We start from the raw sequence: 64067 nt of genomic DNA, 5'->3' as shown, positions 1-64067 counted from the left end.
TAGTTCTGTTGAAGACTCATACGGACTCGAAATGTTAACTATGTTCCTCTCTGCAGGTGCTGCCAGACCTGCTGAGTTTTTCCAGGTATTTTTATTTTTATCTTACTCATTAGGTTGGACAATCCATTTCAAAAGAGCAGAGTATGAATCTGCATTATACCATCACCAAATCACTGAATTGTCACAGCACTGGAGGCTGCCATTCGGCCCATCGTGTCTACACTGGCTCTCCAAATAAACAAGTTTATCTACTGCCATTCTCCCACTTTCACCCCATAGCTCTACGCATTCTTCCTTTTCAGATAACAGTCTAAGTCACTTTTGAATGCTTCAATTGAACCTATCTCCACCACCTCAGGCAGTGCAATTCAACCACTCGCTACGTGAAAAAGTTTTTCCTCATGTAATGGCCATGCCTTCAAACCTCAATATACTCCCTATATGTGTAGAGCCGAATACTACACACTGTACCCATTAGTTTCCTGTAGACCTAACATTACCTGTTGATTTCTATAACCTTGTAATAAAACGTATTAGCTCTGCTTTACAGCCTTATCCACCTGAGGTGCTGCAGAACCTCAGGATGTCCCAAAGTGTTTTACCAACACAAGGTAAATTTACCACTGAAAAGTTAAAACCAAGTCACATCGAAAAGCCTTGGTGAAGATTGGTGGGGGGGGGGGGGGCTTCGCGATAATTGACATGTTGGGCACCAATGGCAGGAGTCTAAGGGAGGGAAAGTTGAAGGTAGGAAGTCAGGTGATGACGTTTCCTGAAATATGTTTGGCAACCCTGTTAAGACACCCAATTGAAGATAGTAGTTCTGAACCACAGATGTTTGTCTCTAATGACATCTCTGCCTCATTTTCTTAAAAAAAAACCCAAGGCTTTGTTTGTCTCAAGATCCCAAAGTCCTCTATTCCGCTGTAACTTTACTAAGAACAATCTCCATTTAAAGGCCTCGTTTATTTTCATTTGCTCACTGGGTTCTAACCATAGACGTTTTCAGCCAGAAGCTGGATTTTAAACCAGCAAATGTATCTCAAGTGTGGGAGATTTCATTTCCATCCAGAGCTGCAAGCAGGAAAACACGCGATCTTTCAATGAGAAGTTTGGTTGAACATGCGGCTCAACCAAACTTGCCTGACACCTTCCTCAGTGCTGATTGGTGGTTTACTGCTGGAGCTGTCCGCCTACTTCTTCAAGTGTTGACTTGCAGTTGGTGGACACCGCTGTCAATCTTCTGTCATCACCAAGAGGTTGATTGTCTCCTAGGTGGACTGATGCAGCGGATATGGTGTAGATACACATATAGTGCTGTTAGGAGGGGAGTTCCATGATTTTGACCCAGCAATAGTGAAAGAACAGTGATATAATTCCAAGTCAGGATCCCCTCTTGGAGGGGAATTTGAAGGTGGTGGTGTTCCAATGTCTCTGCTGCCCTTGTTGTTCTTGATGGTAGAGGTCATGGGTTTGAAAGGTGCTGTCGAAGTGCATTGCATCCCATAGATGATACACACTTCTGCAACTGTGCGACGGTGGTGCAGGTAGTGAATGTGACTAGATTTATGGACTGCTTCAGTATCTGAGGAGTTGCAAATGATACTGAACATTATGCAATCATCTGTGAACATCCCCACTTCTGACCTTATGGTGGAAGGAAGGTCATTGATGAAGCAGCTGAAGATGTTTGGGCCAAGGACACTCCTCTGAGAAATTCTGGCAACAATGTGCTGGGTCTGAGATGATTGACCTGCAACAACCACAACTATTTTCCTTTGTGCTAGGTATGGCTCCAATCAGTGGAGAACTTTCCCCTTGATTCCCATTGACTTTAATTTTGCTAGGGCTCTGACTATTTGGGTTTTGAAATGCAATCATTGCTAAGTGTCCTACCTGGCTTGCCAAAATCATCTGACTTCTACCAATTATACATTCAGTTCAATAAAGACATTACACTAATAACATGGTGTCAGAAGTGGAGCTAAGATTAAGTTTTGAAAAGCTGGAGAGAAGCCACAGCTATTAAAAAATGAACACTGAAATGTTCCAACCTGCTAAAAGCTGCTGAAAAAAAATGTCCACTTCTCGCTCCAGTCAAAATAGAAGAAGATATGCAGCAGAACTGGCAAGTTTTCAACTTACAATGGCAAAACTATGAGATTGCAACAGATTTAATTAACAAGCCAGAGCTGATACAAGTAGCAACACTTTAATGCTGCTGGGGAGGGATTGCTACAAATTATATTCCACCCTGAAGTATAGGAAAAAAACTAGAGATTTTGAAAGCCTTGAAGGCATGTTTTGAACACCAAGTGAATGTAACTTATGAACTCTATGCATTCAACATTAGGGCTCAAGGTGAAAAAGAGTTCATTGATCAGTATGTGACTGCAGTAACACAGCTTGCAGAATCCTGTGAATTCGGTCAACTAAAAGATGATCTCATGAAAGATAGAATTGTCTTAGGCATAAGAGATCTGACAGTGAGAGCAAGTCTACTGAGAAAGGACAAACTCACTCTCAAGAAAGTGATAGACGTGTGCAGAAATGCGCAGGTTATAAAACGTCAGCTAGAGCACATGGATGTCAGAACAGACCAGGAGGTACATTATACTGTGGAACATTCCAGGACAAAAGGCAGGATCCAAGTACTGCGGATGACATCATACAAAGTAAAAGAATGATTGACCACCAGTGTTTTATCTGCAAGAAGCTGAATCATTGCACGTACAAATGTTTGGCTAGAAAGAAGCAAAACAAATCTATATAGGTAGGCACTTGAGAGATATCAGCTGAAGGGTCTGATGAAGCACTATACACTACACAACAGGTTGGTTCTGTCAAGTCTATAGGTGATAAATGGTTTGTGACTGATAGAATAATGATTGCAGAAGGAGGGTATCAAATGAACAAGAAGTGTCAGACACTGGTGCATCATGACTTTCACAGGCCTGTGCAAAGTAGCCCAACAGGATAATCCAAAAATTAAGCCCTTGAAAGTAAGGTTGAGGCTGTATAATAGCACAATAAGCATATGGAGGACAAATTAGTCTGAGAGCCCAATACAATGGCAAGAATGAAGATCTAGATTTCTAGATCATAGATGGTACGCAAAAGCCACTCATCCCAGCTGAAGCAAATCTAAAGCTTGGACTAGTTATCCTAAACGTGCCAACAGAGATTTACAATGTGTCACAGCACAAAAAACCACTGACCACTGAACAGATCCTAGAGGAGTACAAAGATATGTTTACAGGGTTTGGATGTCTACCTGGTGAATATCAGCTTGAAGTAGATGAGAGTATAAGACCGATTCAGCATCTGCCGAGAAGAGTTCCAGTTGCCCTTAAATCCAGTCTAAAGAGCAAGATAGAAGAGCTGGAAAAGAAGGGAGTAATTAAGAAAATGACAACTCCTACAGATTGGATTAGCAGCATGGTGGCAGTGTAACAACCTGAAAAGCTAAGAGTGTATGTGCATAGACCTAAAGGATCTAAATAAAGTGCTGAAGAGATCTCATTACTCCATGTCAACCATCAAAGGAATTTTGCCACAACTTGCCAAGGCAAAGTTCTTTACTACCTTAGATGCGAATGAATGTTACTGGCAAGTGAAGAGGGATGAAAGCAGCATTGTTCTAACACATTCTGGACACTGTTTGGGGGATACAGATGGTTGCACATGCTGTTTGGCATTTTCACGGCTCCAGAAAAGCATCAACACAGATAGTGTGAACTTCCCGGAGTGGAAGCCATAGTGGATGATCTGCTAGTCCATGGATGTGGAGAGACAATGGAAGAAGCCATTGCTCACCACGACCAGAATCTAGCACAATTGCTAGAGAGAGCTTGCCAGATGAACCTGAAGCTGGACAAGAAAAAATTGCAACTGAAAACGCCTGAAGTCAAGTACATAGGTCTTGTACTGACAGCAAAAGGTCTTCGTCCGGATCCTGATAAGGTGGGAGCTGTGGCAGCGATGCAGCAACCAACAAATGTGAAAGCAGTGCAACCATTTGTTGGATTTGTGAACTACCTAGCAAAATTTTTGCCTAATGTGTCATTGGAGTGTGAACCATTATGCCAGCTCACTGCAAGAAGCTAAGTGGATACAGAAAGAATGATTTCTCTTGTGAGGAAGAGTATAAATGGAGGCCATCAATATAAGATAGTCCCCAAGAAACTTCTTCACCCAATAGAGTGGTAAGGACGTGGAACTTGCTATTACACGTTGAAATGAATAGTACAGATGCATTTAAAGGGAAGCTAGATAAGCATATGAGGGAGAAGAGAATAGAGTTACGATGGTAAATTTAGATATGGAGAGGAGGGGCTCAAGTGAAGCATGGACTGGTTAGGCATGTAGCCTATGTAATCCTATATTGATGGTATTGCTGGAGGGATAAATGTTTACACTTTTATTTATACTGACCTGAGAGAGCAGACGGGGTCTCAGCCAAGAAAATGATATCTCAGGCAGTGAAGCCCTCCATCAGTATTGCAGTGGCATGTCAGCCTGGATGTGTAGATTTTTTAAAAACTGCCGTTTTGGATATTTTCAGTGAATTTTCAGGAACTTGTAAACATGGAGGCGTATTGACAATTCGTATAATTACGCAATGAATAGAAACTGCTAAGCAATCACTTTTATTTTCCTCTTTGAAACTAAAACAATTTCTTAGAAAAATTAAAGCAACTACAACAAAATTCAGTGATTTAGTTTAAACTGGTGATGTTTATGGAAATCAATGGGGCACAAATGAGATCTCCAGACCATGAAGGCTCAGAGGACTTATTTAAATATTCATTCAGCACATTTTATGATGCATTTTCTGCATTTTTGGAGAGGAATTTCATACACATTCAAATTGCTCCTTTGACAGTTTCACTGAACTATCATTTATTGCGCTCTTTTTATTGGAAATATATCTTTTAACTCATTTTTGCTTTAACCTGAGAAATATCTTCATATACATCCCATTTTTCCCATGATAAAAAAGAGAATATATCGAAAACTCTTGGATTCCTTTCATAAAAGTAATCATTACCTACCATGTTCCTCAATCCATGAATTAAGGTAAAGTGTGCACACCAGTGCGATGAGATCATCGCTTTAAGACATTTGATGTCACTGATTATTACCTAGGTGACCTTTCCTTATAAAGGCCCCATCCCTGAATGACTTACTTGTTCTTTTTCAGAGGAAGCAAATAAATAATGCAAGAAAAGAACCAAAGGGCCAACAGGAATATCCTTCAAACTCAGATTTCCAATCTCAGAGCATTGGGAAGTAGAGATACCAGCTGAAAGTTTATGTCTTCTAGTGACCTGAAGGGGATCAGAGAGTTAATCACACATGGACGAGCTCTGGCAGCCTGACAGGGACATTTGAAAGTCATGGAGAAGAGAATATGTAGCTAGCACTTAGGTGTATAGGGAGTGTGGGCTACATTTTCCTTTGCCAACCCATCCGAAATTAAAAACGGGTAAAATTAAGTCATGATCGAGGTCTACTGCTGTGTTCCGTTCCTTAGTTTTATATCCCTTTCCTGCAAATGCTAGTGAGGGAGGGGGAGGCTAACTTTCTGGCTAATTTAGCTGCCGCCTGCTCTTCTTATTCCTACTTCCTTAGATTGTCTATAGGTGGCAGCAAGAAAATGGTGGCAAGGCTCAAAATTCTGCAAATGGAGAAAGTTTTCTCTCCCTCCAATCCCAGCACTTGCCTTTCTCCATCAAGGCCTTGAAAAACAGCAGGAACCCCTTTCATTTGCAGAGTTAAATTTGGGCCCATTAGTTTCCATCCTTGGCATTTTCATGTCTTTTTAACTTTTCCCATTTTCTCTTCAGGTCCCGCAGCACCACCAGGTTTTTGCATTAATAAAGTATCTCTCGGCAGGAGGAACATGGTTCTGCACGTTAAATAACCCTGATTTGGGGAAATAGGTAAGTGGTACTGCCATGAAGAGATGTTAATATGCATAATGTTCTTGGAAATTATTTTTAAATTAGAATTGTAGTAGAGTGTGTGTGTGGCTTAACTGGATTAAAGACAGCTAGTCTGGATGCTTTGATGTATGGTAGTTTTGAGATGTTAATTAGATAAACGTAAGTTAGTTAAAAGATAAAGTGTAATTTGCATTTTTAAATGAACAATTCAAAAGAGCAGGTGAAATCTTGCACCTAGCTGGGAGATGCCAAGCAATGTGTTTATATTACTAATAAAATCAATGGGATGAAAATGTTATTGTTAGAAGATGTGTCGTTAAAAGCCTAGTGATACCATGGAAAATTTACATTCAAAGGGGAAGCTAGCTATAAACAGAAAGGAGTTTTGTGTGTGAGTCAGAGGCATGTAAGATCTAACCAGCCTGTAAGCCAACAACTGTCTGCAAAGGACCCAAATTGCAAGGGACCTCAACTGGAATTCGTAAGGTCAAATGTGCTTTGCCTGATGTCTGTTGAAAGCCTATGGGTTATTGTTGCCTTGGTGAAGATTTCCCTGAGAGTAATTAATTTGGGGATTTGTTTAAAAGTTATATGATAGTAATTTGTAGACATGTGTAGTTGTTTAATTAGTTAAATTAATAAATGTTTAATTTAGTTTTATATTAAAAAAACATCTTGAGGCTTGGTGGTTTTATTCCTGAATTCAGAGCTGTATCTCAAACATACCAATTGAAAATATAGGTTATGACCATTGTTCAAGTTTCCCTCTGGGATTTAAACAACTCAGCTTTTACCAACTGCTGTGTCATAACAGGTACCTTGGGGTCGGAGAGTTGGTTCGAAGTTCCCCAGAGAGGAGACTCCTATCTTGTGCCTTTCTTAGATTTGGCTTGAAATGGTGGGTTGAAAAGCAAACACTTGTAAACAGGGAGCTCTATTGACAATTCATATGTATTTATACAATGAATAGACACTGCTGAGCACTCGCTTTTATTTTCCTCTTTCAAACTCAAACAATTTCTTAGAAAAATTAGAGCAACTGAAATGCAGTTGTGTCACGTATATGATTGTGTTGTCCATTACTTTTTCTTTGTTTTGATTCTATAATCATTTTATTTGTGAATAAATCTGGGCTGTAAAGTGGTTTCTACAAGTAGACCAATGTGATTCTTTTATCGCTCAAATTCACAGAGGTAATGCACACCAAATCATCAATTGATCACAAATCAGGATTAATTGTTAGACTTGGGATCACTTACTTGTGCAGAGAATAAAAAACACCAATAACCACTCATGAAAAACATGAGTTAACATTGGAAAGTGTCACAGAGTCTCTCACAACAGAAGTTATTGGAAAAAACATGAACCATTAGACTTCAATTTTTATATGGTTTTAACTCTGTGATGGACCTTTATTTATTCAGGCTATACCTATATCACAGAAAAATATCACTTTTGTGCATAGGACTTGTACCTATCTCTATACAGAATCACAATATACATAGAATTATACAGCACAGTTGGAGGACATTCAGCCCACCTGTGCCAGTTCTTTGAAAGAGCTATCCGGATCATCTCATTCCCCTGCTCTTGTCCCATAGTCCTGCAAATTATTCTTTTTGAATATCTGTCCAATTCTACTTTGAAATTTACTGTTCGATCTGCTTTCCCCAAACTTCCAAGCAGTGCACTTCAGACTATAACAACTAGCTGTGTAATTAAAAAATAATGCTCATCACCCCTCTGGTTCTTTTGCCATGTCTTTGTATAAAAAGTATTAAAGAAATCTAATATTGGGCAAGGTCAGTCACTGGTACACAAAAAATCAACAAAAACACCAAGAGACAACTTGCTCCTGCTTTAGTGTTTATGGCCTGAACCTACTTTGAGAACCTATGGATGAAGTTAGTTGTTATTTTCAGAAACAAACTATTTGACAATGCAGCATCTAATGAAAATTTCAAAGAGAAATTCAAGGGCAATCGTAGAAAGATATAATTTTACAGCACAGAAGAGCATTTAGCCCATCATATCAGAGTCAGCTCTCTGAAAAAGTAATCCAATTTAGTCATATTCCCTGCTTTTTTTTCCCATAACCTAGCAACTTGGCTCTCAAAATATATGTAGAGTTGGCTTTTTATAGTTCCTATGAGTATCTGATTCCACCATCCTTTATGTGAAATAATCTCAATTCCTCACTAGTTCTTTTGTCAATAGTTATATACCTATGATCTCTGGTTATCAACCCTTTTGCCAAAGGAAACAGTTTCTCTCAACTTGTTCTCTCAAAACCCCTCATAATTTTGAATCACCCAATTTGGTCTCTCCTTAATCTTCTCTAAGGAGAATAATACAATCTTCTTCAATCTATCCACATAACTTATGTTCCTTGTCCCTAGGAAACATTCTCTATACCCTCCAAAGCATTTAACATCCTTCTTGGAAAGTGTGGCACCCAGAATTGTACACAATGTCAATTATGGCTCAGTTGGTAGTTCTCTCATGAATCAGAAGATGGTGGATTCAAATTCCACCCTAGGGGCACAAAAATCAAAGCTGAGAGGATCCATAGCTGTACTGAGGGAATGCTGCACTGCTGGAAGTGTTGCCTCTTGGATGAGATGCTAAACTGAGGACCAGTCTGCTCTCCGGTAGATGTAAAAGATTCCATTGCACTATTTTGAAGAATAGTGAGGAGTTATCCCCAGTATCCTTGCCAACATTTTCCGTCAATCAACGTCACAAAATAAATATTATCTGGTCATTATCACATTGCTGTTTATGGGAGCTTGTGGTGTGCAAATTGGTTGCTGTTTCCTACAGTACACCCTAACTGCACCTCATTGGCTGTAAAGTGCCAAGAGACATCCTGTGGTCATGGAGTGCTATATAAATGCAAGTTATTTTTATTTTAGCTGAGGACTAACCAGTGATTTGTAAAGATTTAATGTGGCTTCCTTTTTTTGTATTCAATGCCCCCATTTGCAAAGCCAAGTATCCTACATGCTTTCCTATTTGCCTTATCAACTTGCCCTGTCAATTTCAAGGATTTGTGAATATGCACTCCCAGGTCCCTCTGCTCTTGAACCCATTCAAAATAGTATGGCACCCAATGATAATTCTCCCTCATCCGATATCACTAGTTTAGACCTGTTGTCATCAGTCTTCCTTTTCGGCTTAAGGTAGGATGAGGTAGGAGTTGGGAAAAGTTTGAATAATGTAAAGCAGGTGACACAAGTTTTCAAATAGCCATTTATTTATTTTCCTAAGAATCAGATAGATTTTTTTCTTCCAAAATAAATACAAACTGAAAAAACATTCTAGAAATTAAAGGAGTATCTAGTCTTTTTTTTGCTGGTTTGGAGTACTGTGCTCCCAGCCCAAAGTATGAAAGGGTTTGTAGTACAGTTGATTCTAAATGTACTTGTTTAAAATGGTGCTTCTGCTATGACACCACATCAGTTTGCTGCCCACTAGAATTACCTGCAAAAATTTAGAAAAGATTTCATGATGTCCATTTTAATGTACTCAAAGAAGTGTTTTCGCTGAAAGCCTAGAAATGTCAAGAGATGTTTACAAACAAAAAATAATTTAAAAATCCTTAACATAACAATGTACATTATTTACAATGGATTTGCCTAGGGCATAACTTTGAGCTGACTGAGCCATCGATTCATGTTCACCTGTTAACAGACAGAGCTTTTATATAAAATGCGTTTTCCAGGTAGACAACTTCCTTCTGCATTGCACTGTTTGGTGTCCTTGTTCTCCACCAATGAACCACCAATTTTGGTACCCATGTCCTGTGTGTAAAAGACCAGAGGGTTTGTTTTTTTAAATGTTTCTTCTCCTTTTGGAAAGCAAATTACATTAAAAAATATATCTCCATTTCGGAGGGGAGAGTCTACCCAACAAATTTTCAGGCTTCAATATTATTCAATATTACAATTTAAATGTAATTTTAGACCTGATGCAAATGTAATGAGGGATGCTGCAAAATATCACACTTTGTTGATGGTTTAGAGTTTGCTCAAAGAGGTGTTGCATCAGACTGTCTGAACCTTCATGCAGAAAAGTGCTCTTGTATGCTTGTTGGGGGAGAGGGCTTTTTAAAGGGTAAAAAAATGTGGTGGGGAAAAAGATAACAATTTTTCTATCTTGCAAAATGACAGGCATAAGCATTTCCGGATCAAGAATGGCAAGAGTACACAGCAATTCTGCCAAATCACCATTAAAGTTAAAAGTAAATAGCTATTTTTGAGGGAAGAACTTTTGAGATTTTGTCTTTCTGTACAGGTTTACCTTTAAAATGGAACTTCCTATTTAAGAACTAACCTTCCTGCTGGGTACTAATGGCCATGACAACTCCATTACAAAGATAAGCTGTACAGGGGAGCAGGATGTCTTTGTACTGAAACTACTTTTCTTGATAGTTAAATACAATTGTAAGTCCCTTCCAATACACTTAATGACCTTAGAAAGTTGTTCAGAATATCCCCTCATTCTTCCATTGATCATCTGATCTTGATTATTCTCCCTTGAACCACTTACCACACTAAACATGTAGAGACAAAACATGCTCAGCAGTTTTATCTTTCTAAACCATTCCTTTTTAAAAACTTTTAAACGTGTAGAATAATGTTTTGGCGGCTAGGGGTTTGTATTTATCCATAAGCAGCAAGCAAACACAACATTCTGCTCAAGTCTGCAAGTGGAACCCACTACTTTGATTTAATAAGGATTTGTAAATCCTTACTGTAAAATTCTGTTAACCATGGAATTCCAAAATGGACACTTGGGAGAATATCCTATCCAGATTCCACGGGAAAGGAAACATCAACATAGCTTTAGAGACAGGCTGCATAGCAACACTCGTGGTCCTTCTCTTGTTTGCAGATCTAATATCACACTTATATTAGCAGCACTTATACAGAGAAAAAAACAAAAACTAATAAAAAGAGTTAGATATACAATGTGAAAAATGTTATCAAAAATATAAAATAGATGGGAACAATTAAAAGAAATGGATTATTTCATTTTTCTTTAAAATATACAAATTTATTCTGTAAGACAAATAATCAAACCATTCCTTCTTACCCAAGGTGAGTCATCTTGTTAAACTCAGGGGTTAGCTGTGGTCAGCTGTAAAGTATGTATGACACTGTTTCAATAGGAAATGGTTGAGCTGTCAAACATAAACTGAACATTAGTGCCATAGAGCCTAGTGTTCTGAATCACTGCCCAATTCCACAGATTCTAACCAGTGCCAATCATCTTGAGTATTTTGCTACCTTACAATTTTCCTGCTGTTGTTGTGAGCTAGCATGTTTCAGGAAAGCAAACAGTAAACTCAATCATGTGAGAAAGTGAAAAATCCCTGAAGTAAATTAAAAATATTAAAAACTTCACTGTGGCACCTGTTCATTTAACAGACTGTCCTTCCAGGTGTATTCTGGAATGATTTTAAATAACTTGGGGACTCATGTCATGGACTATATAATATAGAAATATTGCACACATGGAGTTTCATTGCTGCATGGGCTCAAAGATTACTTTAGCTAAAACACCTTGAACAATCCAATTTCCTAATGACAACTGAGAGTCTAAATTGCTATGTATCTGTTGAGATGCAATCATTACTAAGCAAATAGAATTCTTTATTTGTTCGTCGAACTAATTTGAACTTCAAATCATCCAAAACCCCTCTCCACAAAATGTCCTTGAAGAATTAGAAAAGAGAAACAAGAACTGGGCTGCATGGAAAACTGGCTTAGTTTACTTAACCTAACTTAAAACTTGGGTTAGTTATTATTTATGATGAGAATTATTACTTGTGTGTTCCAATTTGGTCTAATAAACAGTGAGTGATTAGAAACAAACATGGAAGGAGAAGCTCAGCAGTTGAAGCACTGAATGCTACCCCAATATCAAAAGGGTTAAATGCTCCCAAAAGACAAGCCCACCAACTTGTTTCTCTTTGGGTTGGATACCAAGGCCATTACACGTGATAGATACTCCAACTTGGATGAACCAGTAAACACGCCCCACCCGCTTGAAACAAAAGTGTCTTTCTGCTTTCATTTAAAAGGTTTGAGAAATCCCAAACTGCATGCTCAGGAGGATGGCCCATGACAGAGTGGGCCCAGCAAAGGAAGAAAGGGGTTGGGCGTGGAAAAAAGAACAAAAATGAAATTAAAGAGCAAAGTTACAATTGAAACCACATATTTCAATAGAGGAGGTTCACTATCACAATTCAGCATGATATTTGATGTTGACTTGTAATTTAGTTGTGCATTCAATGGTGCAACAAGACAAGACACGAAATAACTGTTACTGTGTACGTACAGATAGTAAACTCAAGATATATTAGGGTCTATATTTGATTGGTTCTGTTCCTCTTTTTTGAAAAAAGTGGATTTGTCAATTTATGTTTTAGATTATTAGCAAGCTTTTTAAAAATTTCTCTTTATTTTTCACTGCCTTTTTTTTAATTTATAGACAAAACATACACACTTTGTTAATCAAAGCTGACAAAGTTATGCAGCAATTTTTTTTTAGTGGACACATTATTAAAGATCTATCTACATATTGAGTATCTTTAAAAAGTTCTGGCTTGTCCATGGTGCATTCACCCGCCTATTGCTAGATCTAGTCAGATATCCAACAGGTGGCTGTCATTTCAATTAAACAGTATAGAAAGGATAAAAACTGACCAGTTAATACTGAATGTCATCAAATAAAGCCTTGTACCATACTTAGCAGAGGTCATTAGCAGATTGAATGTACACTAGGTCATATATTCACAAAGCACACTAAAGGTATCTCATAGAAAAGCAATGATTACACAAACACCTCTGCTTTGATTGCTTGAATCGGACAAGAATGTGAATGGACTTTAAAAGCTAAAAATTACTGCTGGTGATATCAGTCAACAAACACAGTGCTGATTTTGCTATTTGAAAGGGGAACCTAATAGGTAATGCTTTCTTTAATTTTATATTCCGCTGTATGTTATTTTAATGTACTGAACATTCATGCATTAATACTGATAGCAATAAATTCTCGGCTGCAACTTCCATTTCAAAGTTCCAACAGTGATGTGTCCCCTATGCATTTGCAGCACAGATATCACTAACTGAAGGGGTCATTTGGCCCACCTGACTGCCTTTCTTCTGTGGCCCTGTCTATGCCTGGGTGTCCCTAGAGAGGGATAATGTGGTATCCGCTGGGATGCTTGAAGCTTTCTACAACTGTTGGGCACAGGAGGGGCTGAAGTGCACTGTTGACTTGGGTGATAATATTAATGATTAAATTTTATCATTTTCCTTTTCTTATAATTTGGAGGTTTATTTGTTGTGCCCTTTAAAAATGGTCACTTTTGTTAATTTGATTTCAATTGTCAACACCTGTGTCAATCAATTGGCATTTCAGACAAGTTAGATATCACCAAGTCGCGGTAAAAGCAGACACTAAAGTTACCAGCTTTGGGAATATATGTCATTCTTTTAAAGGGATATTCCAACCACACAAATGCATTAACCTCAAGTATTTGTCTATAAAATGCATGCCCATATTTGATTTAAAATGATTTGGAACATCTTTTTCTCCAGTAAGGTATTATAGCCCATTCCTCAGATCTTCCACGCAATCACAATCAGTGGAAATCCAACTAACCTGAATCTTTGTCAATGTCAATTTAAAGTCAGCCAAAAGCAGGTCAGTGCAGATTCCCTAAATGCTAAGTCAGGAAGTGCCCAGCCTCTGTTCGATGCTTCCCCATCACAGCATACCTTACGTATGGAAAGGTACAAGTCCACATTAAACCACTTTTTGATGTGGTACAATATGGCTTCAGCATTCAAATATTTCTATGTTCAACTCACCAAGGATGGCAGTTCTCCTAATGAAAGCCACCATAATTTTGGGAGTCTTGAGGCTAGGCACAATAATGTGATATTTTACCATTTACATTCCTCTTAGTCATTGCTTTCAATAAGCTGCATGAGTACTAGAATCCAGGGTTATGCAATGAAATATAATGCTTTCATGATCAGGCTCTGGAGAAAAAAATGGTAACCCAACTGAAAGATCAGCAAACTCATACTTTTTTAAAACATTTACTTGTAAAAATTAGATTCGGGATCTTATTTTGCAGAAAAATACTTAAGGACAAAATTATGTTGGATCTTTATCTAAGAATTCTGCTCCTTGAGAATATGTTTCCACATAAACTAGCATTTAAAAGCTAGTCAGTCGATGATTCTATATAAGAATCCATTTGAGCATTCAATGGAGATTGTACTCTCCTTTTGATCTCCTTAAACAGCAATAATGATGGGGTGGGGTAGAGAGGACAATATTTAATATTTGAACTCTGACCCTCGTAAAAACTATAGCAAAACATAAAACATCTTCCCAAGAGCAGGTGTTCTCATTGGTGCCTGTCAAAAAGCTATGAGTGGAGATCAGGGTTACTCCCAGGCTGATTTCAATCCTGGTGTAGCAATATCATGTTTGCTGACATAGTTACCATACTTCAACGGCATTTCAATGTGATCACAGGTGCTATTATTATTAGCAATACTGACAAGGACTGAAGTTTTAAGTAGTATCGTTAGACTGACACCAGTCCAGGACCAGCAAGATACCATCCCTGTCTACAATAACAGCACAGCTTAGGAAAAGCTGTTGGATATGGTACCCAAATATGATTTTTTTTCCTACACAAACAGCCAAAACGGGCAGGTCATCACGTTGTTTTACCAGGAACACAAATGGGGATATTTACGCTTTGAAAGGATGCATTTTATTTCTGCTTGCTTCACTCACAGGAGGCATCAACTCTTGCTGAGTAGAGTTCCACAGACACCAGCAACCCCAAAAGGTGCTAAACTTTAACGGTAAGTCCAGACTATCTATTCAGTACTACTAGAAAAAGTTGATATTGTCATCATTCAACATGTGCGTTTTTCAGTGGAGATTCAGTGGACAAGGGTTCACAAGCAGGGGTGTCACTGGATTATGATCAGAAGCAGAGACCCTGGCTAATTAATTCCCCTTTCACTCAATTCCCAACGTTGAGTTCAACTGTAGCATCTTCACTCCTACCCAAGCTGAAATCAGCACAGACTAGGGAGTGAATTGGCAGCTGCTTGGTTTGTGTGGCTCAGTATCATATCACCATTTACCCACAACGAGATCACCCTCGGAATAAAATATTCTAATTAATTGTTTTCCATTTCTCTGGCGGAGGGGGCTTGAAATACTTTACACTAAAAGTACTCCTCCCTTCACCAAGGAGACACACATAGAAAGTGTCCTAGCTTTCTTCCTAAAAGCTTTAGCTTTCAATTACAGATTCCTGTTTGAAGTAACACAGATGCAGACTTTCAGCAGAACTCACCATCTTAATGCACAATGTTAAATCAGGGCCTTTAAGAGAACAGAGGGCACCATGCTCCATTCACAATACTGTACCTAGTATTCATTTAGCCACTCACAGTGCTGGTGACTTATTCCTTCGGGCCTCTTATTAGGCCAGAAGTTGCTCCAAACCTTAAGGTCCTACAGCATTTATATGCCTGCTATTGACACAACACAAGGTTGTGTTAAATTACTCACCCCTAACCAAATATGATGTCTATTTCAGACAGAAAGTGGTGGCAAATTTATTGGAAATTGTCAACAACCTAATACTAAGGAAATTCTATAAAAACTAATTGGATTTAGCTGTGGCTGTGAATTGCTTTAAAAGTAATGTTATACATGGCAACAAATAAGGTAGTTCCATTAAGGAGACAACTTTTCCATATCCCCTTAGTAACTGGCTTTTCTGGAATGCACACAAATTATAAATCTAATAATTCTGCTAACTCATCAGCCTTTTTTTTTAAAAAAGACTTAAAGTCCAACTCAGAGTAGGAAACAATTGAGTTTAGAGGTTTATTCAATTACTCATGTAGCCTACTGATGGTACCTTTAACCAGTTAATCATCCACATTAATTAAAGTGCCCTCTCTGAGCAGATTCTACATCCCCTCCCCCACTAAAACACTCGCAGGTGAAACTATGACTGAACAGGAATGCAGAAGGTGATCATTTTATCACCCCACCTGTGCAAACTATTCACACACCAGGAATGTGAAAATGCAGCTCTACCAGCCTGTAAAGCGCCAATAACTGACTCTCATACATACTGTTCTGTCAAGAAAAACACTTCTGTCCAGCAATTTATAAAGTACTGTCAGCATAATTTAAGCCAAATAACAAAAAAAAAGTTGAAAGGGAGACAATATTATCTTTGGGTAAATTCTATGCTTAACTTGTTTTGCAGAAGGTCAGACAGTAACACTTTTACTGCAACTTAACAGGTAAGTCTAAGGCTAAATCTGAATGTACAAATGTGATTGTGTGAGAGAAACTCCAGAGTTACAGATAAATGTATGCAATTGTAAACTTGAATGTAACGTGGATAAGAGTAGTCAGGGTATGTAACTTCAAAAGCATAAGTCTTAACTAATTTTATAAGAGGAATGAGGACTTTGATTAAATTGCAGTGTATATATTAAATTATATATGGTTTGAAGTGTGGTATTTAGCAGCAGGCGTAAAATCACAATTACTGTCCCAAAACAATTAGAGTTGTCTTTATGTAATTTAGAAGTGGAACTGAAGTCTAGCAGTGAACTTGTTCACTTTCATTATATTAGTCGCTTTACTCCCCATTTAATACCTGAAAACCATTGACAGTAATTATTTCCCTCTGGTCAGAGCTCTCCATGCTCACTTTCTTTTTTAGGTCATCTGGATTGGTAGGGTATATTTTTCCTCAACTGAAAATTATGGATAAGTAATGTAATGGAGAAGTTTTAAGTTCTGGTATAGACCTGTCCTTTATAAGCAGGGTTTTCATAATGTAAATGTGAATATCATAAGAGACGGACTTTATACAGGAATTGTGAGTCCATAATATCACTTATTCATAATTCTAAGCAAGTAAAAGAGTTAAGGCAATCCATGGCTTCACAGTATCCGATGCTATATATTGCTAATTTTATGCTCTGAATTTAATTAAAGTGAATTATATGGCTTCTGATTTCGCCAACTTTATATAAAAAAAATCTAGACTTAGATTTAGCCAGATCTGATGACTGTCCCTTGCTTCAATTTATATGTTTTAAAGAATGGTTTGACTCGTGCTTAACACGGTTTAGTACTGCTGGAATAGCTGCTCTGCTTCCTGTTTTCAGAACCCTCGGCTGTCCATCGGCTCATGTCTAGCGGCCAGCACTGTTCTGTCTCTGCTCCATACTTTATAGTTTAAAATTCAGTGCTTTGAGACGGTGCTGTCTTCTGCATTTTACACTCAGTATCACTGAGCTGCAGGTCCATTTTTATTTTAAAAAAATAAAACATTAAAAAATGAATGAAATTTCTATGGTCAGTCAGTGTCACTGGAATCGCTGCTCTGTTCGCCCTGCACCTTGCTTCGATGCTGCATGGCACGATGATATGCAATCTGCACCGATTTCCTGATGTTTGATTTCCTCCCCTCTAACATCTTCATTTTATCCAGGGTCTGGTCCACACCAAGAGGAACAAGTTTTGTTCGAGGGAGCCATTGCCTGGGTAACAAGAACACATTATGTACCAGCATTGTATACAAGTGGCCTACTAAATATGTAAATATTTTCACCAACCAAATTTATTTTCCACTAAACAATCTGCTTCAATCTCCTCTTTCCCTGTCTAACCCTGCTCCTGCCAGTCAAATATACGTAAAAGTCAAATTTCTGAGACCCAATTTCTAGACAAAAAGTTAGGGGGTTGAATTTTACATGGCAAAGAGTCAGCACAGATACAATGGGCCAAATGGCCTCCTTGTGCTCTATAAACATCCATGTACAAATTGGAGCTTTATAATGGAGATCACAATCTCAAAACATACTCTATTTGGTAGACATTAGTATACCACTGATAATATAATTAACTTGTTTAGTTTATAGCTATTTGTTTAGAAGAAAACTTCAATTGTATTATTTGACTTAAATTCTAAAACACTATGGAAATTAGAGATTAACAGGTTCACTCTCATCTCACCAAGTGCTTCTTATGCAAAGCTGAAACGTGGTCCATTAGTGTAAATGGAAACATATAATATATATATATATATATATAATAGGTAAGAGGCCATTTAATTCACTTAGCCCTCTCCATTCAACAGATGATATACAACTTGCACAATTAAAAAATCCACTGAACTGATTTAGTTTCCTAGAGTGTGAATAACCACAAGGGGATAAAACCTTCCAAGAGGATCTTTTGCTAGAGCAATCTGAACTTAAGCCCATTACCTTGCTGTCTCATTTCTCCCTATATCGTACCCTGCTTCAAATATTTACTTACATTTCCCTTAAAAGATGCAGTGCATACTGCCTCAGTTACTCCTGTGGCAAAGTCTTCCTTGCTCTGGATAAGTACACTTTTCCTAACATCTCTCCTTACTCTCAGTGACGATTTTAACTTGGTGACTTCCCAGAACCTATAGCATCTCAAATTAATCTGATTCAACCCTGTGGTCTGAACAAGAAAGAACAGTTTCTTTAATATTACCATGTTCTCTTGTTGTCAAAGAAAAGAACGAGGTAGAGGTGTTCCCGTGCTTCCACGGTCATTTGTTCTCCCAGTTTGAGCACATCCAATGGTGGAACAGGGATTGGAACACCGTGATGGTACAGTCCTTCCCGAGGCATCTTCGGATCTATAATCTGTGGAAGCAGATATAGATATACAGCAGCATCTTAATAACTACATTCTCTAGAATCTTTGTGCTTTTCTAATATGGTCTATACCAGATGGTTTAAAAAATTTATTTTCCTTCTCAGCAATGTTACAAATACAAACTTTTAAAAGGATTTTATGTCCCTTTTAAATAAGGCTAAAATGTTGGAATGAAGGGGATCATGTGACATGCTCTGAATTCTGCCCAGCAACCAGCTTCGTGGCTTGGTTGTCAAAAGTTAAAGAGGAAAAAGAGGTTGGAAGATTTGCCTAGCGAGAGAGGAATCTCCAGGGTAACTCTCACCATGAAAGTCAGTCCTGAGATTAAAAGTTACCCAGCTGGGAAAGGAGAAAGGAAGCAGGCCATCGGGAGCGAAGAATAGTTTTGGACTGGTTCCAGTAGAATAGTGTCCACTTAAGGGACAATATAAAGTATAACCATGGCTAGGGATTTTTAGTTATTTTAAAAGTTAAATGGGAAAATTTTTTAATACTCTACGAGTTTAAGTTGCCTACAAATATAGTGTTTAGTCAGTGTTATTTTAGTTCGTTTGTTGCAGTAAAAGTCTTAAACCTTGACATCTTGTTATGCAATCTTTCCAGTCAGTCACTGGAAATTTAAATATTTTAAGTTATCGATCTCTGAGGATCGTAAGAGTAACCAATTGGTGCAATTTAAAATCTTCGCATCAGACTTATTCTCTGTAATGTAACACTAGTTGGAGTTTGTCCCATTAGAAGCTAACAGCAAGAAGTAGCACACATTTAGGAGTATACTCTACCCAATTCCTTTGTAATTGCAGTTTACATTGATATTTGTGGCTAGATTCTGTTGAGGTCTATCCACCACTGTTTTTGTATAGGAACCTGGACAACTCAACTATTTTATTAATGGCAGTGCAACATGTTAGAGCACTGACGTACAGTGCCACAGAGTGGTGGGACATGGATTCGCACCTATGATTCTCTGTGTGGCAAGTTCCTGATCTTGGCTGTGCCATTTTTCCTAAGGTCTATATCATTAAATCTCATTTTTCAAATGGAAGATATGGAACTCCGTACTATGCTGAATGATTTTAATTCGTTGCACATTGTAGAAAATTTTGAAAGTTTAGTTTTCAATATGGATATTGATTGACTTGGGCAGCAATGTTATCAGTATAATGCAACACTGCCATCTCTGTTCCCAAAGTAATACTGAGTCAAAACTGTCTAAATTGGATTTCCACTAGCCCCAGTATCAAATAATGGGGAAGTGAGGAAATGTATTCTGCTGATAGGTTATTATAAACCTAGCAGTTGCCCTTTCATTCTTATTAACAACATGTTTTATGGTTTAAGTTGTTCAAACTGAACACAGCAGATATTTTTGTACAGAGTTCCATAAAGTGGCATCATAAAGTTAATGACCACACCAATGGAGAGCCCTTGTTCAGCGACGTCAGTGCAATGGTACCACATTCAGGGGGAATTGAGCAAGGTATACATATTTAAATTCTAGTCACATCTGGATCAGAAATTCTATAGTGCAGGAAGAAATGGAAATAGATTTTATTGTGGATTATAAAACAGGAATTATTCTATCTATATGAACCAGATTTAGAGAGGATGGGAAGTGACTTTCCAATATTCATCTCTCAATCAACATTGCAAAAAGCAGATTATCTGGTCATTATCACATTGCTATTTGTGGGAGTTGTTGGCTGCAAATTGACTGCTTCATTTATACATTACAACAGTGACCATACTACAGCCAATGAAGTTTTTTTTGAAAAGTACTTTGGGATGTCCTGTGGTTGTGAAAGGCACTATATAAATGCAAGTCTTTTTTTTTCTCTTTCACTGGTCAACAGATCAAAGTTCAGCTTGTTCATTCTGTTTCCTAATGGGAGGTGCTGTCCTCAGATGAATATACTAAAAAATCGTATAATTTTGCAGAAAGGGTGAGACTTGTGCATTTTTCATAACTTAGAAATTAAATGGCAATGATCAGAAGTTGCACATTGTAAATGGACCAGCAAGGATTAGTTCAGAGGCAAACTTCTTGATTGCCACTGCAACCTAATTCACTAAGTCAAAGGACATACCAGAGCTGGGTAGGATGGGTATCCCCTGCACTTTGCCCAGACCAAATCCAGGGACTCCAATGGACTGTCCTCATCATCTGACATCCAGCCTGTAGACCGGCTCAATCCCTTACGCACTGTTTTATAAGAAAGAGATTTAGTACGTTCAACAGAGAAATTAAAGAAAGTTCTTTATGCAGTCATGCCATATGGCAGAAATCTTATCTGCTTCAAAATTCAGCTGAAATTTAGGAATCATTCAAACTTTTTAAACTAAATGTGGAAGGTAGAAAACTTGTTTTTACAGATAATTGAAGTCACTTGTTTTTATACTAGAATTATGAGTAAGGTTCAGATCTTCCATTCCAAATCAGTGTTTTGCCACACAAAATGCTACATGTCCTCACATCTGCATGCAATACAGCACATTTTTATATAGTTTGAAGTCCTTTAGATTAGCACACTGGACAAAAAGATATTGGGGAATACTACTTTGAAATAAAAGCCATTAAGATCCAACTGGCCCATTTTCAAAATGTTAAACAGTTATGATGAACAAACTTCTTCCCAAGTGATACCATACAAGAACCATAATGGGAAGTCAAGTTAAGATTTGTTAAAGAAGATCCTTCACTTGGAATCTGGGTTACTTCTACACAGTATGAGGGAGAAATGCTACATATCGGAACAGAGTGCAAATATTTCCACCAACATTTTTCCCAGGATGATGCCCAACCTATTTGCACTAACTAATGTAATGCTAGTGGGGTTAGCTGAAGCAAGATGTGCACAAAGATACATTCTGCTTTAGAACTGAGGAAAAACTGATTGCAGAGTGTGTGCAATGTACTGTTAAAAGGCATGTAATACACAGAAATGGCCAAAGCAATTCAAACCCCAATGTGAATTGTGACTGTATCAATAAAGAATGTTAAAAATTGCAATTGTTGAGAATTGTAATAAGAGCAGAAAATGCTGGAAACACAAAGCAGGTCCATCAGCAGCTGCAAAGAAAAAAGATGCATTAACCTTTTGAAAGTATACACCCAAAATGTTCATCTATTTTATCTGCTGTGTGCTTCTTGCATTTTCTGTCTTGCAATTATATTCTGGCCTTGTAACAAACTTTGATCTAATGCTTTGTAATCTTCATAAAATTCCATTTTTGTTACATATAGAAAACTTACTTTTTCTTACTCATTGCATGCTACATTGCTATGCAAATATATGCCCTAATATAGCATCCAGCGCATTTAATACACTGGCATTTTATACAATGTCATATATATATATATATATATATGTGCACATAGATGTGTGCATACACAATTTTTTCATGTATTCTGCTACTAAAATGTCGGGTGCTACTGCTGTTGTCAAACTTGATAGAATACACAACACTTTTACCTTTTCACCTACCTCATTCAGAAAAAACTTTAATCTTCCTTGCTTGACAGCACCGTTTGTGTTTATGACTTGATAGAAGGAAAATGTTTTAGAACTTAAGTGACAAATTCTAAAACTTTTTTTTACCCCCTCCAAATGTGGACTCACCACCATGTCCGTGCCTGCTTGATCCAATTGGATAGGATTCATTCTCTGTACAGGAAGTATCCTCACTACTATCTTCATGGAAATTCACTCGAGAAAAAGAAGGTTTCCCTCGACCCTGCTTCGAAGGGGTTGTGCTAGTGCAAGAAAGAAGACACTTTTTAGGATAGAAGCTTGTGGGGAGAGCTTGGAAAATGGTATCGTTTCCTCTACATACACACTAGTCTACTTGCCACCCTCCAGATAATGGGTGATACCCACTCTTGCATGTCCCTCTCAGTATTCATCTGCAACCTTTGACATTATGTTAGAGAAAAGTGGCACTATCACAAAATATGTTGCAACAAGGTGAGACTTGGGGGGCAATTTTAGCCTAACCAGCACATCGCAGATCTAACCCAGCCAGTAAAATAGAGCATCAGAGAGGAAAACATAATTACTCAACACTCCAGCTAGGCTGTTATTCAAAGAAAGTGGTTATATGTCATTAACTCTGTGTAACCCACACAACATAGTTTACACTGGAGGCCTACCAATTATATGTTGAATATAGACTTTGAACATATGCTTTTTAAGTCTGTATTGTTGCTTTGAACAGCAAATGTGACTGTTACACTCTACTGTAATTTGGTTAAAAACCCAGTTAAGACAGCCAAGTTCACTGTAGTACTGAAGAGGTGTTAGATTCTGTTGATTTACTCTGAACTTGAGTTTTACTTTTACCAATAAAAAAACAAACTGTGATCCTTCTAACTGTTGTTGCTGATAATAGTCAATACAATTTATCGTACATAATGAGCGCATTGTGCAGATACACATTTTTAAATCAATGAACCAAGGTCATACACAGCAAGGCCAAAAGCAGAGAAAATATATTTCTTGTCTACCTGAACAAGGCATCTTAAACCTTCGAAATGCACACCTGACTGAAACAGTACAAATTCCATAACAGCCATTATTATAGCCTGAATGAGACTATCCAATGAGTGCCAAACCTTTGTTTCACTTAGTAAATTTATTAGTTTTAAAGGAAAAGCATAGTCCTAAGTTTTGTGTAGTAAACTTGTGCCCACTCAAGTCAGTTGATATTGCCTGAGTTGGATCCTTACTATGGCTATAGGCAGAAAACCTGCCTCTCATAAATCTGTGCCGCATTCAAACCCAAGCACGAGAAGTTACACGACAAGATGCTGAGCCCCATAGACACCCAAATCATTATTTACCTCAGTAATGAATACATAAAAGAAAACTCAATTACCTAGTGCGGTCTGAAGCTGCACTGCTGCTCGTGCTGGAACTGGACTCGGTGTCAGAACTACTACGTGGGAGGCTTCGCTCATTCCGATACACACGGAAACTCTCATTCACGGGTTGATTGCCTCCATCAAACCCATTTGCTGGCAAACCTGAAAATGCAAACCAGATTGGAAAAGATGTGCTACTCATACAATATTTTAATTAATGGTCATTTTTCTCTTAATTCCTCACATAGTTCCATGTTCCGTACAGGAATTAGATGGGTTATGGCATTATAATCAGATCTTCACTAGTGGGCCTGTGGTTCTACCAAGCACAAAATCATGTCACCTATGCTACCAAAGCCAAATTAACATCTTATACTTTGGGTAACACTGGTAATAAGGGCCACAATTGTACAGGTATCTCAGGGTGCACCAAACTGATGATAATCCCAGAGTTTTGCTTGATTAATTTTCAGAATTAAGAAGGCATTACAAAGAACTTTACCTTTTTAAAGGTTGGGTACATTCCACCACAGAAAAGGTCTGACCTGGTCTATACACAAGGGGTCAATGGAAAATCCAGTCTGATGAGCCAAACAGTTTTTCTTTCTTTCCTTTGTTCTACCAAGGCTTTCTCACAAAATTCTTTTGCCATCATTCCAATAGAGCCCTTGGAGACTGACAGAGGAGGGCAAACTACAATTTTCTCTTTCTCTCTCTCTCTCTGTGATGGAAGTGTCAGTCAGTTACCTCTGCCACTTCCAACAACAAAGTGAAAATTGCAAATGAAAACTTGAACACAATTGCAGCATATTAGAACTCCTGTCAGGCACACCAGCAAGAGCTCAAAATGTTGAACATTATAACACTGTGCACTGCCATAAATAGCCCACAACGAAATATAGGAATATTGATGAGAAGGTAATAATTAACACAGATTTAAAAAAAAATCAATTTCTCAACACAAATGAAATGCTATATATCAAAGAAATCTTTTGTTTTCAGGTACTCATCGTGGTTACGAATTTCAGTGCTGGCAAACAGACTATTTTCCTGCCTGCTGTTTCCAGTGCCAACATCAAGTGCTCCCAGACTGAGTACTGCCAAGATCGATCAGGATAAGTATCCTCCACACTGCCTCAAAGATGCAGCCTCTCCGAGTCAGATGATGAGTAGATTTTCATCTTCACTGTTTGGAAGGTAATCTGGTGAAACAGATTGCCCGCTCTTTAAAAACACTATTAAGGCAAGCAATCCGCACTGCTAGATTACAGTCCAAAAAGCTAAACTTATGGTTTAGTACCAGTTTATACTAATTTACAATCAGCAACTAGACTGAGGTGGCAAAAATGCACCTTATATGGGAACCGCATGACCCACACAAAAAGATGTGCATTCCACCAATAACGGATAGATACAACATCAGGTCCTACAGTTGAAAAGTCATTGGGATGCATTTTCCACCTGCTAACTACAAATGGTGATTAACTTTGTCCAACATGTTAACTGACTGCTCCAGCTGGTCCTTTGGCATTTTAATCAGTGCTTCACTGTCAGAATTTTAAATGTTTAGCATTAGTAATCTAGACAGGCAAATTTATTTCAAGTCACTGTAAAACACCATTTTTACCTATGTGTGCGTCACCTCCAGCTGATTTGTCGCTGTCACTTTCGGAGCTCGTGCTTGGGCTGCGGCCTCGTTTCCTTGGCTGGCTGGATCTGGTCAGAGTTTGTGGTGCAGTTGGATTCTGAGGGCTATTGCCCTGGTTCGGTGGGAGCTGAGTGTCACGATTCTTCGGTGGCCGCCCTGGACGTTTGGGCAAACCTACACATTTGTTTTTGGATTTTGCTGTGAAAAGGAATTTTGTCCGTCTACCAACTTCTGCTGCCGAGGCTGATGAAGAGGTAGTGCCAAGACCTATAAGAGGAACATTTTTCAATAAAGGCCAAATGATAAAAGCCAACGCTTTATGACCCTTTGAGAGAAGAATGCCCTTTTGCAACACTTAAAATACAATCAAATGACCACCTAATAGTAATTTAATTTTAGAAACTTTTAAGTAGAATCAAATCCATGTAGTGACATAGGGATTTTTTCTTAATTCAATAGAATGGTTATAGCACAGAAGGAGGCCATCTGGCCCATTGAGTCTGTGCCAGAACTCTGCAAAAGCCCTTTCCTTGTAATCCTGCATATTTTTTTCCCTTCAGGTTATCCAATTTCCTACTGAAAGCTATAACTGAATCTGCCTCTAGCATGCTCTCAGGTAGTGCATTCCAGATACTAACCACTGCGTAAAAAAGGTTTTCCTCATGTCACCTTTAATACTTTTGCCATTCGTCTTAAATCTGTGTCCTCTGTTTCTTGACCTTTCCACCAATGGGAAGAGCTTATCTCTATCTACACTGTCTAGACCACTCATGATTTAAAACACCTCCATCAAATCTCCACTCGATCTTCTCTAAGGAGAATAACACCAGATTCTCCAATCTATCCATGTGACTGAAGTCCCTCATCCCTGGAACCTTTCTCATAATTTTATTTTTACTGCATTCTCTCCAAAACTTTCACATCCTTCCTAAAGTGTGGTGCCCAGAATTCGACAATACTCCAGCTGAGGACGAACCAGTGTTTTATTAAGGTTCATCATAAGCACACTTGGAATACTGTGTGCAGTTTTGGTCTCCACATTTAAGGAAGGATATCGTTTCACTGGAGGCAGTATATTGAAGGTTAGCCCATGGGATGAGGGGGTTGTCCTATGATGAAAGGCTGGGTAAATTGAGCCTATATTCTCTGTAGTTTAGAAGATTGAGAGTTGATCTACTTGAAACACAAAATTCTTAAGGAGCTTGACAGGATAGGCACAGAGGCTGTTTCCACTGGCCAGGGAAACTAAAACACAGAGGAACAGTCTCACAATAACAGGACGATCATTTAGGAACGAGATGAGAAATTTCTTCACTCAAAAGGGTTGTGAATCTTTGGAATTTTCACCCCGATGCTCCGTCGTTGAATATATTTAAGCTTGGGATAGACAAATTTTTGTCTCTCAGGGAATCAAGGGATATGGGGAGCGAGTGGGAAAATGGGGTTGAAGTCCAAAATCAGCCGTGATTGTATTGATTAGCAGAGCAGGTTTGACAGGCAGTATGGTCTACTCCTCTTGCTTCTTGTGTTCTTGCTTTTGTACTCTAAGCCTCTATTTATTAAGTTTAGGATCCTACATGCCTTTCTAACCACTTTCTCAATCTGTCCTGCCATTTTAATGATTTATGCATTTTTACCACCAGGTTGCTGTTCTTGCACCCCAATGAGAATTATCCCCTTTAGTTTATATTGCTGGGCGGCACAGCGGAGTGGTCAGCGCGGCTGCGTCACAGCTCCAGGCAGCCGGGTTCGATTCCGACCTTGGGTGTCTGTGTGGAGTTTGCATGTTCTCCTTGTGTCCGCATGGGTTTCTGCTGGGTGCTCTGGTTTCCTCCCATCATCCAAAGACATGCTGGTTAGGTGGATTGGCTAAAGTTAAATTGCCCCTTAGTGTGTGTGTGTCTGTGTGTGTGGTGTGTGTGTGAGAAGGTGTGCGTGCTGTGATGGACTGGTGTCCTGACCTGGGTGTACCCTGCCTAGCGCTCATTGCCTGCCAGGATAGGCTCTGACTCCCTGCGACCCTGAATTGGATAAAGCGGTTCTGGAAAAGTAAGTGAGTGAGTTTTTATTGCCTCTCCTTGTTTTTCCTACTAAGTGTATCACATTTCTTTGCATTAAATTACATCTGCCATGTATCTGTTCATTCCATCAGCCTGTCTCAATCTTCTTGAGGTCTATCACCGTCCTCTTCACAATATTTCCAAATTTTAAGTCATCTGCAAATTTTGAAATTATGCCCAGCGCACCTAAGTCATTAATATATATCAAGACAAGTAGTGATCTGAGTACACACACCTGGGAAACCCCACTGCTTTTTGAACTGGAAGAAGCAATAAAATCGGTCAACACTAGTCTCTGTTTCCTGTTATTCAGTCATGTTTATATCTAGGCTGCCACTGAGCCTTTTATTCCATGGACTTCAACTTTGCTGGCAAGTCTATCATGTAGCACTTTATCTGATGCCTTTTAAAATTCCATGTACACCACATAGCAAAGCATGGTTACAGCACAGAAGGAGGCCATTCAGCTCATTATGTCTGTGCTGGCACCATGTAAGAGCAACTCACCTGGTTCTACTCCCCGCTCCCTTTTCCCTGGAACCCTGCATTTTTTTTCTCTCTTCAGGTAATTATCCAACTCCCTTTTGGAAACCACGATTGAACCTGCCTCCATCACATTCGCAGGCAGTGCACTCCAGGTCCTAACCATTCACTGCATAACAAGGATTTTATTCATGTTGCTTCTTTTGGTTCTTTTGCCAAACACCTTAAAGTGGTGTTGTGTGGTTCTCAGCCCTTCTGCCAATGGGAACAGTTTTTCCCTGTCTACTTGTCCAGCCCCCTCACAATTTTAAACACCTCCTATCAAATCTCCTCCAATCCTTGTCTTCTTTAAGGAGAAACAACCAGCTTCGACAATCTGTCCATGTAACCCGGAACCGTTCTCGTGATTTTTTCTGCACCCTTTCCAATGCCTTCATATCCTTTTGAAAGTGTGCTGCTCAACACTGGATGCAATACTCCAGTTGAGGTCAAGCCAGTGTTTTATAAAGATTGACCATAACTTACTTGCTTCTGTACTCTCTGCCTATATTTATAAAGTCCAGGATCTCGTATGCCTTACTAACCACTTTCTCAACCTGCCCTGCCACCGTCAATGATTTGTGTACATACACCCCCAGCATATCAACTGCATTACCCTTATCAAACCTCTGGATGACCTAATCAAAAAAACTCAATTAAGTTAGTTAAACACCATTTGCCTCTAACAAATCCATACTAGATTTCCTTAATTAATCCACATTTGTCTATGTGGTTGTCAATTTTTCCCCAGATTATTGTTTCTAAAAGCTTTCTCACCACCAAGGTTAAACAGACTAGCCTGGAGTTGCTGGATTTAACCTTACACCTTTTTTTTTGGACAAGGGTATAACATTTGCAATTCTCTTGTCCTCTGGTACCACCTCCCTCTAAGGACGCTTGGAAGATTTTGGCAAGTGCCTCAGCAATTTCCACCCTCACTTCCCTCAGTATCCTTGGATACATCTCATCCAGTCCTGGTGACTTATCAACTTTAAGTACAGCCAGCTTTTCTAATAGTTCCCTTCTTAATAAAATCAATTTTCAGCCCATCCAGGGCCTCAATTATCTCCTGTTTCACTATGACTTTGGCAACATCTTCTTTCTTAGTAAAGAAGTATGCAAAGTATTAATTTAATACCTTAGCTATGTTCTCTGTCTCCATACACAAATCTCCTTTTTGGTCCCTAATTGGTCCCACTCCTCTTTTTGCCACCCTTCTATAATTCGTATGCCTATCGGAGAATTCTGGATTCCCTTTTATGTTAGCTGCCATCTCTCTTCAAACTCTTTCTTTGCCTCTCTTAGTTTTTCACTTCCCATCTAGATTTTCTATACTCAGCCTGGTTCTCACTTGTATTATCAATCTGACATTTGTCATGCACACCCTTTTTCTGTTTCATCCCACTCGTATCTCTTTCATCATACAAGGAGCTCTAGCTTTGTTTGTCCTACCTTTCCCCCTTGTGAGACTGTACCTGAACTATCTCCTCTTTAAAGGCAGCCCATTATTCTTAACAGTTTTGCCTCCAACCCTTGATTCCAATTTACCTGGAATAGGTCCTTTGTCAATCCGCTGAAATTGGCCTTCCTCCAATTAAGTGTTAAGTATTTTCCTCTCGATTGTTTCTTGTTTTAGCTAAACTAAACCTTATGAAAACTATGATCACTGTTCCCTAAATGTTCCTCGACTGATACTTGATCCACCTGGCCCATCCTCATTCCCAGAAACAGATCCAGCAACAGATCCTGGCTGGACCAGAAACATGATCAAGAAAATTCTCCTGAACACACTAGAAACTCTTCTCCCTCTCTGCCCTTTACAGGATTACCATCCCAGTCTATAGTAGGAAAAGTTGAAACCTCCCTCTGCCCCCCATTATCGCAACTGTATAGTTCTTCCATCTCTCTGTAACTTACTTGCAAATTTGCTCCTCTACATCATTCCCACTAGTTGATGGCCTATATACTGCAACCTGTAGTGTAATGGCACCTCTATTGTTTCTTAACTTTAACCAAATAGATTCCATCCCTATCAGCACTACCTGCCAAACCCCCCTCCCCACCACACCCCGAACATGCTCTCTATCCACTGAATTGCCATTTGCTCCCCATTGGAAGGTAAAATTAGCTCTTAAAATCCAAAAACAGACTCAAATAGGACTTAAGAAAGCTGTCTCATACTATACTGTACTCTTGGAACTCGTTAAGCCTTGCCTGCTTCAATTTCTTTTGATTTTTGTTTTCCTGCACAAACATACATAACCACGCAATGTATCCAGACAATACTCTTGGGAACCTCTGGGTGTCTAATGATCCGTCTTACAGGCAAACTGATCAGTATCAAAAAGCCAGAAGCTATAATCAATTCCCAGTTGAAAAGTATATTTGCATACCACATTTTCTGTAGATTATTCCATCTCTAACACTTAATAATCCTCTTCAACATTAAGCGTAAAAGATTTTATTTCAATTAACTTTGAGGGGTGACTAGAGGCAGATGTTTTACAGGCTCTGCACAAATAAGAACTCTGCTAAGAACAGCAGTCACTGACTGAAATTTCCACTACAGGGAATTTGCAGGACTAGTCAAACCCAAACAGATCTCAATTCATCCGCAAGTCATTGAAGTGTAAACATTCAGCTCAATGATTAAAAAGGTCAAATTCAAATTCACTATTCGCTACGTTATGGAGATAAAGCCTGCAATTGTCACCACATTTGCATGGCAGTACCAGTAATCAGGAAAATTGGAGAAAAGGAAGAGTGAAGGCATTATGGAAAACTATTACAATAGGGACCAAAGTAAAAGACACAATAGAGGCAATATACAATTGCCATTTTATTACACATCAAATCAGATTTTTGACAAAAAGTATATATTCCCTTTGTTTCCTCTTATTATAAAGGCAACTGCTGAATAGTAATGGAGTACTTTGCACCAATTTGTCATTAAGAGTTTTAAGAGTTGAGGCATTTGTATATTTATTGTTTCTCAGTCACTCCTTATCACCATTATTTGCTTTCACAAACTATAAGATAACACAGCGTGGCTAGAGAGAAATGGATTTTCTGGGGTTGCCTGAGTAGAAACTGCTGACATTTTCTGCTCAACTTAGGGCCAGCAGCCTGATCTCCTCTGAACAACAATAATTAGTAAATAAAAGTAGGGTATTAGGCACTATTCCATGCCAGGATAAGATGGACCCTATGTAAAATCTGATGTCTACATGTTGCTCCATTCTACTGACGATGCTAGGGACATCGCATCGGTCTGTCTGCCCCCCTGGCTACTTAGCTAGGAGCTTTAAATCCTAAAACACTGGAACAATGGGCAATTGAGAGACACTTGTGTGTGTTGATATAATCCCTTTTAGGACTATATGAAAATCTACTGAATGTATTTCACCTTTAATAAGCTTATATTAAAGCTGTGTTTAGATAGTAGGGTGTTTCATTTCATAAAATGTTTTAAACTGAAGCAAGCATTTGGTTCCCCAGTACCCGAAATGAAGGTTAGAGAGATGAGAGCAGCAATTTCTAATGTCATATGCTGAGAGACAAGTACTGGCTGAAAGAATTTTAGAAGACTCCCAATCACTGGAGCAAACAGATGTTCTCATAATTTAATTTGATTCAAATCTGCTTAAGTGATCTCAATACGAACCTGAAGTTATTATGACCCTTGCCAGCTATCCACAGACTTTCTTTTTCCATTTTTTAAAGCCTGAACTAATTTAGTAGTTCCTCATCCAGCTTTTTTTAAATTTCTCTGTAGAATCTGGGTAAGAAATGAAGATCATTGAGAACTTGGTTCCATCCATACCTTTCCCAGTCTCGTGGCTACTGCTTTCCTCAGCGGCACTGTCTGTCTGTCCGTCTTTAGCAGACGGGTTAAGTCCAGCTGCAGATCCACGACCCGGTGCACCATGCCGGTCTGATCCTGCATTTGGCTCTCTATGCTGACCAAGTTTCCGTCGAATCATGGCAATCTCCTTTCGTAGGAGCTTAGCTCGACGTGACCGTCCATTGTTCTGCTTAGTGGAGCCCATTGTGTCCAGTTTGTCGAGGAGTACTTTCAGCTGTTCCTCCAATGGCATATGTGATCTGTTCTCAGGGACCAGAAGTCGATCCACTTCTGGCAAGACACAGAGACCAGAGAAAGAGCAAGGCAAACAGAGAAGTTGTTTGTGAGAGAGAAAACAAGAAAAAAAATACAAATAGAAAAGAGGCAAGCCAAAGAAAACAGTAGAAAGAGAAAGCATTCACAATCAGGTTTCTCATGATGGATATTGCTGTGAAGATACATGACAATCATTTTATCATGATCATTGAGACTAAGCAGTAGACAGTTTGATAAAGCAGCAGTAAGAGGTATTTGCCATTTACTATTGTTCGCACATCTTGTGTTTATACACTGTGCAAATGCCTACAATGACAATTGGATTCAAGAATACACATAAAATTATCAGCTCAAGTTTTGTTTCCAGTAGCGTAAAGCATGAACCTAAAGCAAGAGAAGACTCGAACAATTTTAATGATTGGGTACAAAAATTACAGGCATCCCAGTGCAGGTTAAGATATGCCAAACCAATGACCAACACCTCTTTTTAAATAGGAAGGACAGGCACTTGTATACTAATGTTATAAAACTCCAAAGATCTCACTGTATTTTTTTTTGTTTTAATTAGTTATTTTTCTTTTGGCGAGTTTCTTTGCAAAATGTTAATTCATGCTGAGAGATAGTTCCACAGGTTCCTGCTATCTAATCAAAGTGGCTCTTCTTCTAATGTAAGAATAATTGGCAGATGGTACTATCTTGTGAGTTGATGAGGTTGTCCCAGTTCTTGCTTAACGCACATGCGTCTGTTCCTGTCGGACTGATTTGCCCTGTCCTAGGCCAGAATACCAATGCTAATTGCCACATCTCTACTGGCATCAAGGTTGCAGTTAATATCAGAGGCTGGGAAGTGAACTGGACACCTTTCCATTTGTAGAGCCGTTACATTTTGCCCTTACCAACAGAGCCATTTTAAAGTTATATTCATCAATTAAATACATGGGAGCGGAGCTCTTGCATTAACAAATTTCTTAAAGTTATGATATCTAAAATATCTTGTTTAAGTTCAAAATTCAGTTTTCTATACTTTTTATACAACTTTATATTTAGCTAATTATATTACTTTCTTTTTATCATTTTACTTAACTATACCACAAGCTGAGCCTTGCAGATATCAAGGTATACTTTTTCAACAGTGAACTCTGAGTTTTAACAACAGATTCATCAGATAGCATGCTACCCAGAAAGGTCTTAGGTTTGGTCTCTAGTGTGTGCTGAATTAGTTGATCTCAAATCCTGGGTTTGATTTCTAAGGTGTGACCTCAGCTGGGAAGATGGTGGAAGGGCCATGACAGTCCTTTGCTCGAGAATGTTGAAAAAAACATCAGCCAAGGTTTCTGCTGCTGACTGTTCACCAACCCACCTTTGCTGGAAAGTGCATGCGTGTCATTGTCGGGTGAGAACAGGATCAGTCTCTGTATTGACACCCTCCAAAATTGAAAAGCCACCTGACAGTCACTATCTAGGATTGCACGTAAACACCAGTCATATAGGCTACTGCTTGCTGTGGAATTGTGCCCAGCATGAATGAGCGCCTTCATGACAGAAAAGGGAGAACATTGAATATGGAAAAAGAATAAAAATTCATAAAACAGCTGCAACTATCAAAACTTTGTCTTCTCACTGCTTCAGATATAATTACTGTCTTCCTAATCTATGGCCAAGAGAACTGCATAAATTGGTTTGGGAACTGAAACTGGGCTCCAAAGTAAAACTGAATGCAATGAGCTACCAAATTTGGCAAGGAAGGCATTTTAAAACTCAAGGGAAATGTCATGCTGACTCTTCCCAACCAATAATGAACGACATATATAATTAATACATCTTACTAAATGTTCAAACTGCACTCACCTTCTTCCCAGAAGAGTTGTCCCGTGTCTTCTGCTGGCACGGGTTCAGGCACATGCATTCCTGTCTCATAATCAAAGCTAATTTTTTCTGCTTGCCTGCGAGCATACTTCAGTACTGCACCGCCTTGGTCTCTTAGCCTGATTGCCGCACGGTAAAATATTGTATCCTTTGCATTGTACTGTAAGCAGTTGTTCACAATCAAACTAAAATCCTCTTCAAACTGGTCAAACGTCCGATACTGATGGCCCTCAAGCTGTGTCTTCATGGTCTGGAAATCCATTGGTTTTTTAATATGATCCAAATAATCCGGAACCTGATCACAATTTAAAATGTAAATGAATATTAGAATTAAAGTAATGGTATTTAATTTAATAGCATTTAATTTAATTCTTTAATTAGCATTTAATTTATTTAATTAGTATTCTGAAGCTAGGAATTTATTCAAACGCCAAAGCCAATTATCAGAAGTCCACAATCAAAAAAGCATACCTCTTTTAGTGGCACAGGTTCGCCAAAGATGTTTCCTGTGTCTTTCTCCTGGAGCTGTTCTAGCGTCTTACGCAGAAGAATGAGGAAAGGAGTCAGCTGCAGCTCCATTGCAAACTGCTGTATCTTAAGCTGGTTATACCAAATTGGAAAAAAATTATTAGAAATAAAATTTGCAGTGAATAAAACTGATGTCTTTCTTGTAACAAATAATGCTTTCCCTATCTGTTCAAGAATTCAGTGCCCTTCTTACCATAGTTTACAAATCTCATATCTGAACCAAAAGTTGCAAGTTGAAACCCCACTTCAGGACCTGAACTCATTACGCCAGCTGACCTTTCAGCATGGAATGCTGCATTGTTGAAAGTGCTAACTTTGAGATGAAACATTAAATTGAAGCTCCATCTACTGCCTCAGTTGGTATTAAAGATCCCATGGTGCTATTAAAAAAAAACAGGGATCCTCGATGCCCTGAGCAACATTTTCCTCTCAACTATCATTTGGCCATTTCTTTCATCGCTGTCTGTGGGATCAAGGGTTGTGCTTTTCTAAACAAATAAGTTATTGTACTTCAAAAAGTAATTCACTGTGTGCTATACTTCTGGAACATGAGTTACTATATAAATGCATGTCAGTATTCTTTCTGATCAGTTTTCTAATGTGCCACTGCAAAATGTTTCATACAATTCCAGCAAGGAACACAGAATTAATGTTACACGTGCTAAAATATTTTTGAAATAATATAGTCCACTGATTCTTTGCTAGATTTTCTGGAACCCTCCCCTTGGTAAAGGAACAGACAGCAAAATATGCCAATGATTTTGTACCTCTGCTGAAATAAATAACCCCCTGCATTCCTCACCCACTCCTGCCCATGTTTTTAAATAGAATTCTATTTATATCAATACCTGAAGGCAACTCAGATAAATTAGCAAATATATTAATATCCATGACAGATTAGAAGCAATCACACAGCAAATTAAATTGCGTATATGGAACATTAGGGGTAGAAATTGGCATACACTGCACCCATTTCTAGGGCATTAAAGAGATGCAGAGTATACCAATTTAGTAGCGGGATGGCATGCACCCAATCTGCATAGGTGCTGGTCCCACTATTAAATTCATGGGGCCGGGGCAGATGCCTAAAATGGCGTTATCTGTGTAAATTAGGAGTCTAACACCTCACTGATCCCATTTGAGAAATTTGTTGGTGATGAATGGGGCATGCATTGAGCTTACCCACTCAGGAACCTCAGCAGCCTCCAACTCCAGCTAAGAAATTAACAATTTTTTTGTTAAAAAAACTCATCCGTAGAGCAAGGAGGTGCAGCAGTGCTCCATCAACTTCACAGGTTACGATTGCCCCTTTGAAGCCTGCTCCAATCCCTCCTTCAGGGCCTACCCAAAGGGCCACTGCTGGCAAGGCAACAGTATTAAAGGTAACCCTCATTCACAATATTGACCATCCACATGAGATGACACTGTCACTGGGTATAACATTGAAACCATACTATTAGAAATTCTTGAGATGATAGTTGCACTTTTAGCAAAGGGAAGGTCTTTACAGATGAACTGATGTCATGTTAACTGTCATAAGTAGTGAAGCAATATTGCCATATTGAAAGGGGGATTCCCCACAACAGAGCCAGTTATTCTGACAGAATCACATTAGAGGCTACAACACAGTTAACTAGTCTATGCTGGTGTTAATGCTCCACATGAGCTGTCTTCCTCAGCCTTTCATCTCGCCCATCAGTATATCCTTCTATTCTTTTCTCACATATCTTATCTAGCTTCCTCTTTAAAGAGTCTAAGTTATTCCTCTCAACTAGCAAGTTCCACATTCTTACCATTCTGGGTAAAGAGGTTTGACCTGAGTTCTCTATTGGATATATTGGCGACAATCTTATATTTATTATCCCCATAACTAGGTGGAAACATCTTCTCTATATCAGGTTCATCAAACCCTTAATAATTGTGAAGACCTCTATTAGGTCCCCCCTCAGTCTTCTCGCTCATTGTTTGTTCATCCTGAAACAGGGTGTTTAACCTGTATGAATACATAACTAAGCTTAAATCTAAAATGAATCGATATATATGGAACACAATCCAAAGTTTACAACCTAGCACGACAGCAGGCCACTTTTAAAATTAAATTTTAAGAGCTGCCCAACCTCTTCTCGCTTTAACTTTTCTCGTTTACGGATCAGCTCCACCAGCAGTCGTGCTCTTTCCAAGTCATGTCGCAGTCGCTGCCACGATTTCAGCTGCTCTTTCAGCGCACAGTTTTTCTCCTCTGACTCTCTCTGAAGTTAGTAAGAAAACAGTATTAAATACTTTCTCACTTCCTGTGCATGTAAAAGAACAGATAAAGGGAACACTGGCAAATTGACAGGGGAAGTTACACCTTGGAATCTCTTGCTGAACGAACACTAACTCTACACCTGGGCTGAGGAGGAGATGTCAATTAGTCTGTGTTTGCTGTAAGAGTACGTAAACAATGAATGAACTGAGTAAGATAGTTGGGCATTTTTCAGCTTCCTGCTTTCGTGTTTGTTAAAGTGACAGTCATTTTAAACAAACACAAAGCAACATGTTAGTATTTTGTATTAGCTGTGGGAGTCTAATGCAAGGAAATCAAAACAATCTTAAAAGAACACCCAGTTTATTGGATTTGCCATTTTAGTTTCTAACTAGTAGTGCTAGCTGTCATTACATGCTTACATTTGTTACCTAGTGAAACCAGATACAGAAAACCCTAGTATACCTGTTCTGCATTTCGTTGAGACTGTAAGTGGGACTGTAACCGCCGAAGGAGTGGGACACCGTTTCTTGACTGTCGCTTTAACGTCCAATAACTGTGAAGTCGCTGCATGAACTGGCTCTTACGCTGAATAGATAGTCGACCTGTGATCTTACTTAACCTAAAAATAAGAAATGAGATCTAATGTTTACTCCTATTAATAGTGACAGCGCTTAAACACATTTTGGAATGGAACATATAAGTTTCATTAGCATAAGCAGATGGTGCAAAGCTACAATACAAAATCAGGCGAGTTCTCAGTTAAGAGACCAGAGTTAATATCTCAGTTGACTAGATTATCTGAAGAGATCAGATTGTGCATTGCTAATGAATGCCTCGATCTTACAGCATTATTAACTATAAACACGGAAAATGTGATTTCACCATCCTCACAGAGGACAACAGTCTACATAGAGAAAAGAGAATGATAAGAAAAAGGAGCTCCAAGGGTCGACTGTTTCCCTCACCCTACCCCCTCCATTGTACTGCAGCCCATTCTCAGGTCACCCAATGGTGGTGGTGGTTCTACTTTCTTGCTGCAGGTTGGGTCTCCATTATCTCAATCCTTTTCTTCCCTTTATGTTAGGTAACTGCTTCTAACCACCACCAAACTTATCTAGTGATGCCAGTGTTTGGGGGAAAAAGTGGGGTAGTGGAGAACGATCCACTGGGAGAGGATGAGAATTACATTCCTGATTATCTCACTCCTCCAATACCAATTAGAGCAACATGGAGCAGGTTCCCAGCACTGAGCTAACCTGACATTTCACCTAGTGAATAATGCATTACACTGTGTTGGGCAACATGGAGTAACAGGAAGAAAATGACATTTAGAAACACAGTGAAACCTGGCCAAGCTGAAATCCAGCTATTGTTAAGGAGACAGTTAATTGGATAGCTCTTTCAAAGATCAGTAGGCACGATGGGCCAAATGAAACTCCTGTGCTTTATGATTCTGTGTTTAAAAAGGTTTTTGCAGAATATTCAGTGTAACAAAACATGCACATTACAAGCCACAATATTACGTGGCAATCATGTCACATACTAAGGTCTTGTATTTTACTTAATTTATCACCTTTCCAGGAATACACTTTTTAAAGGAAAACAGTTTGAAAATAATGTAATTTTAAATAATTTCCTCAGCTATATAATGTGACCTAATGTTCTGAATGTATTCCTTGAGGGAGGGAACGAGGTTTTTTTAACTGCAGATATTAATATGCTTATGTTAACACTGAACTAAAAGAGAAGATAATGTACATATCCTGAAATCTGACTGCACTTGTTGCTCCATAAAATTCCAGACATCTCTTCAGAGATATTCAGCCTTTACCATATTGCCCTGGACTGGAATACTGAAAGCGCTGGGTAAATTATTACAGTTGTTGATCAGATCATTGTGTGCTAAAGCTAGGCTACTTTCTAGTTCATAACCAAAGCAGCATTTATTAATCATACTAAATTTCCATACCCTTTTACTTTGTACCTTTTATTTTCCTTCATCAGCTCTTTTTTGATCAAGCTTTTCACATAGAACACTGGATGTTGGCCCAAAAACACAAAGCTAAATGCTCTCTCAATTATCAGGCAATTGGTCAGCCCTTTCTAAGCAACATCATTACGGAAACGCCATCAGTTTAAGGACTGCACAGTTCAAGGAGAAGGCCAACCTCAATCCTCTCAGCGCAACTACAGGTGGAGAAAGAACCCATCCTTGCCATTATAGTCCACATCCCAAAGACATGTATATATAATATATTTAAAAAATAACCTGCAGCCTTTTTAACCAATACATCTGTACCAGGCTTCCCTTCTGTTCCCCCTCCCAAAGTGCATTTTGTATAAAAACAGAAAATCAGCTACATTTCTTCAAGCCCATTCAGCTACATCTTTCGAAGTCCATTCATGCACAATGGCACACACCAAAAAACAGATTTTTTTTTAATCTTCTCAATGATCAGGTTTCATATGAACAACAAAGACTGGTTAGTGGAGGACAGATTGGTGCCACTGCCCTGCAGTTTTGAGGTATGATGAGCAGTGTGTATGATCTCTTGTTTATTTCTACGTACCCATCTTTCATTTTCACAGTTAGTTTCACTCTTTCTCATTTTAGACATTCTTTCCCATTGTATTTGGCCTCTTTTTTTTTTAGCCTTCTTTGAATATCTGGCTCTTTGCGATAAAAAGTATAAACCCCATCAGCAGCATTAATCATGGCACAAGTCACAAAGACAGGCACACTGTTCATCAGACTATTCAGCTGTAATCAATCCATGCATGGGCAACCATGGACTAAACCTTAAACCGCAGGGTTTGAGTCCTCCTGTTCACTTCAAACTTCTTTAGAAATGTTTTCCAATCCTTGTTGAAGTTAGAAATACAGTTATTAAAAGCAATATAAAAAGTTGAGTTTAGTGAGTATCATCTCTCACTTGCAGCTGAATTCTCTCTTGTCTGGCCCACACTAACTTATGCACAGATCCATAAGCTAATACAGTATTTTCATTGATTCAAGAAAGAACAAAGTACCAATGCACAGCAGCTTTCCAATCGCACAATGTCCCTGGACTCTCTCGTTTTCAAGTTTGCTTCCTTGTTTTGATCAATTCACATTCACATGATCCATTTCCCTATGAATGTGCTATACTATCACATCCTTTTGCATGTTTATCATACCCTTACACTACCTTCTCAAGTGCCAAAAAACTGTCGACCTTGGGATCCCATCTAATTGCTTTACCAGCATTAACTTACAACTGCAACTTTCCCTACAATGCTCTTTCAGAACAGAAATAAAGCCATATGCTTTAAATCAATCTCACTGTAGAAACATCCAAATTCCTCCAACACAAGTCACTATTTTCAGGATAGAAAGAGTAAAGGTGAGAAATAATTGCTCACAAATAAGTGTCTCTTCAACATAGCTCTTTCTTCAAAATACCTGTTATTCAATACTGCTGCAGAGACAATGATAGACAGGTAACTGACACAGGGCATCGTTTTAAATCTCACCAATACAAACAGCGTGACAAGTGGAGCAATTTAAAATTGTAAATCTTTTTAGGTGTCACTATTGTAGTGATATAGATGGACATATAAAGAATGCAAATCAAAAGCAAAGATGAACAAGCCCTTTGAGCCTATCTAGGACAATCTTCCAAAGAAACCTATGGTCTCCCATCACAGTATCCAACTGCCTCCTGAATGGTTCCATTATTTTTGCTCCTATTATTCTACCAGGAAGTTAGTATATTAATTAGGACCTTCTTAAAAATTCAATTGATTATACTAATCCAAAAGAATGGGGAAGAACTGAATCCTGCAGTAGGTGAAACAATGTAAAGTTGCAGCCTATAATTCAGTAATGTGCAGCAATGTGGTTAGAGACTGCACTGACAAGTGAGTAACTGAAAAGGGTGTGGTCTTCCTTGAGGTGAGCACAAAACACTCAGTTATTTCTCATTAGATTAAGTATATATAACTATGAGCACTCAAATAAAATAAAAGGGAAGAGCGAGGCCATGTTCTTTGGGAACTGGGCTAACCGATCCTTAGTCCCCTTCACTATCAGGGCTGACGGCCTGAAGGTGCTGGGGATATGGTTCGGAGGGACCAGGGCACGCGTTAGAAACTGGAAGGAGCGAGTGGCTATGGTGAAAAGGAAACTGGGCATGTGGGAGCGACGCTCCCTCTCCATTGCGGGTAAGAACCTGGTCATCAGGTGTGAGGCACTCTCGCTGTTGCTGTACGTGGCGCAGATCTGGCCCATTCCACACTCCTGTGTGGTGGCAATCACCCAAGCCATCTTCCGCTTTATCTGGAGGTCGAAAATGGATCGTGTCCGCAGGGACACGATGTACAAGCCTCTAGATAAAGGGGGAAAAAACGTGCCCAACATCGCCCTCGTGCTGATGGCCACCTTTGTGTGCAGCTGCATCAAGCGGTGCGTAGACCCTCAGTATGCAAACACCAAGTGTCACTACATGCTGAGGTTCTACCTGTCTCCAGTGTTACGAAGGATGGGTCTGGCCACGCTGCCACGGAACACTCCAAGTAGTTGGACCGTGCCGTACCACCTGTCCCTCGTGGGAAAATTTATGCAGAAAAACACCTTTGACCACAAGTCCATCAGGCAGTGGTCGGCACGTAACGTCTTAAAGGCCCTGAGGGAAAAGAAGAGGGTGGATCCTGTGGGATGGTTCCCTGAGCAGACTGACAAAGTCATTTGGCAGAATGCCTCATCGCCAGAACTTTCCAACAAGCACCAAGACGTAGCTTGGCTGATGGTGAGAAAGATCCTCCCTGTAAGATCCTTCCTACATGCCAGGAGTCTCACCCCCTCTGCACGTTGCCCTCGAGGTGGCTGTGGTGGGGAAGAGACCATTGTTCACCTCCTTGTAGATTGTGTCTTTGCGAAGAAGGTCTGGAGAGAGATGCAGTGGTTTCTGTCGAGGTTCATCCCGAGCAGTTCTGTGACACAGGACTCTGTGCTCTACGGGCTGTTCCCAGGGACACACACCGAGCCAAACATTGACTGCAGCTGGAGGATCATCAACTCGGTGAAAGACGCTCTTTGGTCTGTCCGAAACTTGTTGGTCTTCCAGCGTAAAGAGTTGTCCCCGACCGAGTGTTGCAGACTGGCACATTCCAAGGTCCAGGATTACATGCTGAGGGACGCAGTTAAGCTTGGGACAGCCGCCACAAAGGTGCAATGGGGAAGGGTCGCTGCCTAAGGCCTTTCTGCCACAGTGCACTGAGGGGCTGGGAACTGTAAAGAGCCCCTCAGGCTGTTCAGCTTAAAATGAATGTCTGCCAATGATTGTAATATTCATTGCTTGTACTGATACACCTTGTGATTCATGTTGTAAAAGTTGAACCTGATTGTATTTTTGTAATGGTGATTTTGAAATGGTTCGAAATGTTTTTGAAGATTTATGAATAAAGTATATTTTTGCAAAAAAAAATAAAAGATTAGAGTATTTAGCCAAAGTTTAGCTCTTTCTTGTCCCCTGCCTTCAGTCCAATATCATGGTGGAACACAGATTTCAATTTCCTCAGTCTGTGAGGGAAAACCTCAGAGAAGCAGCCATAGCCATTGGGACTTTGATTGGAAGAGAATTGCTTCACTGATGTATACAAGATGTCCATCAATAGGCAACTCTCAGCATCCTTCCTACTCTGGGTTCCTGGTCAGGTTAGCCCACTGTAACCCCATGGTTAAATAGCTAGCATATAAAATATTGTAGAGTGAGGGAGGACTTAATGGATAAGTCACCAGTGAGCTGCCTGACTTCTGGAAACACACACCACCACAAGTCAGCACTTTCATAGAGTCATAATAGCACAGAAGGAGGCCAGCCAGCCCATTGAGTCCATGCCATTCAGGATAAAAGGGAAGAAACAGATTTGTGCGAGTGAGAATTCTTTCACCTCTCAAGCACTGATTTGCTTAAACATCACAAGATCAAGGTTCATTAGCCTGAAACAACAGCCAAAATTTTGGGATCAACAATGAAAGAACAGCACTCGCCCACTGACCACAAAGAAAGCAGCTCACAAAGATCTAGCAATCTCTGTGATATAGCTTTACCACTCCTAACAGCAGTTTAAAACTGGCGCCAAGTCAAGCGGATGTCTTTGTGTGCAGCAGCAGTGATGGTAGCAGGCCGGGTAAGCACTGACAGCAAACTAGGCTGTTAAAACCACTGAATCCCTTCACTTTTAATTTAAATTTTCAGTTAGCAAACTAAAGGATCATGATTGGATTAAGTTAAAAGCTTCCAAAAAGAAAATGTTTCTTTTAATATGTGGAATTTATTTATCATTATGGGGAAATTTGACATTCCACAAATATATTAGCTTTTTAAGGCCGGTGATGTGTTTAGCAGTAATTATGAAGTTTTTAACACTGTTACAAACCCAGTTACACTTCATTCAACATAGTGTAACTTTTTCCAAGAGTTTGACAATGAGACTAACAGCAAAGAAGTGCAAGTTTTTGTCAATTCATGATTGCAGTGGAGATTGCAGTCTGTGCGAACCTCTACAGTGTACACTACGGAGGAGGGTAGACTCACTGACAGCAACTTCTGGATCTTCATGTTATTCTGCACATGTGCAGACTCCAGAAGTTGCTGTCAGTTTCAGTGGAGTAATGGCATCGAACACTGACAGTTTCACAGTCTTTACCACAGTGAAATCCAGACCATTAAATTTAAAAGCAGGAAACCATTGCTGTGGGTGAGATGGGTCAGATAAAAATATGAACCCATTCCTGTTTCCATTTATCTCACAGAAACAGCCATGTCCATGGCAAGCTCTAAAACACAGTCTCAAACAAACATCACCCAAGGAACAGTGAACATTGTTTATTTCCTCCAGAATGCTCCATATCCTTTCTGATCTCTGACCAAATGATAAACGAGCAGGCAACCTACTTCCTGCTGTTCTGTAAAGATGACTAGGAGGTGTGTGAACATAGCCTGGAGGGGCAACTGCTTAGTTCCACCCACTATATCCCCATATTTAATAACTGCATCAGCACACCCATGGATTTTTTAAAAATTATGGATCCCTAAAATCACTACATTGCTGCCTTACTACTTTAATTTGGAATATTCTCAGTAGTTGAGATATTGTGGAATATTATCCTGTCAGCTGCTGATATTTCTGGAGAATCTAGCTAGGGTTTATTGAGCCATTGAGGGAGCAAATTAGCATCAACATAGACACAATCATTAATCCAGGGTCTCCAGGGGTAAATTTCCTTCAGCTGGTGTGTGCTTCTTCATTGATTTCATGCTGTCAGATTTAGTGACTCCTCACAGTCACTTCGCCCAATGCAGTCACTGTTTAACATAAGCCTATTCCATCAGCTTCCATCCACAGCTAATATCCCTAGCAATGTACCATTGTTTTAAACATTACCCACTCCAAAAATTAACTCTGTCCTCAAATACAACTGTTTATTTCAATGCTGGTAAAAAGGAGCTTTAATAAAATATTACAAATAGGTATCAACAACTGCGAGCTAAGCAAATGCCTGAATGATTTCAAATAGCATGTTTTGAGAAAGCCCACTCTCTGCCCTCCCCCCTGTGGATGTTTTAATGCATTTTCAAACCACCCCTCTTTTATCAGCATACAAAAGTTAACTCCTTGAGGTCTAATACCTGCTGACAGCTTTGTATTATTTTGTCATAGCCATTAATTACCCATCTCAGCTCAGCTCCAATCCACAGTCCAACATACATCCACGACAAACAAAGTGCACACTCTCCAACAGACTTACCTATGAGGTGGAATGCAGGGCACTGAAACCACAGGTGCTGCAGCCCGTTTTTCTGCCAGAATCTTCCGTGCTTTCTTCATTTTTAGCCTCGACTTAGCTTTGGCTTTTTTCACTTTCTCCGAACTGGGCCCCTTCCCGTCCTCTCCTTCATCATCCTCCTCCTCCTCGCCTTCACTATGGGACAGAGCCGGGGGCTTGCGTACTGACCCTGGTGGTGTGTGAATGTCACAGTATGCCGTCTTCCGTACGCTGAATGAGGTGCCATTTGCACCGGTTTCCCGCACGGGCTCCATCTTCATGTACAGTCCTGCCTGCTGTGCACAGGTTACATGGAATGCTGTGTAACAATTGGCTTTGTGGCACTGAATACATGCCCCTGACCCTCGCTGCTTACAGATATAACAAGTTAACTTCCAGCGTGCTGGTGGGATGTGCTCAATACTGTCAATTGGCTCTAGGAAAACAGTGTTTGCAAAGCAGACTTCTGGGATCCACAGGGCACAGACCACATGTGCCCATCGCCCATCGTCTGTCTGTTTAAATGCACCACCCTTGTTGGGGCATAATGCACAGTCTACGGCCCGTGATGGAGACTGCAGACACCTGCGGCAGAGCCACTGTCCCTCGGGGATATAAGGGACACCATAGCATTCCTGGTGAACAGCCAAGTTACACATGTCACAGAAAAGAATGACATTGCTATTTTGGCATTCGCCATCGTTACAGATACAGCAAACAGCATCCTCATCAATTAACGTGTTCGGATCTCCCTTGTTGTGGCTTTCAAAGTATGATTCCTTCTCCAGCCGATCCATGAGGTACTCAAAAACCTCCTGTGGGATAAAGTTCACGCCCTCATTTTTCCTTTTCTCGTTCATGATGTCTAGCCACACATAGTCCTCCTCATCCATGTCATACTCAACCTCTTCATCCAGTTCCTCGACTGACTTCTCAATATAGCGGTAATATGACAATGGGCGGGGTGGAGCATCTGACGCACTGTGGTCAATTTCACGATAGATTACCTCTGGCAGTTTGGTAGCAGAGGCAGTGCTGTTATGGCTGGAGTCCTTGCGTTTGTCCTTGTTTTTGTGCTTGTTGGCTTTTGGGGTTGCCGTCGGCGTCTCTGCATTCTCCTTGTTGCTGTTGCACTCGACGATATCCTCCGCAGTGGTGTCATCCTCTGAGAGCACCTCCAGATTATCAAAAATGCTAATCCTGTGCAGCCGCCCTTCAATGTCCACCTCGACCAAGCGTTGTGCCTGAGCGTACGTCAGCATCTCCCGGCTCGGTGACTGGGAGATCTCCGACGGGTTCGGAGACTGCTGTGTGCCCGTCCGCGAGTTACGCCCTTTCTTCTTAGGTTTCCGCACTGGGGTTTGCTGAGCGGGGTTGTCATGATCATAGTGGTACAAGTGGTATTCAATGCCACTGTAACTTTTGTAAATTTTCCGACAGCTCTCCACCGGGCATTCATAGGGAGGCTTGGTTGCACGCAGGTTGTGACAAAATGTTTTCACATCAAAGTCCAGACCCATCCTGCTATTCCTGAAAACAGAAACAAAAATCCAATCAGTATTACAGTACTATATATCAACAGTAAAGCTTCACTAGATATATACTTTTAACATCGTCAGACAGCATTGCTCACCAGAGCTCTAAATGCATCGCAGAATACACGATATGGAATTGTGCCAGTGGGACTCTGATATGGATCATGAGATGATAACCATTTCTGAATATCTCTGGTGCCCTTTCTCAGCTGAGCTCAGTTGATAATAATCACTTCTGAGAAAGAAGTATTTGGGACTTGAGCTATTCAATCAATCCAGTTCTTTTTCAGTTGGGTTGACGGGGAAATACAATCAAGGGTGCACTGCACAATTACAGAGGGACAGATTTGGAGAACAGGTCAAATGCTAGCTGCGGATGCTAGAACAAAGCAGGTCTGTTTAGATGGCAAATTGATAGGTCATTAGGTAAAGCATAGAGGAAAATATTAGCAGTACTCTGCCTCAGCCACATGTTACCCACCATGTAGCCACCAAGAGTACCCAGGAAATGTGGTGGCGATATATGTAGTTACTCATTGCCCCTGTCAAGTGGGTACAAGGGGAAAAATAAATAAAACGAAGTATTGTATTTGAAATATTTAACCAACTTAATAACAGATTTTCAGTATGCCATAAGGCTGACCACATCATTGTATCTTATTCAATGGAAAGTAGCAACTCTTATAAGAACACAAGCAAAATCGTCATGAGCCATTCATTACTGCTCAAGGCAAATATAACACAGTGTCTCAAATCAGCACAGTGTGATGCAAACACATCGCTCTGTCTGACTAGACAAATCATCATCTAGGTCATGTGGCAGTGACACTTGCTGTGTTTGAACAAGCCCACGCTCTTTTGTTGTGCAACTGGAGTACCACTGTGTCTGAATGAGCTGGAGAACTTTCAGCTCTTTATGATACCAATGTTATTACAGTGCCTGAATGATCTCGTGTTCATTTAGTCTTAGTTGACAGTAGCACGTACCTGGGTCTTAATCAATATATTTCATTTAGCTCTGCATTTCTGCGCTCGACTGTGTGACGTTTCATTCATTAAATTTTATATATTACTGTGCCTGAATCAGTATGGTTGATTCATGTAGGAACACACTAAAAGGTTAAAGTATAAGATATCCAAAAGAGAACTGAACCAGGAAGTTGCACTAATAGGTCGATTTAATGAACCCACAGACAGCATTAAACCCATATCAACATTCCATACTTTGTCTTGTACTCCTGTTTATTGATCCTGTCTTTAGTTCTGACTGCTTACAGAAATTAGGAATGAAAGCTTGCTGCTGACACTTCAGAATATATCATGCCCCAAGGAGAGTTCCACCTACCAGCCAAAAAAAAGAGGAATTTGCAAGGATGCCCAATATAACACAACTCAAACACTTACAAAATCAGGGAAATATTTTGGCATTTTGTCTTTTGCTTTACAATATTATATTCTAAAATACATTTATTCCTCTCTTTATGTACCCAGGCCCTACCTAGTGACACCTGAGTATAGGGTGCAAAGTGGTCCTACAATTTCACTGGCGACTCTTTAGAGTTGTCCATTAGAATATGCACAATAGCAGTGCTATTCCATAATTTTTCTTCTAACTCGCCTTGTAGAAAAGTAGTTGGGCTCAACTTAGTGCTTTCCAAAACAGGTCATCACAGCTTGCTATGTAAGAATTACATATGGAAATTTTTATGCACTTTTATTGTTCTTAGTCTTCTTTCACACAGTCTAATTGATCACAGTTCATACGTGGACCCCAGCCAGCATGGATGAAACCATTCAATAGGCTATTTTCATCTACCCAGTAGGGCTGAGGAATGATCAGCATCTATTCAGGGATTGAAAAATACTGAAGGAAAGGAATAACAGAAGAAAGGAAAGAGTGGGACTGAATATAGAAAGAAAATAAATCAAAATATTATTTAAAATATTGTCCATTACATGTAGTCAAGCATGGAATGACAGCCTGGACATCTAACTGTGTCAGCGCAAAAACAACTTGCATATATACGGTGCCTCTAATGTTGTAAAACATCCAAGACACTTCGCAGGAGTGTTATTAAATAAAATTTGACACCAGGCCACATAAAGAAATATCAGGACAGGTGACCTAAAGCTTAGTCAAACAGATGGGTTTTAAGGAATCTCTTGAAGAAGGAGAGTGAGCCAGAGAGGTTTAAAGAGGGAATTCCAAAGCATAAGCCCTGGCAGCCAAAGGCATGACCACAATGGTGAAGCGAATAAGATTGGGTATGTGCAATAGCCCTGATTGGGGAAGTACAAAGAGCTCGAAGGATTATTGGGTTGGAGGAGGTTACTGAAGGTTATTGAGCTGGAACAGAGAGGCCATGGATGGATTTGAAAACAAGGACGAGACTTTTAAGAATCAAGATACTGCTAAACTGGGAACCAGTGCGGGTCAATGGGGTAATGGGTGAACAGGATGTTGCGAGTTAGAAGACGGTTCGTAGAGTATTGAACAAGCTCAAGCTTACAAGGGTCAAAGGCAGGAGGCTGGCCGGAAGGGCACCGGGTTAGGCTTTGGAACAGGCTATTCACAGATTTATAAGAACAACGTAGCAAGTGATTGGTCTTTAAAAAGTAAGACTTTTGGAACAATGATTTACATGTGCTGGCTGAAATACACCAAGCCAGAAACCATTGCTCTTGCAATTTTGTGACTTCAATTACAGAATTATGGCCATGGCACAGGTAGCTAAAGCTCTTGCTTTGCAAACAAAAAAGGGGGTCATGTGCAACAATCAGTGATCCACCTTTTTTAAAAGGAGGGCTATATCTGTGAGGACACTATTCACTGTCATATTTTTCATTAGGCTTCTGACATCTTACTTTGCACAAAACATGTTACATTGAACACCCTTAAACAACGTGCATAAAAAAGTAACAAGCCTGGAGTTTCCTGCTAGCTCTTCCGGCCTTTCCCCCAGGGCAGGAGATAAACAGCTATCAGAAACTTCAAACACTTATGTTTCAATTGAGCCAAAGATGTTACTACGGAAACAAAATTTTAAACATGAAGCATCTTAGCAGCATTGTGAGACAGGGTGACTTGGCATTGAACTTGAACATTATAAACAGCTCCAGTCACACTATAGGCTACCCCAGAGCAATGATTTTAAATAGCGTGTGCATGTTTTAAGAAAGCCCATCCTCTACCCTCCCCCATGTGGATGTAGGAATGCATTTTCAAGCCATCCCTCTCTTGTCAGCATACACAAGTTAACCCCACTAATAACCACTGACAGGGACTTCAGCCAGTAATCAATAAAAGATTTGAAAATGGAACTTGCTTGTTAATGCAGCAAACTGGAATTTTTAAAATCTACACGCATGTTTTCTTGAGCAAATGTGTAACGACAGATGCAATTCCATGTTATAACCAACCCTGCACACAAGGTGTGGTGATCACATAGGCACATCATATCCAACACTGCATGCAGCACTGTGATGACCCAGGCATGTCAGAACCAATGCTGTGCACAGAGCAGACATGCCTGGGCACCTCCTATAAAATTTTGCAATACTACAAACTTTTTCCAAGTCCAGTATTGTGTATGTAGCACAGTGATCACCAAATGTTGGACAGACAGCACAATAATCAGACAGATGTTTCAAATCCAATACTTGCACCCCTGCCAGAATTCCACATACAGAACACAATAACAAAAAGATTAATTTTATACACCATTCTTCAAGCAAAACATGGTGCTCACATTTGCAACAGTGCTTCAAATATCATTCTCCTTACATATAAAAAAGAGAACCAAATTCACTACAGCCAAAGACAGCATTCTTACAAGCCAATGTCAACCAGCAACTGACTCCATTTCCACCTGTTTATTCGTCATACATTTACAACAGTGCTAAATTAACATTAACTCCACCATTGATGCATCAGGGAGATTGCTCTTCGTTTACCACAATTCCCATGGCACAGCACATGAACATAGCCAGCCAATGGCGATGGCAGCCATCTGGCCTGGCAAAATCAGCACACAAACATACAATAATAGTAAAGTAAATATCTGATCTGGATTTTCAGTAATTATCTCCATACTAATCACAACAACCAGTCTCAGATACTTTGATCTTTTTAGCAACGTCAATAAAAGATCAGTTCTGTAAATAAAATGGTAAAATGCATCAAAATTAATGTTGTTGTTCTTCAAACTTTCATTATGGCATGTCTATCGGGCTATTTTACAATAAATATTTATAACTGAGGAGGGAGGAGTTGAACTGATTAAGCATTTAAGAATAGAGTAATTTAAAAATATACATATTTAAGCATATTACCAAGTTAAGAGGGTGGATCATTTCTGTTGTGCTCCTGTGGTGGTGTCAGTACAGATGGGTGATGGTGTGTGTGTGATTAGATGATGAGGATTTGCTGTGTGCTGCTCCAGGCCAGGCCCATCACCATCAGGCAGTCAGTAAAGGAACCAGGCTGTGAGCTCCATAACAACAGCATCTCTCCCAGGGACACCCCCAGCCCCACTCACACACAGAGGAAGCCAGGGTTGAGGAGAAGGCTTCACACAGAGCCACACACACAGTCCAGACCTGCCCCAGGCACAGCCCTGGCCTTTCTTGCCCTCTCACTGTTGCCAAATGGCTCTTTCCCCCTCAGTTTGAATGTTAACCCAGGGTTCCACTCACAAGATGGAACAAAGGCGCCTCCTCCACCAACAACTGCCTCTAAATTCTACCCACAGCACATTCAACACAGCCTGCAGCACATTCATGTTTTCTAATAAAACACTCAAGGTGGAAGGAGGGTATTATGACTAGAAATACGTGCATCAGGATGAATTGTTGTGTTCAATTTATTATGAGCGCTCACAAATATTTATATTTTCCTGCTGCCTGAATTATCAGAATGAATGAAAGAGGCGAATCTGCTGGGGACAAGCCAGGGTGACAGTTATGAGAGTAAATGAAGCGTTTGATTTTAGATCAGCACATTCGAAATAAATGATTCTGAAAACGATATTCAATTGCAGACGCAGCTAATATGAAATAAAAGTATGAATATTAAGTTGTACATCAAAGGAAACGGTGCCGTGTTTTCTCCATTTGAAAGGGTGATTGAATTTCCGAATTAGACGAATCGGTAGATGTGGACGGTGAAGTAATTGGAGAAGTTGCCGGCTGGCGAGGGAGTCGGGGACGGGGAGGGGCTCTTGTAAATAAATGAAAACGTAACGCCTTCTGCTCGCTACAGTGCCTATAAACAGAGCACAGGGGTGGGGGAAACCGTAATCTTCTACCACGAAGCCGGGTGGAAAGGAGAGATGGCCCGGTTTCCGGGGAAACGGGCGGTTTGACTGGGGTTGCTAGAGGCGCAGCCATCGCAGTGAGGGTGAAAGGTCAGAGCGGGGCTTGGGCGGGGGAGGGGGGGGAGGGGGGGAAGGGTCACTGAGCCAGAGGTGAAGGGAAGAGGCAATCAGTAATATATGCTGGTATTGGGAGAGGCTCATCACAAAACCTCACCAGATTCATGGATCTGTGCTGTCATTGCCATTGACATCGAGAAAAGTAACAAAGATAGCTCTTGTCACATTGAGAGAAGTGAGAGGTGAATCTTGGAAAGCAGGAATTACTGTCATGGGGGCAAAAGCACAAGGCTGGAGAAAGTGTGAGACCATCTCATTCTAGCATTGTATTGCTGGTGTAACATTGGACAACATCAGAACTGGATTTGCATTATATCTTGTCTGGACGTGAGGTTTGTGAGCAAGAGTGATTGTTTTTTTTCACTGTGAATTGTTAAAGTAGATTAGATGTTTTGAACCAAATGAGTGAATGATTTACATAGTTAATCACACTTTTAGAATGACTCAATTGCAGATACTGTTCTTTAAATGATGCCTTGAATGGATGAATTAGAAAAAAATGGTACATGTAAGATGCAAAATAACTAGGAGAGCTGCTGCCTTTCAGTTCCAGTTGGTGAGGGATTGTTTGCAACCTTGATTGACCCTGAGATGAGCTTCCAGCCACATATCTGCACCATCACTAAAATCTCCTATTTCTATCTCTGTAACATTGCTCAGCTCTTCTGCTGCTGAAACCTTTGTCTACACCTTTCTAGACTTGACTATTCCAACAGTCTTCCAGCTGTCCTTCCACATTTTACCCTCCGTAAACTCAAGGTCATCCAAAGCTCCAATGCTCATTGATCAATATTAGATTCTGCTTCAGCAGCACTTCAGTTTTTAAATTCTCATCCTTGTTTACAAATCCCTCCATGACCTCTCCTCTCCCCATCTCTGTAATCCTGGTGTCAGCGCAGACTCATTGGGCCAAAGGGCCTCTTCTGCACTGTGATTCTGTGATTCACTGTCTGTGAATCTCCTTCAGCTATCTCTGTAATCTCCTTCAGCCGTAGAACCTGCAGATATCTGCACTGCTCTATTCTGTCTGGCCTCTTGAGCATCCCCAATTTTAATCACTGCACTGTGGTGTTTGTGCTGTCAGCTGCCAAGGCCCTAAGCTCTAAAATTCCAAACCTCTCTGCCTTACTTTTTCTCTCCTTTCTGCTTTCCTCGTTGTCCAAGGTTTCTGTCTCCTGCCTTATCATACGTGGCTTGGTATCAGATTTTGTTTGATAATATTTCTGCAAAGCTCCTTTTGTTATACTACGTTAAAGGTTCAATATAAAATGTTGTTGGCTACAATTGAAATTTGCTGTATAAGGTTTGGAAGTAATGTTTGTCACTGTGTTCACAGGTGGTTTGCAGCTCTGGCTGAATAAACTTAATTTTTGAAGTGAACCCCCCCCCCACCCCCCCATTATGAAGAGGCAGCTAGTCGGTGTGATGTGCTCCCGTACTGCTTGCTTCCAAATTGCAAGAAGCACCAATCTCCGAGTGCAACTTTACTGCTCGCAGCCCACACAGAAAACAGTTACCAAGAGTCTGAGTGAGAGTAAGGATGCTGCACAATTGAAGTGGGTGGAACTAAGCAAGGATTTAAGCAAGAAGACTGTAGAGCATATTCGAACTACAACCAATTCCTTGTGGGAGAAATATGAGGAGTTTGTTGGACTGAAAGAGGTGCAAGTGGCACAGCTGAAAGTCACTGAGGTATTGTGCTGCTTCCATTTGCCATTCATGACTCTAGGCTGGTGCTGTATAACTGGTATGGTGTAGATAGCACTGAGTCTTAAATCAGTGGACTGTGGAGAGTGCATAAGGAGGGTAAATCTCTTCTCATTGGAAAAAGGGGAAGGGGCACAATTTTAAGAACTTAATCTATATAATAGATTGCTACCTAGTACTGTGAAGGACTCAAAAGATCCTCTGGTTTCTTTCCTGATCTGTGCTGAGTTCACTGATCTCTGAAAGAAGCATATTAAGTGCTCTTAACACCGTTTACTAATGGGGAACATGCCTGAGGTCCTGTGCATAATCTACTGTCATTAAGTGACCCTTGTTGCAATATGTATGCATGCAGACATCAGATAAACACAAGGTTCCATAAAACCGTACAGAGAGTTATTCTATTATGAATGTGTTTCAAAAAACTGCAGGTGCTGGAAATCTGAAATTGGAATTGAAAATGGTGGAAATGCTCAGCAGATCAGACAGCATCTGGAAAGAAACATTAAATTAATGTTTCAGGTATATCTATAAGTTGGAACTGAAACATTGAGTTAATATTTTTCATTCTTGAATTCTGGTATGTCAGCTTTTAAAACAAGACTTGATAATAGAAGTCAGGAGCATGCTTTGGTCATTGCTTGATGCCAAAACCAACTGAAAGCCAATATTCAAGTACCAAGTCTCCTTTTTGAAACTTGCACATGTGTTAACTGCAGGTGGATGGTAAATGCAAAGCTGTCCAAATCCCAGAGGGAAACTTGAAGCAGCTGCCACAACTATTTACAATTTATATTTATTTCAAGATTAATTCAATGAACAGGAGGCCACCAAGTCTTATAGATTTCTTACAAAATTAAATTAAATCTTTTATTAATAGAATAAATTATTTTAAGAACACACATAGATTTATAAATTACTACAATGATAACTTCTAAATTCACTAATTAATCTAAACAGTTATACCCCTGTTAAAGTAACAGTAAGACACATAGATTTTAAAAGACCCATGCAAAGTAACACACAATACCCTGAACAGTTGAATTTAAAGTGAGTTTTTCTTAGCTTCAATTCCTTGTAGACAGCAGCTTAAGGCTTAGATGCTGGAGTCTTTTCATACTGGTTTTAGATCTTAGAATTCCTGCCTTTACACAGAACCTACTCTATACATATTTTCCCCTCTGAATGCAAATTCCCATTGTTTTACTATGTCTTTGGACTTTACCTCTCTAATAATGAAAAATCTATCGTAGTATCAAATTTACCAGTAATCTTTGGGAAAAATAAAAACACTGTTTCTTAACTTCTCCTGGCTAGGTGTAACATGTCACCCCCTCTTTTGAATTCAAGCTGGTCTGGTTTATTTACAAATGCAAATATTCCCTTTACACACCACATTCTAAAACTTCATCCATGTTTACCTACTTAACATTTCAAACCAAGCTTATCTTCTGATACATCAAATCCTTCAGACCAGCTGCCTTTAATTCAATTAACTAACACACACACACACACACACACACACCACTACTACTCTACTTTACAATAAATTCCAATAACATAATGAAAATTATACCTTCCTGACATTTCTTTAGTGGAGCATTAATAAATACCCTCTCACCATTATATTTTACCAAGCGTTTGATCACCTGTGGCTCAGTATCAAATTTTGTTTGTTAATATTTCTATGAAATGTTTTGCTACATTAAAGGTAAAATATAAATGTTAACTTATTCCGGTCCTGGTACATCAGATAAATGTTTTAGTCTCTACAAGATGCTGGAATTATGGAAGATAAACCAAACTTGTAGAGCAGGAAGGCTGACCATACCAACATGAGTGATTGACAGATGTGCTGTTCCTATCAGGCAGAGAAAGCATTCATGGTGGCTCGAGGTGTTGTTCGACAAAGCCAGGAAACCCTTGTAAGTCAGCAGGTGAAATTGAAGGAGGTTCGAGACAGATTAGACAGAGTCTCACGGGAGGACAGTCACTATCTAGAACTGGCCACACAGGAACATAAACTGTTGCAGGTGAGAAAACAGATTTATTATATGTTGTCATTTTTCAATTGTATGCTTCTTATAAGATGCAGACTGTATGTAAATAAAAATAATATGAAGCTTTCATCCAGTATGTTTAAAAAAAACTAAATTTAAACGATGGTTATACATGATAGAATTCAGGTCCTGCTTCTCAAGGAGCTTTCATAAGAACATAAGAACTAGGAGCAGGAGTAGGCAATTCAGCCCCTCGAACCTGCCCTGCCATTCAATTCGATCATGCCTGAGCTCATTTCAGCCTCAATTCCAATTTCCTGCCCTCTGCCCATAACCTTTCTACCCATTACTAATTAAAAATTTTGTCTATCTCCTCCTCAAATTTATTCAGCGTCTCAGCATCCACTGCACTCTGAGGTAGTGAATTCTACTGATTCAAGACCCTTTGAGAAATGTAATTCCTCCTCATCTCTGATTTAAATCTACCACCCCTTAGCTAAAACTATGGCCTCTTGTTCTAGAATGCCCCACAATGGGAAACATCTGCTCCATGTCTACTTTATCTATCCCCTTTAGCATCTTATATGCCTCAATTAGATCTCCTCTAATCCTTCTAAACCCTAGCGAGTATAGGCCTAAACTGCTCAATCTCTCCTCATAGGACAAGCCCCGCATCTCTGGAATTCACTTGATGTTTTGAATCATCTAGGCCCAACTTCTTTCATCTGCATCACTTATTGCTTCTCCTGACTTAATGCCATTTGTCTTCATCTCTTAACTGGAAAAGGAGGGAATAAAATTAAGCTTCCGTGCAATTTTCTTTCTCTATCCTAAAATCAGGAGGAAAGACGACACCGAACAGCATACGAAAATGCAGAGGAGCTGGAGCGTGAGACTTTTGCTCTCTTTTCGGCAGCAGTGAGAGAGAGCCATGAGAAAGAAAGGACCAGAGCAGAAAGAACAAAAAACTGGTCTGTGATGGGATCTGTATTAGGAGCTATGATCGGGGTCCTGGGGTCAACCTACATCAACAGAGTTCGACTGCAGGAGCTAAAGACATTACTTCTTGAGGCACAGAAAGGGCCAATTAACTTGCAGGAAGCCCTTAAAGAGCAGGCCTCCATACACCAAATGCAAAACAAGGAACTCAATACACTTGTAACAAACCTGAAGGAACTGGTGCATGTGGACCCTGTTGTGCAACAAGCAGGTAAGGAGGTCACTGCTAAACCTAAAAAAGCAGAATCTGGTTTCAAACCAGATCCTGTCCTGGATGCTTTGAAGGAACAAGCGAACTCCTCAAAACAGACTGGTGCAGCATTAGAAGGGCTGGAACAAAAGTTAAGTGGTCTGGAACAAGTACTTGGGAAAGTGGCTTCTGACATTAAGACAGTAAAACATGTCACACAGGTTAGACCATCACAAACAGTTTCTTCAGGATTGAAGCAGGATTGGCAGATTCTTGCAACAGAGAATATGATCGATGGATTAGCAGAGACTGAGAAAAGACTGGAATCTCATATCAGGGCAAATTCTGTTTATAACACAGTGCTGACATATGCTGCATTCGCCCTCACACTGCCTGTGTTGTATGTGCTTTTCAAAGGAAATTGAAAGAAGCTACACTACATGTAGATTTTGTGCTGTTTGCAGTATTTTCCAGTAATTGGGCCAATTAGTCTTGGCAATTGAAGTGTATTTCTTCACAAGTCTGTGAGATGTTGTATTGATCTTGTTCTTCTCACTCACAAAGGAAAGAACCTGCATTTAAATAGCATCTCATGCCCTTAGGACACCCTAAAGTGCTTCACCTCTAAGGATTACCTTAGAAATTCAATCACTGATGTTTTGCAGATCATTCAATGTTGTTAACAATCTAAGCACTGGAATAAGAAGCTCCAAACCCAAGGATAAAATGATGAGAGCTTGTAGAATGTATTAATCCTCATTCCTAAACCTTGCTCAAACTCACCAGGATCACCACAATACAAATCCCCTTAAAGGTCCTTCAGCACAATTGACGTCCATGAATCAATGCTTTCATTCAGCATTCGTGTAAGTTCTCAGGTGCTGCTGTATCTGGGCATCATTTCCAATTTAATGAAATTAGCAGTAATTTCCTTTAGAATGTTCCATCCTTCTATCAAATTTATCTTGTGTTGAGGGAGATTCATCTCACGCTTTTATAAAAGCATCATAGCTTGATTCTCTTGTCTAATTCTGTGGCACAGAAAGCATTAAATGGCCTGATAATGTAACACCACCTGGTACAAGGGAGCAAAGGACAATTTAATCACTGTCTCATTCCTGTTCCGAATTCAACCATATCAAAATCTTGTATTGGTAATTTGCTAGGGAGTTGTGAATTTTAAAACCATTTTTGCCTTGTGCCTTGCACCTAAATGATGAAAGATAAGAACATAAGAAATAGGAGCAGGAATAGACCATGCAGCTCCTTGAGCCTTTTCCTCCATTCAATATGATCATAGTTGACCTTCTGGCTCAGGTTCACTTTTCTGCCATTTCCCCATATCCTTCTCTCCCTGAGAGACCAAAAACCCTGTCTATCTTGGGCATAAATAAATATGCTCGACAGTGGAGCATTCACAATCTTCTGACCTTCTGGGGTAGAGAATTCTAAAGATCCACAACTTTTTGAGTGAAGAAGTTTCGCCTCATCTCAATTCTGTGTTAGACCCCTGCTGCCCCCAGCACCCCAAAAATGCACACAGTATTCCGGTATGGTATTGTCTTGCCAAAGTGCTGTACGGTTATAGCAAGCCTTCATTATTCCTGTACTCCAAACCCCTTGGAATAAAAGCCAACATGCCATTTTCCTGCCAAGTGCTTGTTGAACCTGCATGCTAACTTTGTTCCTTGTACGAGCACATCCGAGTTTCTCTGAACATCAACATTTAGAAGTTTGACGCCTTTCAAAAATATTCTGCTGTTCTTGCTGCAAAAGTCCTTTTTCTCTGCTGATATTAATTACCTTAAGTTGCACATTTTTATTAGCCCCTTGGTTGCACTATATTTCTGATATCTCCTGGATCCTCTTGTGCCAATCTGTGCATGGGGGAATGTGTGTGAATTATCCAAATTGACTATCATCTGATTTTTTTTCTTTTAAACTCCTTTGAATAGGCCTCTAGCCAAGATCTCTACCTATTTAATTTTTGCTTAAATGGCATCCTGATTTGTTTTAGCAGATAGCATGTGTGTGCAGTGTGCTGCTGAACTAGCCTGCACTGCTGTCATGGGATGGTGCACTATATCCTTCATTGAGATGGAAACATGTGTGTGCAGTATGCTGCTGAACTAGTCTGCACTGCTGTCATGGGATGGTGCACCATATCCTTCATTGAGATGGAACAATGCCAGAACAATGTGCCAGGCCACAGTTTGTTGTATTCTTAAATTTTGCTAGTTATACCATAAATTGATTCAGTATCAGTGAAATGCCAGACTATCAATGTAAAAAAAAAAAACAAGATGCTTCAGTAACAGAATGTAGTTCCCTTGCAAAAAACATGGGTTGTCTTAGTGCTTTCATTCACAAAAAATGCTGCTTTCTTTCTCTTCAAAAAAGAATCCTTGTTATTTTCATCCCACTCTTTTAGTAAACATGCCCATTAGGACAGACAGATGACCTGCTTTCAGCATGTGTCCATGTTGTCTGCTTGTAACCAGTCATAAGATCTTCACCCCTTTGTGGAAGTGCCTGAGCTGTGTTTGGTGTGTTGGTCGTCAGCACTGAGCTTTGAACCTCCAACGTAATATACTGTCCACTTCTACCCAATTGGAATCATTTTGGTGTTGATCGCAGCAGCATGAGCTATTGAACATGCAGAAATTCTATGCTGACTTTCCTGACATCTCCAATATTAAACAGATGCTGCCTATCCTTCTTATTTGTAGTGCAAGCATGGTTGACATTACTGAACTCTTGTTAAGTTTGATTCTGAACCACTGGTGTTGTCCTTCCAGGTTAAAACAGAGATCAGGGAGGGGAAAGAAAAGCCAAAACAAAAACAAAAATAAAAATACCTGGAAAAACTCAGCAGGTCTGACAACATCAGTGGAGAGGAATACAGTTAACGTTTCGAGTCCGTATGACTCTTCAATAGAACTAAGGAAAAATAGAAGAGGGGTGAAAATATAAGCTGGTTTGTGGGGAGGGGAGGGGAGGGGGGGGTTGGGGGTTGGGACAAGTAGAGCTGGATAGAGGGCCAGTGATGGGTGGAGATAAGAAAAGCCAAGACTGTTTTGCTCCTATCTGCAATACGGTCCAGGTATGGAACTGTGCCTATGTGTTGTGTTTAGCCATGGTGCCCTTGATATTGATTATAGTTTCAACATGTGAATGTGTTGTTAATTTGTTGCAAATAATTTTATGAATAGGTATTTTTATTGATTCAAAGTAATAATTAAATATCCCCCAAGGAGTTCACTTTGGAATTGAATGATGTGATTAAACTCCCTTGCTGCTCAGATACCAACACCACACATTCAGATCAAAAGAATCTTTTAAGGGAACTGTTTGCATCAAAAGACAGTAGATCCCTAAACACTACTGTCATTGTGCTACATTATAAAAATGGTAACTTGAATTGAAAGGTTTAAAATGAAAGTTTTGTAATTGTGTCCAAATGCAGGGTTGTGATTTTTTTTTAAAAAGTAATCCTAAAATTAAGATGGAATTGTAACAAAGCAATTTTGTAATGGCACCACTGAAAAGCCTTATGCAGTTCCTGTTATAATTGACCTTTGATTGCTTCATCCATTGCCAGTGCTCACCGGTCCACATAGTTCTCTATATTCCCAGTGTACAGCAATAAGTGCAACTGAAGAAGGCCTAGCTTCTCCATTCAGAATGAACCCATAGCTCTCTCATAACAGCACATGACTCCTTAATGATCGCTGCACTACCCCATTGATCATTCTGTGTGAAAAGGCACTTCCTAACATTAACCAGCTTGATTCTCTATCCTGTTACACAACTGTCATAATTTAATTTGTGGCAGTGTTCTGAATTTACATTTTCCATACTGTTTGTCAGGGAATAGGACATTTTCTCTTGAAGGTATTGACACACGCTGGAGTAGGCTGTCATGGGTCCCAGTAGTCGTCCATGTGCCCTAAGTGTGAGATTTTAAATAAAGTGAGATAGTCTTGGTGGAATATTTGACCATGGACTTATTAAGCGGTGATCTGGAGAGAGAACCTTAATGCTTTTTTTTTTTCTTTTCTATCTACTCTACCCATTTCCTTACCTTCCCCTTCACTTAGTTGTACTGAGGCAAATTGTAACATACCAACTGCTGTTTCACAGCACAGACCTGTAATATTCATGCCCATAGTTCAGTGTACTGGCTGCATTTTATCCCAAAAGACTTTGAGGAAAGTCTTCAGCTCAATTATTTGTGACATTTTTTCCCCTTCCCCTTTATCAGGGGGCCAACACATGCTGCTGTGCCAGATTAAACTATGCTTTCAGGTCAGATTCCATGATAACTAGACATTTGGTGGACAGTGAAAAAGTTAATCTATACATGGGTAATTGAGCATATCAAAATATTTTGGCTCTGAATTATTTTAAGTCTAGACTCCACTTTTTACTTTCAGTAACTTAAGTTTCTGCTGCAGGCCGGTTTTAACTTACTTTTATTAATTATAAATCAATTAGGTATTTCCAGTTGGATAATGTTTATAGAATCTGTTTTATGTGAAATGACAGAATGTTGGATTTTAAAAGGAATATTTCAAGGGTAGTGATGTGGGTTGGAGTTGAGAAGCTCACAAGAACATGCGAAAATAACAAGCAGGAAAAAAGCAGTTGTCCATCATTCCTGACCCATATGCAGGATGGCTGGCATTTCGTGACTAAATGGAGTAATGGTTCCTTTTAGATATAAATAGCTGGGAGCTCTACTATAATCAGCATTTACTGAATTGTAAAGTGGATGCTGCCCTTTTGATCACTTGGCAACAAAAGAGTTTTGTACTGTTTACACCACACATTCCCTGATACTGTACAATACACTGAAACACCTTTTGGGAACATCAAGTGCACAAGGTGAGACAGGAGATCTTTTTAAAAATATGTCTTGCCTGGGATAAAAATAGCTCCAACTCCTGTTCAAATCAGAAATCTCTGTTGCAAATCTCCTTATCAATTGTGGTGAAGTCAGTTCTCTGACCCAAGGACTGAACAAAGGCAGCAGACTTAAAGCAGCCCTGTACGGTATAGACTGATCCCCAATTAGCTACATAATGTCAGCCACAGCAATAAACTGAATACTGTGACTATTGTGTATTTCTGTTGTAGAATGTGGTATGAGGACCTTGCAGATAAATACACTATGCTTATGGGGAGGTACTTATTGATATCTTACATTGTATCCTATTTGGTAACTAACCCAGCATACATGTGATGGAGATATTAGGCATTCTGCAGATTTGAATGATGACCAAACAATGATAATTATTCACATCTTGACTTGCACCTTTTCTTTGTGCCACGCAGGAAAAATTGTTTTTATTGAAGAGCTACAGCTGACTACCAAGGTGAAAAAGCCTTTTTTAAAAAAAGAGATGTTAGAAAGTAGTGATTAGCTGATACCAGCTTCAATTTTAGAAATCAAAGGTCAGAGAAGACGAGATTGAGAGATTTAAGAAGTTTCACATTTTAACACCCTGGAAAATAAAATGTTGGGGTAGGAGTGAGTGGTTTTCTTCCTCATCCATTTTGCAATGAGCAACAGTTTATTTGAGCTTAGAACAAACAAAGGGAGATGTTGAGAGGTGCACTCACCATAGTATCAAATAAAAGATATGTGGTTGTCATGGAGGCTAGGGGTGAAAGAGATCATCTGCAATGTTTTCTTTCTCTCAAAGGAGCACAAGAGATGCAAAACTAATTTCCCCAGGGATGAGACTGAAGCCGTTATTCTTGGTCTTTACTCCAGACTCCCTTCCCTAGCTACCAACTCTATCCCTCTCCCTGGCAACAGTCTGAGGCTAAATCAGTTTGTTAACAACATTGGTGCCATATTTGTTCCCGAGATGAGCTTCTGCCCACATATTTATGTCATCACTAAAACTGCCTATTTCCTCCTCGGTAACATCACCCGATTTCTCCCCATCTCAGCTCATCTGCTGATGAAGCCCTCATTTGTGCCTTTGTTACCTCCGGACTTCACTATTCCACTGCATTTCTGGCCGTCTTCCCCCATTCTACCTTCTGTAAAATTGGGATTACCAAAATTCTGCCGCCTGCTTCTTTAATCAAGCTAAGTCCCGTTCACCAATCCATCCCTGTACTTGCTGACCGACATTGATTCTAGTCTTGACTTTTAAAATTCGCAGCCTTGTTTTCAAATTCTGCCACGTGGCCTTGCCCCTCCCTATCTCTGTAATTTCCTTCAGCTTCACAACCCTCCAAGATATCCGCACTCATCTAATTCTGACCTCTTTTAATCATTCTGCCATTGGTAACCACATCTTCCATTGTCTAGGTGCTGAGGTTTGAAATTCCCTCTCTACACCTCTTCCCTCTACCTTGCTTTCCTCCTTTAAGACATTCCTTAAAACCTGCCTTGTTTGACCAAGTCTTTGGTCACCTGACCCAATGACCGGTATTTAATGGAGACGATCGGGGTCTCGCCGGCTACAAAGCTGGCGATAACTCTGCATTGCCTCCTTTTAGGGAAGGCCTGTCACATTAAGTTCAGGTCAGCCACTTAACTGTGCAGCGGTGGGCTTTTCCGAGGATCAAGGTGCCTCTGGGATCGAACTCCTGCTGCTAAGAGCTGCTAGCCAATTTGAGTATGGCAGCTCTTCATTGGTTGGCAACACCACTAGAAAGGCAGTGGCTGCTGCTGGTAATGCTTCCACCTGCAGCCTAGGATTGCCATGGACCCAGGCACAGCTTAGTGATTGAAGGTAGGGGTGGGGGATGGGAGGGGGGTGTTGGCAGCAAGGGCATGGGGTTGACTCTCCTTCTGCTGGGTCCCTTGAACAGGCACTGAGTGCCCACTTAAGGGCCTCAACTGGCAAGGCAGGAAAGCTATCCATGAGCCTGAGCCTTTAGAGGTGGTAAAGCAGCAGGGTATTCACCTACTGTTGTCCTATCTGATTAAATGCCCCTGCCAGCCACCAAACCTGCCATGGGTGAGGGCATTAAATTCTGCCCAATGTCTTTTTATGTGGCTAAGTATCATTATTTTGTTTTATAATGCTGCTGTGAAGTGCCTTGGGATGTTTTATTATGTTAAAGGCACCATATAAGTTTTATATACTGATAGTCACTGTCACACATTAAGTTAACAGAGGGTGCCCAAAGCCATGGAATCTTTCCCCTACCATCATTCAAGAAGTTAATGGAGGAAAATTAGTTTGATAAAATGACCATTCCTGTAAGCTGTTTCAGAGCATCTTTCCTTTTGTTAATTGGTCTGAATGCTAATAGAAAAAATATGGTGGTAGCCATAGGTAATGATACGTTGATTCAATACTGAATGAATTTCCACAATCACTAATCTGTTAAGAGTGACAATCATGTTGATTTATATCAAGTATATAAGCTGTTGATATCTGCCAGAGGCTAATTTGACAAAACAAAAAAATTTCCATTATGTCATAGTTTGTGTTGATGGAAATGGTGCCTAAGATTATATCAGTGCATCATGAGCTTTATAGGCAGTTAAGAGTTGTTGAGGGGATAAGTATCTCACACACAAGAGGAATGGAACTTCTTTAACACTGGGAGGGGAAGTTCTATTTAAGGGAAAGGAAGATAGGTGAGGCCAAGAATATTCGTAGATAGAGGATAAAGGCTGGAATCCATCAAAAGATCAATGGTGATAGCTGTTGATTAGATTTACAAGAGAAATTTATAAACTATCTCTGAACAGTCCCCCAGGGCATCATAATGAGTTATTGGGGAAATAACTGAACCATACAGACTAAGTTTAACCTGAGATCTGGATGGTGTCTGAGTG

General features: G+C 39.8%; 2 protein-coding genes and 1 long non-coding RNA gene across 8 annotated transcripts; 2 read left to right on the top strand and 1 right to left on the bottom strand.

Annotated features, from left to right (window-relative positions):
• Nucleotides 1-9186: 9186 nt before the first annotated feature.
• Nucleotides 9187-50653, bottom strand: LOC121279709 (peregrin-like). 2 transcript variants are annotated; one of them, XM_041190952.1, is made up of 14 exons: nt 50259-50653; nt 44374-45921; nt 37044-37200; nt 36451-36582; nt 34277-34405; nt 33788-34100; nt 31643-31954; nt 25217-25504; nt 23604-23751; nt 22349-22482; nt 20816-20931; nt 18561-18715; nt 17431-17572; nt 9187-9751 (listed from the first exon to the last, which is right to left on the bottom strand). In XM_041190952.1, exons 2-14 carry the CDS (start codon nt 45909-45911, stop codon nt 9635-9637), a joined length of 3681 nt encoding a protein of 1226 aa, XP_041046886.1. In that variant the 5' UTR covers nt 45912-45921; nt 50259-50653; the 3' UTR covers nt 9187-9634. The 2 variants fall into 2 exon arrangements, with proteins under 2 accessions (XP_041046886.1, XP_041046887.1); XM_041190953.1 differs by lacking the exon at nt 31643-31954.
• On the top strand, nt 14398-23089 carry LOC121279710. 5 transcript variants are annotated; one of them, XR_005943482.1, is made up of 4 exons: nt 14398-14848; nt 16282-16318; nt 17524-17576; nt 22384-23089. It is a non-coding gene; the product is annotated as an uncharacterized LOC121279710 (long non-coding RNA). The 5 variants fall into 5 exon arrangements; XR_005943480.1 differs by having other exon boundaries at nt 17524-17629; XR_005943484.1 differs by lacking the exon at nt 14398-14848 and adding an exon at nt 16029-16185.
• A 726-nt stretch (nt 50654-51379) lies between the features above and the next one.
• ccdc51 (coiled-coil domain containing 51) lies at nt 51380-58969 on the top strand. Its single transcript, XM_041192561.1, has 4 exons — nt 51380-51690; nt 52695-53050; nt 54934-55098; nt 55906-58969. The coding sequence occupies exons 2-4, from the start codon at nt 52760-52762 to the stop codon at nt 56677-56679; spliced, it is 1230 nt and encodes a 409-aa protein (XP_041048495.1). The 5' UTR covers nt 51380-51690; nt 52695-52759; the 3' UTR covers nt 56680-58969.
• The last annotated feature ends 5098 nt before the right edge of the window (nt 58970-64067 follow it).

This window comes from Carcharodon carcharias, chromosome 7 (assembly GCF_017639515.1).
Source record: "Carcharodon carcharias isolate sCarCar2 chromosome 7, sCarCar2.pri, whole genome shotgun sequence".
NCBI lineage: Eukaryota > Metazoa > Chordata > Chondrichthyes > Lamniformes > Lamnidae > Carcharodon > Carcharodon carcharias.
Note: the sequence above shows the minus strand (reverse complement) of the source record. Positions and strands in the feature narration are given on the sequence as shown.

Bases quoted from the DNA above. Each gene is read 5' to 3' on its own strand.
- LOC121279709 (XM_041190952.1), bottom strand. From the start codon at position 45,911: ATGGGTCTGGACTTTGATGTGAAAACATTTTGTCACAACCTGCGTGCA. The intron at 22,483-23,603 runs GTAATTGAGTTT...TTCTTGCACTAG, and splicing joins GCAGCTTCAGACCGCACTAG to CACAACCCCTTCGAAGCAGG. The intron at 9,752-17,430 runs GTGCAGGGCGAA...TTTTACACACAG, and splicing joins CCATGCAGCATCGAAGCAAG to GACATGGGTACCAAAATTGG.
- ccdc51 (XM_041192561.1), top strand. From the start codon at position 52,760: ATGAAGAGGCAGCTAGTCGGTGTGATGTGCTCCCGTACTGCTTGCTTC. The intron at 53,051-54,933 runs GTATTGTGCTGC...TGTTCCTATCAG, and splicing joins CACAGCTGAAAGTCACTGAG to GCAGAGAAAGCATTCATGGT. The intron at 55,099-55,905 runs GTGAGAAAACAG...TCCTAAAATCAG, and splicing joins AGGAACATAAACTGTTGCAG to GAGGAAAGACGACACCGAAC.